Source organism: Syngnathoides biaculeatus, chromosome 13 (assembly GCF_019802595.1).
Source record: "Syngnathoides biaculeatus isolate LvHL_M chromosome 13, ASM1980259v1, whole genome shotgun sequence".
NCBI classification, from domain to species: Eukaryota; Metazoa; Chordata; class Actinopteri; order Syngnathiformes; family Syngnathidae; genus Syngnathoides; species Syngnathoides biaculeatus.
Genome location: NC_084652.1, coordinates 2,687,058 through 2,758,675, shown reverse-complemented (window position 1 = coordinate 2,758,675; position 71,618 = coordinate 2,687,058). Strand labels below are relative to the sequence as shown.

General features: G+C 46.6%; 2 protein-coding genes, 1 long non-coding RNA gene and 1 pseudogene across 4 annotated transcripts; 3 read left to right on the top strand and 1 right to left on the bottom strand.

Annotated features, from left to right (window-relative positions):
* Positions 1 to 19,965: 19,965 nt before the first annotated feature.
* LOC133510577 (uncharacterized) lies at positions 19,966 to 29,371 on the bottom strand. The gene is made up of 4 exons (XR_009797645.1): positions 29,250 to 29,371; positions 28,799 to 28,867; positions 28,522 to 28,563; positions 19,966 to 22,005 (listed from the first exon to the last, which is right to left on the bottom strand). It is a non-coding gene; the product is annotated as an uncharacterized LOC133510577 (long non-coding RNA).
* Positions 29,121 to 34,634, top strand: aqp4 (aquaporin 4). Its single transcript, XM_061838633.1, has 6 exons — positions 29,121 to 29,566; positions 30,559 to 30,721; positions 30,810 to 31,073; positions 31,150 to 31,314; positions 32,430 to 32,510; positions 33,806 to 34,634. The coding sequence occupies exons 2-6, from the start codon at positions 30,566 to 30,568 to the stop codon at positions 34,037 to 34,039; spliced, it is 900 nt and encodes a 299-aa protein (XP_061694617.1). The 5' UTR covers positions 29,121 to 29,566; positions 30,559 to 30,565; the 3' UTR covers positions 34,040 to 34,634.
* A 14,588-nt stretch (positions 34,635 to 49,222) lies between these two features.
* Positions 49,223 to 70,226, top strand: kctd1 (potassium channel tetramerization domain containing 1). Of its 2 annotated transcripts, none has more exons than XM_061838632.1 (5): positions 49,223 to 49,401; positions 59,434 to 59,612; positions 62,666 to 62,810; positions 64,604 to 64,909; positions 68,873 to 70,226. In XM_061838632.1, exons 2-5 carry the CDS (start codon positions 59,449 to 59,451, stop codon positions 69,035 to 69,037), a joined length of 780 nt encoding a protein of 259 aa, XP_061694616.1. In that variant the 5' UTR covers positions 49,223 to 49,401; positions 59,434 to 59,448; the 3' UTR covers positions 69,038 to 70,226. The 2 variants fall into 2 exon arrangements, with proteins under 2 accessions (XP_061694616.1, XP_061694615.1); XM_061838631.1 differs by lacking the exon at positions 49,223 to 49,401 and adding an exon at positions 57,827 to 58,417.
* On the top strand, positions 56,120 to 56,238 carry LOC133511596 (5S ribosomal RNA; annotated as a pseudogene).
* Positions 70,227 to 71,618: the final 1,392 nt, after the last annotated feature.

Below are 71,618 nucleotides of genomic sequence, written 5' to 3'. Positions count from 1 at the left end.
CCGACATCGCTTCCGGTCAAGCCCCGCAACCTGTGTCTTCTGATCGTGTCCAGGGGGCGGGTCATGTCTGGGTCTGGTCCCTGCACCGAGTCTACGCAGAGTTTCCAAGTTCCAGCCCAGGGGATGGAGCAAGTACTCACGTGGTATGGAAGGAGGTGGGCCCTGATCTCAGTTGTTCAAAAATTTCATAACAATTATCATTTAGTTACATCTTCTGGTAAAGACCTCAGCCCAGAATCTGGTGACAGATCGACTATTGACCTGATGGTCAATCCCTCCATTATCGACAGCTTTTCCGGGTCAGGTCGCAGGAGAAGTAGCATCAGGAGGGATACCCAGACTTCCTTTTCCCCAGCAACTTCTTCCAGCTGTTCCGGGGGGATCCCGAGGCGTTCCCAAGCCAGCCGAGAGACGTAGTCTCTCCAGCGTGTCCCGGGTCGTCCGCGGGGTCTCTTTCCGGTGGGACGTGCCCGGAACGCCTCACCATGGAGGCGTCCGGGAGGTCAATCCCAACACCCAAATAACTTTCCCTGCCCGTCTGTCTGCCACATAACCTTCTGACATCCCCTCACTTGTATCTGGAAACAAATATTCTCAAAGATGATCCCCACCCCAAGAGCTCAGAATTGCCAGAATGTGTGACTTCAGTCTATTTTCTTAAAGGTCAATAACAAATACCCAAACGTATTGAAATAAAGCACCATATTGATGTGTGACCATAGCCAAAGGTGCAATTTTTTATCTCAATCTTGGAGTTATAGACTCATTCCCGTAGAAACATGAAGTATCTACTTTTACATTTTCAACATTATTTGCCATCACATCGTATGAAGATGGTACCGTACCCTTTTAACCCTCGTTTTTCAGGCGTTTGCTACCTGCCGGTGTGTCATGGTCCTCCCCCATGACGCTCCGCATCCAATACGTCACCTAACCAAGAACCTTTAAACCTGATCAAACGTTCCAGATAGATGAAAATCAGCGTTCATCTGAGAGGTGTGAATGGCTGTGCAATCTGGATAGAACGATAGATCGAACGATCGAACGATCGAACGATCGAACGATCGAACGATCGAACGATCGAACGATAGAACGATCGAACGATAGAACGATCGAACGATCGAACGATCGATAGATAGATAGATAGATAGATAGATAGATAGAACGATAGAACGATAGATAGAACGATAGATAGTCATATACATGTTCTACTCTTCTGTGAGTGACTTTTCCAAACTATCAGACTTGTGCAATTGAGTGGCGCCGTCCAATTTAACCTCCTTGTGACCGTCTGACCAACGCACATCATACAGTACAAGCGACCTGATTAGTTTTGGTCAGGGGTCAGAGATCACGATGACTTGCGCGTCGACCATCTTCCCCTGTATTCAATAAACGACAGCAGTCTCTTTTTTTTTTTCTTTTTCAATTTATATTTTCAGCAAAACCTTACAGGAGCAAGTATTGCTGCACAATATTGGACTCAGCAAATATGATGCAGAATACACAAGAGGGGCCGCCAGGAAGATTGCATATGCAGTGATATCATTACGGCGATAAGAAGCAATCACCGCGGCAACATTGTCAAGGGACAGCCGACGAGCGCGCTTGGCGACGGCCGACGAGTGCACTTTTGTGTGATTTTTTAATCTTCTACTCATCGGGAAAATCGCCATCTTCTCTTTTGTCCCGCTGCACGGGACCGTGCGGCTAAACTCGCCCGCGATGCCGTCCGCGTTGGAGACAACAAGCACTCGCCGCGTATGCTCCGCTCGAAGGAGGTTCAAGCTTTAAACGGAGCGCACACAAACCGATCATGAGGACGATCGTTTTCCCTCCTTCCGATCAAAGTCGGCAAACGTCTTGACTCTTTCGCGGGTTAGTTAGCCACAGGAAAGTTGAGCGGCAATCGTAGCGTTCATGTGGGCCTTTGTAAATTATTAGCGCCATTAACAGTTTTACAATATTATCCAGAAGTTGAAATCTAAGTTTTCAAAAGATAACAGAGGCTCCATTAGATTTTTTTTTTTTTTTTTTTGAAAGAACAATCATCCTATCCCATGTGTATTTCTTTCGGCTCGTCCAGTTACGGGTCAGCAGAGCCTGTCGTCTCAGATGAACGCTCATATTTGGTTGGCAGACTTTTTACGCCCGGTGCACTTCCTGACGCAACCCCACTGCATTTATCCCAGCTAACTTCGGGCGAAGGCAGACTCACAGATGAGAATTGAAAGGATCGGTGCTGGCCGGCGCTCAGCAGACAAAGACGACGCTCAAGAAAAGACCAACGTTCCCAAATGCTATTTAACCTCAATTACTGGCATATTTATTTCGACCAAATACAAGTTCTCAAAATGCAGGTTGACATTGCGTGAACTCAATCATGTGAGCCCCTTACCTATGCCGAGAAGGTGGAGAGCCGATCACCCTGGTAGAGGTCCGCTTGTCAACCAGCTGGGCGTCCGTACGGAAACCCGCAGCAGACTCTACATCTCTCTATTATACTTTTCAGTTGCGTGCGAGAGAAAGGGCGGGCGGCCTACCCGTCCCACCTGGCGCCGCAACGATTGTTTCTTGATTTACCATTGACACCCAAGTGTGTCCTTCGGGCTCTGAAAAACGTCTTACGCAGCCATAACTGTCAAGACATCCCACAACAATGTTGGTCTTTGGTATGCATGCGAACAAGATAGTGAAAACGGTCCAGACGTCTTGACCAGAAAAACAAGTGATGCGAAAAACAACTCATATAACCACGGTTGCACAATACGTTCGGGTATTCAACGGTTATGGGAAGCATCACTAATTAACACTCCTCTCAATGACCAATTTGGAAAAAACGCTGAAAATGTCTGCCTTCGGACGAGGGTCGGGGAGGGGGATTTTTTTTTATTATTATTATTATAAAACACACTTCAATTGTGACCTCTGGTTACTTCTAACAATGTAAACACACGGCAATCATAACATTTTGAAAACTCAAAATATGAGCCCAAACAACCAAAATAATTTGGCCAAACTTCAGACAGAAAAATGGAGACAGTGAAAGTTATATCAAAGAGGCTACTGCAACTTACAAGTTATACTTCAGAGATAAGGTCACAAGTAATTTGTTTATATATGTGACCCTCGTGAGGATAAGTGGTGAAGAAAATGGATGGATGGATGTTGTATGAAATATGAGAGAGAGAGCACGAAATATTAAAGTGAGCGATAAATTGGGTAATCTACAGGGCCAGTGCTACAGATAGGCCTAATCGTATTATATAATATTTGAGAAATTGACACCCAACTTACCTTTGTGTTTCCTGGTTCGGATACGCTCCTGGATATTTTTTTGCATGTGTTCGGACTTTGACACGTTGATACAGTTTTCGTTCCTATCTCCACGGTGACGCTTTTTTCAAGCCACGTTTTTTCCCCCCGTGGTTTTGATCAATTTCCCTGCCTCGCTCCAAGACTTTCGCCATAGTGGAAAACGTGCGTACGTACGTTTTATGAGTTATATCTATGCCGTAGTAAGCATGAACGCGTCTCTCAGAAATGTTAACATCAGCGTGAAAATACCGGCAAAAACGCTGCCGTAAATTGCAATGTTGCCGTTATCATAAACACCAAATTGAACGCAAACAGATGCCAACGCCGTAAACAGATAGCAATGCCGTTTTCCGCTATCGCAGCTGTGACTAATTTCACGACGAGCGTTGCCGATAGACGCCGGCGGCCGGTCTTGATCACAGCCTCGACCCGCGTCGAGCCGTCCCCCCCCCCCCCCCCAACGTCCCCCGATCTCCATTTCACAACAACGACATTTTCAGACGAAAAGACTCGGAATTCCGCGGAAAATTCTCATCCCTGCAGACGACGCCCCGTACTGGTCGCCAGCCAGTCGCAGGGCGGATATCGACACCATCACTGAGCGGGAGTCGATCAAACATTCATAATTTCATAAGAATATCCCGAAGTTGACGCTTGGGAGAGTACCATTTAGTACGGGAAGGAAGATTTGATTTTTGAGACGGAACAATCATCTCATCCGATGGTCGCGCAGCTGTTTTACGGCAAGACAAGCTGATCTCCTTTGGCAGGCGGCGTCTCCAGCCTCAAACATTATTCTTCAGAAGAGCCCCCCCGCCCCCACCTTTCCCAGGGCCGTCAGCCAAACGCAGCCACGTCCTCTCCTATTTACACCGGGCTCCTCTCGCCGTGGCACGGCGGGGACGCCTGACAGCTGTTTGTTGATGCGGTGCCGCAGCTTATTTCCTCCGTCTTGTTTGTTTTGTTGTCAGCGTTTCAGGCCGAGGGGATGCTCGACGGGCGGGTGAGGGATTGGGGGCCGTCCCCCGTCCCCCTTCCCCCAGTTTCACGGCCCGCTCCTGACAATAAAGGAATAGACGCCACGGAGGGGTTGGTCATCCCCCCCTGAAACGTCAAACCTTTTTAAACTGACCATTACATTTCTTTTCAGAATGTGACACGGCTGCCCGCGGGCTGCTATAAAATGTCTCCTTTTGAGGGTAGTTAACGACAATAAGAGGTCTGCTGTTCCTTCTGTCCTGGATGCAGTAAACCGCCGCTATTCACGCGAGACGGGCACAAAAGTACAAACAAATGAACTCGACTGGTTTAACGCAGTCATCCTTTTACATAACACGAGCAGCGTTTGTTGCACACCGGAAAGAAAAAAAAAAAAAATGTTTGCCCGAGCGATTCGCTCTTATGCATTCCATCGGTGTGTCATTATCCAAGCCGCTTATCCTCACAAGGGTGGCGGCTGTCCCGGCGACCCTCGGACCACACCCTGAACTGGTCGCCAGCCAGTCGCGGGGCAGATATCGACAGCGTCACTGAGCGGGAATCGATCCCACGCTGCCTGCATTTCCATTGGTTACGTGCTATTTAGTTTAGCACGCCAAAATTTCATATCATCAAGAATATTCGCTCACCTGATCTCAATATTAAGCATCACCTCAATCTTCATCTATAGGAGGGTTCGGGAGAGCCGTAAATGCCAAATTTTTTTAAAAGTAATTTCAATACAGGTGTATTTTGGCATTTATGTAAAAGCAACACTTTTTGAGTGCAACAAGTGGAAGAATTATTTTCAATGACATTCTGATGTTGCCAATCAATGACGACAAAAGACGCACTACTTACCGAGCATTCATGCGACTTCTGGGGCTTCATACGTCATTAGATTAAGCTTCGTGCAGGCGGTGAGATGGTGAACTTGTCTTTATGCCAAGTTGGCAAAATAAAATGTTTATGGGCAACGTCGAGTACCGATGCTTTGGAGTACTCCTCATCTGTGAATCTCGAGACGCAGCAGAAGCGTCTCTCTCTCTCCACGTCGGCTGTCCATTCTTGTTGAAAACTTCGGCACTCCTCATATATATATTTTATATTTTTTTTTTTGAGCGATTTTTGTCAAATAAAAAGCGTTTCTATTTTTAGTCGCTGCAACCGATCGGCGTCCGACACCTTTCGCACCTGCGGCCCATCGACATCCAGGGCTAACGACGGCAAGCCCGCTGGGACAAACTACCTCTGCAGCATTTGCGTTGAGTGCAGGACACAAGTCACGTGCACAGCATGTCGTTGTGAGGGCTCTGCGAGCCACATGCGACCATCAAAAGGGCCAGGTATGGCTCGCGAGCCATAGGTTCTCGAACCCCGATCTATAGGGTTTAGTATCTCACCCCCCCCCCCCCGCTTTTATAACATCATAAACTGCAAATATGTATTCTGTGCTGTTTACAAGTACGATATACGCGGTGGGGGTGGGGGCGTTGCAGCGTTTGAGCGACATTGCTGTTCAACTTGTACACCATTTATATTTTTGGACACGTTAATTGAAGATGATAAAGCCCGCATTAAAAAGAACAGGAAAAGAGTGTGTAACTTCCTGTTGCTTCACAATAAAAGCGCAAAATCGGGCGTGTTTGAGTAAATTTGCTCTCTAATCCGGCTGGATTAGTTTCCATGTTGAACTTGTCATATTTGATTTCTCTCTGTTCTTCCACACTGGAATTAGAATAGAACTCGCTTATTTGAAGGATTATTTGAAGAGTGGCGGCACGGTGCGTCTGATGGTAAAGCATTGGCCTCGCAGTTCTGAGGACCTGGGTTCGATCCCGGCCCTGCCTGTGCGGAGTTTGCATGTTCTCCCCGTGCCTGCGTGGAGTTTTTTCCCCGGGTGGGCACTCGGGTTTCCTACCACATCCCCAAAACAACATGAATTGGACACTAAATTGCCCCAAGGTGTGATTGTAAGTGCGGCTCTTTGTCTCCACGTGCACTGCGATTGGCTGGCGACCAATTCAGTTTGTAACCCCGCCTCCTGCCCGTTGACAGCTGAGATAAGGTCCGGCACTCCCCGCGACCCTCATGAGGATAAGCGGCAAAGATAATGGATGGATGGATGGATTTGAAGAGTTTTGTTCAGTATAATTGGTAGTTTATATTCTGTGTGATTCTGCAGTACAGGGAAACGTATAGCATGTGAGAAATGTTAGCGGATGCTATTTATGTCCCGTGAGCTAATTGTGGATTTTGTGCTGTTTACAGAAATAAAATAAACAACTTTAACATGCTGCACAAAGAATTGGGTGACTCCATTCTTGAAATCATCTCCAAAGTTGGGAATGCAAACTCCTGTTGCAACGTGTCCTTGCACCAGTGCACAATGCAAGGTCCGCAACAAGATGGATACGAGATATTTATATGGAGGAGCAGCACAGGATCCTGCTTTCAACCCGATAGAACACCTCTGGGTTGATTTAGAGAGGACAGTGAGGGTCCAACATCGCAAATTCTGGAAGAAATGTACGGGTGTGGTCAGTCATGCCCGCAGATATAAAGTTGCGGGTGTGTGTTCTGTTTGTAATTATGAGTGTACCCCTTTAAGAATGGCCACAATGTTGAAAGCCTTCACACAAGAGTTGAATCTGTTCCAGCTGCAAAGGGAAGACATAAATCACATGAAATTTGGATTGCATTTCATATCATCATACGTCTTTTACTAATTGTATTTCCTTTCTAGTTCCACACTTGTAGAGCTGAGTCTGAAAAAGAAAGCGCGCCGATTTGAGCTCATTTTATTTGACTTCTCGTCTTTTTTATTTTTTTCAACATTTGATTTGAACTCGATTTGACTTGACGGTGTAAATCTTGACAAGCGTCACACCCGCACTAAAGATTGCCTGTTCCATCGTTCCAATTTCATTTGAAGACCGCAGGCTTCTATTTGATCACCAAGTTTATCTTATTAGAGAAAAAGGAAAACAGCCCAGAATGTATTGAATCAACAATCTGTTTGTCACAGCTCACACGGCGTTTTTTTTGTTTTTTTTTATATGAATATTATGACTGGTGTGTGACGAGCAAGCGCTTATTGTCAGTTTTGTAAATAATCCAGTCATCCATCAATCTTTGTTATGAATAAATCTTGTGAGTCATGTGTTGACAACTTCATTTCCTGAGTAGGCCCCCCAAAAATAATAGATTCTCAATATTGACAGGTCAAAAATATTAAAAAACTGAAAATTAATTAAGAATTAAATGGAACATCAAATCTCATCGCCAATAAGCAGGGCCGGTCCGTCTGATAACGTTGCCGTCCTAAGCACGTTCATGAATTGGAACGTGAATAGCCATTTTCTTAGCCGCTTATCCTCACAAGGGTCCCAGGAGGGCTGGAGCCCATCCCAGCTGTCAACGGGCAGGAGGCGGGGTACACCCTGAACCGGTCGCCGGCCAATCGCAGGGCGCATCGAGACAAACGGCTGCACTCACAATCACACCTTGGGGCAATTTACAGCGTCCAATTAAGGTTGCATGTTTTGGGGATGTGGGAGGAAACCGAGCGCCCACCCGGAGAAAACCCACGCAAGGCGCGAGGAGAACATGCAAACTCCACAGAGGCGGGGTCGGCATTGAACCCTGGACCTCAGAACTGTGAGGCCAACGCTTGACAGCTGAGCCATCGTGCCACCCAAATACACATAATATTTTTTTTAAAAACTTTCTACTGACATTTGGGATACAAACAGTCTTGTATCAGGGAAAACAAAAAAAACTTTCTAAAAAAAATGTGTACATATAGACCGGGAGATGATAATAATAATTAAAAAAAAAAAAAAAAAACGCAACCATCTGTCATTTTTCAACAGCGCTTGTTCTCATTAGTGTTACAGGTGAGCTGGAGGCTGGAGGCCATCCCAGATGAGCTGCCCTGGACTGGTCGCCAGTGAATTGTTGGGCAATTAGCAATACAGTGAAAAAGACTTTCCTGGCTGACTCTCTCATCCACTAAAGTCTGTCATTTATGAATCTTCATACCACATAATGCACTCTGGGAGGAGCAACCCTAAGATGTTGCTGTTTCTTGTTCTCCCCCGTGCCTGCGTGGCTTTTCTCCGGGCACTCTGGTTTCCTCCCACATCCCAGAAACATGCAACATTCATTGGACGATCCAAATTGCCCGTAGGTGTGATTGTGAGTGCGGCTGTTTGTCTCGATGTGCCCTGAGATTGGCTGGCGACCAGTTCAGGGTGTACCCCGCCTCCTGGCCGTTGACAGCTGGGATAGGCTCCAGCACTCCCCGCGGCCCTCGTGAGGATAAGCGGCTAAGAAAATGGATGGATGGATTTCGAGTTGCAACACAGCACAAACAAACTGAAGCCCACCGGTTAGCCTTTCAATGACCGTAATTCCCGACTTTTTTCGCACGCTTTCCACCCTGCGTCTTATGCGGCGAGGCGACTAAAAATGTAAGAGTGAGACCGGTGGAATATATGTGCCGAGGAAGTGACTTTTTTAGTTTCTTTTTTAATCGGCCAGTGTTAGCGCCTCGCTAGAATGTTGCTGTTGTGTTACTGCCGCGTCTCAGTGACTTTTACCAGTATGTTGTTGTTTTTTTTTTTTTTTAACCGGCCCTGTTAGCGCCGCGCTAGCGTTAGCGCGTTGCTGCTGTGCCACCTCCGCGTCTCATTGATTTAGGTATGTTTTTTTAACTGGCCCCGTTAGCGCTGCGCTAACGTGTTGCTGCTGTGTTACTGCCGTGTCTCAGTGATTTTTACTGGTATATATTTTTTTAACCGGCCCTGTTAGCGCCGCGCTAGCGTTAGCGTGTTGTTGCTGTGCTACTGCCGCGTCTCATTGATTTAGGTATGTTTTTTTAACTGGCAATGTTAGCGCTGCGCTAACGTGTTGCTGCTGTGTTACTGCCGTGTCTCAGTGATTTTTACTGGTATATATTTTTTTTAACCGGCCCTGTTAGTGCCGCGCTAGCGTTACCGCGTTGCTGCTGTGCTACTGCCGTGTCTCATTGATTTAGGTATGTTTTTTTAACTGGCCCCGTTAGCGCTGCGCTAACGTGTTGCTGCTGTGTTACTGCCGTGTCTCAGTGATTTTTACTGGTATATATTTTTTTAACCGCCCTGTTAGCGCCGCGCTAGCGTTAGCGTGTTGTTGCTGTGCTACTGCCGCGTCTCATTGATTTAGGTATGTTTTTTTAACTGGCAATGTTAGCGCTGCGCTAACGTGTTGCTGCTGTGTTACTGCCGTGTCTCAGTGATTTTTACTGGTATATATTTTTTTAACCGGCCCTGTTAGTGCCGCGCTAGCGTTACCGCGTTGCTGCTGTGCTACTGCCGTGTCTCATTGATTTAGGTATGTTTTTTTAACTGGCCCCGTTAGCGCTGCGCTAACGTGTTGCTGCTGTGTTACTGCCGTGTCTCAGTGATTTTTACTGGTATATTTTTTTTTAACCGGCCCTGTTAGCGCCGCGCTAGCGTTACCGCGTTGCTGCTGTGCTACTGCCGCGTCTCATTGATTTAGGTATGTTTTTTTAACTGGCCCCGTTAGCGCTGCGCTAACGTGTTGCTGCTGTGTTACTGCCGTGTCTCAGTGATTTTTACTGGTATATTTTTTTTAACCGGCCCTGTTAGCGCCGCGCTAGCGTTAGCGCGTTGTTGCTGTCGCGTCTCAGTGATTTTTACTGGTATGTTCTTTTTAAGCAGCCCTGTTCGTGCTACCGCGTTGCAGCTACGTTAGGCTAAGCTAAGCTATTAAAACTCTTTCTGTGTACCGTCTTTCTTAATATCTCGTGTTTCAATGTGGCAACTTGCGGCTTTTGCACGGGTGCAGCGTATGTGTGTACCAAATGGTATTTCCTTATAATCAGGTGCACTGTGTAGGCCGGAAATTGCGGTATTCAAATGAATATTGGTAATCAAAATGTACCTTGTATTTGTAAAAAAGAAGTTTCTTTTAATCAGTTCTATGCAAAGACACTAAGCAGAGGAACAAAACAGGGAAAAGATGAGCAGAAAAGGCCAAGCACACAATTAGATTGGAATAGAACCTCTTTGCACAAAGTATTCGTGAGCATTTTATCTTGAAATTACACAACTAACCTTTCATTTCCTCCCTAACCAGATCCAAGCTCGGACACATTTTGTGGCGCTGTCACGACCAAAGCTTTATTTTATTTTTATTTTTCCCCATGTACAGTCGCTTTCCGAGTTGCCCCCGGTGGGCTTTTTAAAAGTGTGCTAAGTCAAAAATAGATGAAACCGGCGCCGAGTCTGTCAGGCATTTGTTGTGCATATCGCCCGACACAAAACACTTTGATCCGCAAATGAGTCGCCAAAATGTTTCTCTGCGCCGGCACACTTTTCATGTCGGCTTGTGTTGAAAACGCCGCCGAGTGCGGAAGCGGGATGAGCGAAGGCGCCATATCGACCGCGCGGTGAAAGACGAACGCCGACGGACGATCGGTATTCGTAAATGAGCAAAAGTTCAGTTATTGTTTCTGGTTAGGCAGCGGGAGCAAAGAGCATCATGATGCGGATATTGATTTGCGTCTAAAGGACAAACTCAGAGGGAGTACACGAACAAAAGGTCAAAATAAATGAGATGGATTTTTTTTTTCATTTTAATATTTATTTTATTATTGCAACGCTGACATTCACCGTTAATATCTGGTCTTTGACGCTCAAGGACACGCAAACCTGGTCGAACTTGTTCACGATGTGCGTGTACAACGCGGCTTACGTGCAGATTTTTTTCTCGATATTTTGTCTGATTGAAGCGCTCCGGTCAACTGTTTACATGTGACGTGATCGATTCTGTGACGGTGTGACGGTCCGAGCGCGCCCGGTGCTCAAAAATCTCCCTGCGATCAATGCGCATGAACGTATATTTTGTAAACTTCCGGCCAGTCTGAAACGTTCCCATCCATGCGTCAACAACTTGTCAACATAAATATGCCTGCATATCTTTTTGTCAATTTTTGTTTTAAGATTAGCGTTAGGATATGACGTATGTTAGCGCCCTCTATGCAGAAGAAGGGGAATTGTGAGACTGGGGGATTTCCCTGCAAGCGTCTGCTGCGTACCCAGAGTTCCCCTGCGCATTCATCACGAGGAGACTTTTCAGCACGGGGGAGCGCTCAGACCGACCGTCACACCGGCGTTCACGTGGCCCACCGGATTCACTCACAACGGCCGATTTCGCAGACGCGTGACGTGTGCGGATCGATGCTAACGTCCCGTGATTTGTAAAAATAGAGGTCAGTCATCTATTTAGCGCAGAAGTTGCGATCGTTTCGAGACTCTTCGTTCAAGCAAGTCGTTAAAAACGGAGGACGTCGCTGCGCGTTTGCATCTCATACAAACTAAAATCGGTAACGACAGAGGATCAGTTTGGGAAAAGGAATATTCCGCCCGTGTGAAACCGAATCAAATCCTATTTTGGATTCGGCCACTAAATCCAAGGCCTGGCAGCCCACCTTCCGGAACAAACGACATAACTCTTTCTAGTAGCGTTTCATTCGTCATCAAAAACTTTCCTCGTTTATTTTTGTTTGTAACAGAGCCTTAAGTTCGATGAAACGCAACAACAAATTTTATTACTACTATTCCAGTCGAGGTGCATTTTTTATTCAATTGGGGCTTTGAAGCCAATTCTAATCGGAACACATCGCTCGATGTATTGCAGGCTCGTCATAATTATGAACACAATCAAAGGAAGGATTGTTCTCCATTTGATATTTTTTAACGATTCAAGCAACGATCCAGAACCCCGTCCAAGTGACGGCGGGAGTCCGGCCACCAAAGTCCAAAGTCCAAAAACGCTACTAGTGCAGCGGCACTGTCAAGCAGGTGGACCTGCGTAACAGTCACAGTAACGGTTGGCTTTAAAGTGTAAGCAGAACTTTTTTTTTTTTTTTTTTTTTTGGGGGGGGGGGAACGTGGGCAAGGCACAGACATGTTCTTCGGAGGCCTGTGAAATGTCTTAAAATATGAAAAGAAAGCCAACTACGATTCACTGAGCGCAGAAATGTGCTCAACATGCAGTAATACACGTTTGTCGTATTTTTTTCAGCTTCCTGGAAGCGTTTCCCAGGTTCCGGCGTCAGTGTGGGCCGGAAGGGAAGTGACAGCGAAAGAACGGCAACCCCTCCAGGAAGGAGGCGCTGCAGCGACGTCTTGTTCAAGTGACAGCGTCATCTCCCCTCGCCGCCATGTGCCAAGGGAAGACATCGATTAGCCGTTTTACGTCGTTCTTCACCTTCATTTTTGTCAGAAAGCTGTCCAAAACCATCGCAGGTGGGAAATTTGTAAATTTGCTACGATGCAAGTCTCTCGCGGGACGTCGGGGATTGGACACAAACCGTTCACAGCTGTTTGAAATTAACAGCCCAAATCATTTTTTTTTTTTTTCAATATATGTTTCACAATGCAATAAATCCATTTGGATTATTCTGAGAAAATGGCTGCGCTTTAATCCATTTCTTTATAAATTTATATAGTTTTGCAAAATTAATAACTCCAACATTAATTGGACACTCGAGGTGTGATTGTGAGTGCAGCTGTTTGTCTCCATGTGTCCTGCGATTGGCTGCCGACCAGTTCAGGGTGTACCTCGCCTCCTGCCCATTGACAGCCGGGATAGGCCCCAGCACTCTCCGCGACCCTCGTGAGCATAAGCGGCAAAGAAAATGGATGGATGGATTGAAAAACTCTGTATACAATGAATGGCATGACACAATCTAATGTTTATAAATTTATATAGTTTTGGAAACTAATAAGGTGACTCAGCTGGTAAAGTGTTGGCCTCAGTGTTCTGAGGTTCCGGGTTCGATCCCGCACCCGCCTGTGTGGAGTTTGCATGTTCTCCCTGTGCCTGCGTGGGTTTTCCGGCTTCCCCCCACATCCCAAAAACAAGCAACGTTAATTGCACACCCTAAATTGCCCCTAGGTGTGATTATGAGTGCGATTGGTTGTCTGACTCGATGTGCCCTCCGATTGGCTGTCAACCAGTTCAGGATGTACCCCGCCTCCTGCCTGTTGACAGCTGGGATAGGCTGCAGCATTCCCCGTGACCCTTGTGAGAATAAGCGGCTATGAAAATGGTTGGATGGATGGAAATTAATAAGTTGGTCACTCTAAAATGTCATACTTTTAATAACATTAAGTTCAAATTGATGCTCTGCATGAGGGTCAAGTTTTTGACTTTCAGCTTCTAATGAGCATAACGCACACCAAAAAAAAGCCAAAGAAAAAGCTCAAGAAATGCTAACGTGTTAATCCTTTGACGTGAAGCGAGCCCGTCTGCAAAGTACCATGCGCCGATTCTCTTTTTGGTCGAATTCATGGCTGATTTACGCGGTCTCACCGCCCAGCCTGCCGACAACAGCGCTGTGGGCGGCGCAAATGTAGCGTTGGGAGTGCAAAATTGCCCTTCGGCGCTGTTCCACTTCTCCTAAAAGCCCTTTGCTGTTTTCCCCTTCGCTCGTCTCCTAGCAAGAACGCAGGCCACGCTTTACTCCTCCGGGGTGGGGGTGATCACGCTCTCTCAAATTACAGCCTCCCTCATTACCTCCCCGTCACATGACGGAGTCCCAGAGGGGAGAAACTCATGGGAACAGGTGAAGCCGTGGACCGTATCCCATTAGCGGGCCTGCCAAAGGGCCCGTTCCTGGAGGAGCAAACCCCGCTTCTTCACGCACCGCGGGCACGGCGCTACTGGATCCACAGTCAAATACGTCGGCTGCGACGTGCCCTCCCGGCCGGGGAATGATGAACATACAGATCAACAATTCAATTGCATCTTTGTTTTTGTTTAGATTCCAATTAAGCAGTTCACTGGGAAACATTCAGAGAAAAAGTCATTTGCGGTGAAAGTCAGCGGTCCAAAAGCACCGCGGGCACGACGAGCCCCGTCGCGGGTGCACGTGAAGGGCGGACGAGCGGCGGACTTCGACCGGGCCGACCCGACCCCCCCGCTTTGTGACCCTTCTTCCCAAATGGCGACAAATAATGGCGACGTTCGCCTTTCTATACATAGAACGAGACAACATTGACAATGATGGACTGTCCTGATTTAATGCACACGTTTTATCGGGACGAGGCTTGCAGGAAAATGAAAACATTTCAAAAAACGCTGACATTATGAATGAATAGAAAGAAGTTTGCAACGGAGTCCCGTTGCTACGGCGATGACGTTAGCCAAACTTGCTGTAGCACGTCACTAACCTGCGGCTTGCAACAGTCGTGATGTCTTTTATTCTCCTTTTTGTGTCCCAAAATACACTGTGAAGCACTATCATCATCACATAGCGAAAAAACGAAGCATTTTTTTTTCTCATAAAAATTTTCAAGTCAATCAGTTCAATATATTTTGGGAAATAAGGACTCACAATGGGCAAATACATGCTAAACGGATTGTTCATTTGTCGTCTCTGCGACGTCCTATTTCAGACAGAAAAAAATGTCAACTTGTTTCCTCGCATTTGAAACAAAACTTTGTTCAAGTGAATTAAGCTCATCAGAAAATAAAAAAAAAAAACCCTCTACAAACTTGATCTTTCTAACCTGCGGAATGTTTCCTCACAGCCACAAAACTGCTGCCGCTGCGCAGGTCGGCACGCTTGTTTTGGGAGTATCAAGATGGCGGATGGCGACTTTAGTTTTGGTGAACAAATGAGCCATCCAGTCTTTTTTTTTTTTTTTTAAATCAGTGGGACTGACCAGGAAGGCTAACAGTTAGCCTAGCTCTGCTTCTTCCTCTGCTATTTTTTTCTTTGTATTTTCCCACACTTGTTATGCTGCTTCCTGCTGGCGAATGTTAGTACTACAACAGGTTTGGGGGTAGGCTATGACCATTGTCAATGGCGATATGGTTCAATACGTGGCCTGTGTTAGTGAACATAAATACAATATATACTACATGAGCAATAAGCGCAAATGACATGTTTTTCATCATGTGTGGAGTCTCTCGTGCACGTCAAGTAAAAAGAAAACCCAAAAAAGGTAAATATCATGCGTTTTGCGGGCACTCTGCATAACATTGCAGGACGTGTATGTAAACAGAATTTTTGAGTGTGTTTGCATGTGTGCCCCCCCCCCCGTCACTAATAGAGTTGTTTAGTCACAGATCTGTGTGACAGGTGGCCCTGGCGGCCTCCAGTGTGCGCTCAGTCCAAGCGGTCTCCTGGGTGAGGAGCTGTCGCATCCACTTACACCAGGGAACCCTTCCTCTGGCCCCTTTTTTTCTTTAACCGCAACTAACTTGGCTCCGCTTCTCCCGAGCGTGATACTTTTTCTGCAGCCTTTCTCATATAGAAAAAAATCATTAAAAAAGGATGGGCAAATGTGTGTGAAAATACCCGCAACAAACATGATGTGGGAGTGCCCTGCAGCAATATTCGGGGAAAAAAAATGTACAGATAAGTGCGATGTGAGGCGGGTGCGCACACAAATGTGACACAAATGGGTACGCGTCCACGTTGGTGGACCTTTTTGTGTCGTTGCCTGCGCTGCAAGTGCTGCCTCAGCAAAACGCGGGTTGCGTGTGACAATGGAATCGTAAACGGGTGGCGAGGGGGGGGCTAAAATGTCATTTTTGTCACGCGTCAACAACGTGCCACCAATAGGGAAAATAGTCTTACCGTAGGCTATCGATTATGCAGTTTGAACTCGGGTATGAAAAGGGGAGGGGAGAGGCGGCTTCGTGGGACAGCGCAGTTGATTTAACGCCACAATATGTGCAAATTGCACCAAAGGAGCACCAAATTCACGTTGCTGGTCCACTTGATGCAAATAAGGAGAACAGCGTCTGTGTCATTGCCATGGCAACCTCACATGGACCTTCTTCAGTCCTCGAGGATGCGAGCGGCAAGCGTGCGTGTGAGCACTGACGTGACAACGCGGCGGCACGGTGGTGCCAGTGGTTAGTTCTGGGGGAGAATCCGGGCTGAGCCCGTCCTGCGTGGAGTTGGCATGTTCTCCCCACGCTTGCGTTGGATTTTCTCAAGGTGCGACTCCGTCGTCATCCCACATTCCAAAAACGTGAATGTTTAGGGCATTAAGACTAAATTGTCCGTAGGTGTCAACGCCACCGGGTGTAGAGCTCGTCCACCTACGTCACCGAAGTCACGTGGCTGGCCATATTGACGGTCTAGCAAAGCATTCTTCAATGCTAAGTCGGTCTTATAGCACGACGCCCAAAATCTTGTCCGAAACCGTTAAACATTTAGAAGGTGATAATAAACGAAGGTACGTGGAAAAATGAGAGACACTTGGCACAGAGGGCCCATATATATCGCCGAAGTCGACGTTTTTGCCGATAAGAAATTGGACTGTTTAACCCGCTTGCGCTCGTCTTGGACAACTGGACCTACACACGGATCCGGTGAGTAAGTCATCGAGATTTACACGCAAGAGTTTGAAAGCGTAGAAAAGCCCGGACGCGTACAAATACTTTGTTGCTGGATCTGTTCTCAATCAAGATTAAATACAACATAGTGATGGAGCCACTCAGATTTTTTTCAACACAAATACCATTATTTAAATAAATGACCTCTGGTTTTACACAAACTCACATTCGTTAACTATGATTTGAAAAAAAAAAAAAAGACTGAGTCGGCTCTTCGGACACGGAAGCGCGTTGCGGCCACATGTTAAACTTCGGTAAACCTCTCCGTGACAGATTTTTTTTTTTTTTTTAAATATGCATTGTTCTCAAATGAGTCCAATGCATATTTAAAAAAAAGAAGATAAACCTCTGGGATAGGCTTCAGCCCCCGTACACGGAAGCGTGTTGCAGCCACACATTAACCTACATAACCCTCCGTGTGACCGACAGTTTATTTTCTTTTTTTGAAATACACATTAGACTCATTTGTGAACAATGAATAAAAAAAAAAAAAAATCCGTCTGTTGGAGAGAGGTTAACCAAAGTGTAATGTGTGGCCGCAACACACTTCCGTGTACGTTGGAGACGACTCCCTGTCGTTTTTGGGGTTTTTTTTACGCATTGTTCTCAAATGAGCCAATTTAGCATTATGAATATTTCTTGGGAATTTGAGATTGAGAAGAATAATTCCTACCTGAAGTGAAGTGATCGCTACGCAGTCGTGTGCGTATTTTGGTTGGGCACCATCCATCACCTTTAATTGCCGAAATCCATCCATCTTTTCATCTGGTATTCCATAGAACGACCTCTTTGAATATCTGTCTCGTCTGTTGTGACAAACCAACAAACAGCACAACAAATCTCGGGCATTGTGAATATTCTCCTCCGGTTCTCAATGTCCGCCACAATGCCAGGCAGGTCTGTTTGACCGGCAATTTGGCGCCTTGAAAATGGTGAGTTCACATACACGAGCTCTAAAGATTACAGCTCACCTGCGACTCTCATGAATGAAAATCCCGCCAAGGCCAATAAAGCATTTTTCAATCATGTGACCTGAGGTGACTTCCAAATCGGGCTGCCCACTAATTGGCGGTGACTCCAATTTGGTTCTGAATGGCCGTGGAAACGCGATCATCTCTTGAGGATTTTCAGACTTGGATCACAATCTTATCTCGCGTCTTTCTGACAAAAGCCGCAACGGCTGCCACACCACATTTACTTCCGAAAAAATATACCAAACACTTCACAATGTTCAGCCTTTTTTTTTTTTTTTTTTTTTAAACCCACCATGCATGCGTGAGTATATTTTATAACAGTTAAAACTTGAGAAACGTTCTGCCAAATTTTGGTCTTTCATGCACCAGTAGCGTTCAAGTGAATGTCAGCTCCTCAGAGACGCAAAATATTCTTTTGGTAGAAGTGCAGCGTCATATTTTGCAAATACAATCCAAACAATGGCGATTACAGCATGCCGCCCTTCTATTGCAACCACCCCCCATTCATCAAAGCATTGTTTCGGCGCTTGTCAGAGGTTCTGGGCACACCTGCGAGGCCTCTAAGTGCTTCTTCTCTAAGCCACGATGCTGTGAACGTGGCGATAAGGCTGATTGAAATATGCTCAGCTCTGGAAAAGCTCGGAAAGGAATTTCATGCGGCGGAATTACAGTCGAGAAGCGTGACGCGCCGTGCAGGAAGGACCAAGAGCGCCATCAGTGGGCTTGGGTGGCTCACTTCAAATGGTTGCGAAGTACACTGGCGCCACCCTGTGGTATCCACCATCAATTGCAGTCATTTCAGGCTGTACGTATGTATTTCGGCTTGTCCCGTTAGCAGTGGCCATCTCTGATGAACGCTCGATGTTATTAAGGTAAAAAAAAAAAATAAATAAATCATAATAATATTGTGGTAATGTATCGCTGCATAATATAGATTATATATACCTAATATATATAAGGCGGCACGGTGGATCTGCTGGTAAAGCCTTACAGTTCTGTGGTCCCGGGTTCAATCCCGGCCCCGCCTGTGTCCCAAAGCGTCCAATATTATTGGACACTCTAAATTGCCCCTAGGTGTGATTGTGAGCGCAACCGACGGCGACCAGTTCAAGGTGTACCCCGCCTCCTGCCCGTTGACAGCTGGGATTGGCTCCAGCACTCCCCATGACCCTTGTGGGGATAAGCGGCAAAGAAAATGGCTGGATGGATGTTTTTCCAAAAACCTCAGCTACCTTTCAGCATTAATGGCGCCGTCACACGTGCAAGTTACCTTTGGCACGGGCACGAAATCAGCTCGATGCCATCACATTTTTCTGGCTTTTCAACTTTGCCCCGATAATAATCTGGACGGTCCTTTTCCCCGTGCCCGGGGGGGGGGGGGGGGGGGACATAACGTCCACGGTTTCCAAAATAAATTTGAATTTTGCACTCACCAGAGCGCAGCACACTTTTTGCACTTGGCTTTAGTCCGGCTCAGACGATCTCGGGCCCAGAGAAGCCGGCGTTGTTGAGACAGTGTGCGGCTTTCACTGTGTGCGTTTCAGTTTTGCTACGACGACAGACATTATGTGCCGTATTGGCCAACGGAGTGAGAATACGCCACACGTTGCAAGAACACACTTGAGGTATTCCGCTGAGTTGTCAGAACCCAGGGGACAAAACAGACGTATTGTGATGAAAATCACAGTTTTTCTTTTCCATAAATACGTCGTAATCCTGATTCTGGTCGACATCCTCTTTTTTTTTTGCGCTCGCCAGGGGATCTGAGGCTGACGCTTTGCAGCATCTGGGCCGGGCTCCCGTGGGTTGCAGTGTGACAGCTCGTCTCCACCGAGGCTCGGTAATGAGAGGGGCTGAGTTCGTTCTGTCTACGAGCGTCAGACGCCGTTGCTTTTTCTTTTCGCTAGCTTTTGACGCCGATAGCAGCCAACAACAGCAACGACATTCGTTTGTGGAGTTAGACGTCATGTCGAGCTAATTTTGAGGATATTGTGTAAAAACGCATTATATTTCCCGTTTAAACGTGACATCAGTCGATCAGTAAGGTTCAAGTGTTGACTCGGTGTCTGTTGTGTGTCCCGCCCAAAAATAAACCAGATTTCAACATATTCCGTCTAATCTGCTTCAACTTCCCATCACAATTATGCAACCCAACAGTGACCAGAACCATGCAGGGAAAGTCTTCCAAGGTACATCCACCCAGTATCTGCTATGATGCAATCAAACTCCTCAAATAGATTACATTTCATAACTTTACTGGTTTTGTTACACGTATATAGGAAGTTGTTTTACAGTGGAAAGTCACAGGACAGAAGAATACCAAAGAATCCAAAATATAGCACAAAGGCCAACATATTTTGACTCGGAATGGCAAGCCACATGGCTGATTAAAAAAAAAAAAAAAGAAATATTTGAGGGGGTGTGAATACTTTCCGCCCCCCACTGTAAGTAAACATCTCTTTAAACTGCTCAAAATATTTGGCCTTTTTTGGTAACAGTGCTATCAAAGGAAAAATTGCCAGCTTGCAGTCAAATCTTTTGACGATTAACTTAAGAAGACAAGACAAGTGCGAAGGGGGAATAAAACGGCGTTTCAGAATCAAATCTGTCGCAGGTGATAATGCTGGCGATGAGCAGGTGAATATTATATTAGAAGATGAGCATGAGGGCTGAATTTGAATGTTTTGCACTCAACTGAGCCATCAGAATCAGAATCAGAATCAGCTTTATTGGCCAAGTGTGTAAAAACACACGAGGAATTTTTCCTCCGGCAGTCGAACGTTCAAATCAAAGAACAACAAAACAACAACAAGAAGACATTTCTGTTCCGTTTCTTCCGGCTTGTCCCGTTAGGGGTCGCCACAGCGTGACATCTCGTATTTGTTTGGCGCAGTTTTGACGCCGGACGCCCTTCCTGATGCAACCCCTCCTGGGGAGCGGAGGCCCCATGCAAGATGTAAAATCTTTATTTAGAATAGATAAGTGTGTCGTTAACATCCTACATTGTGTCAAGCTCGGACAGAGTACCTTTACCCGCTTGCGGTTCCCGTTATAGACGAGTGCAAGAGCAGAGCAGGTTAAAGTTACGAATCATACGGTCCACAAAATATAAAAGCCGCACCTGATTATAAGCCTCACCCAGTACATTTTTAAAGGAAAAAGCATTTTGTACATACATAAGTCGCACCTGTCTATAAGGCGCATCTGCCCATAGTGAAACATGAAATATTTACGAAGAAAGACGGTGCACAGAAAGAGTTTTCAAAGTTTGAATAAAATACCTTAGCTTTTCTTTCCAAACAGTGCCTTTGATGGAGCAGTAACGCAGCAGCAATAAGGTTCAGGCCATCGACTTTGATGCATTTTTCCATTGCTCCAGTTCTTCCCGGTGCCATTTCCAGCGTCTCACCATCGATTCGTTTTTGCCACGTTTACGTGCAGCAGCCGTTTCCTTCTTTATTGGCCAGCTTCTTGCATTTTTCATGATGCTAAATTTTATACACGCACAAAGCGCGAGGCTACATGAAACTTGCGTCTTCCTCGACGCATATATTCCACCTGTCTCACTCTTACCTTTTCTGCTCGAGCGCCGCTGGCGGCCGTTAGGAAAAAAAATGAATAAATTAGCCGCATCATTGTATAAGTCGCAGGGTTGAAAACGTGCGACAAAAGTCGCGGCTTATAGTCCGGAAATTACGGTGACAGAAGGTTCGATGATCGAGAATTTAATGAGTTAATTGCCAAAGGGGGAAAAAAAAAACAACCCAGTTCGAATGCCTGCTTCTTTTGAATTTCATTGATCTGTAGCGCTTTCCCGACGGAAGGAGCCGGAAGAGCTGGTGTCCGGGATGCGGAGGGTCCGAAAGGATCCTGCCCGCTCTGGTCCCAGTCCGAGTGGCGTGGAAGTCCTCAAAAGTGGGTTGCGTGGTGCCGACAATCCGTTCAGCGGTTTTGAATGTCCTTTGCAGTCTGAGGTTGTCCTTTTTTTGTGGCGCCCCCAAACCAGATTGCGATGGAGGTGCACAGGACTGATTAGATGACCGCCGTGTAGAACTGTCTCAACAGCTCTTGTGACGGGATGTTCTTCCTCAGAAGCCGCAAGAAGGACGTCCCTTGCTGGGCTTTTTTGAGGATGGAGTTGATGTTTGCCTCCCACTTCGGGTCCTCTGTAATTCCCAAGAACTTGAAGGTCTTGACAGTTGGGCAGCGTGAGGGGCAGCTGTGGTGAAGGTTGCCTCCTGAAGTCCACAATCATCTCCACAATCTTTAAAGTGCTCAACGCCAGGTTGTGTTGACCACACCAAAGCTTCAAAGAAATACATTTAGAAAGAAATAAAGGCTTTGCAGTGGCCTAGTTAAAAGTTTTGGATTTCAATCCAGCTGAAAGAGTTAACACAGCGGGCTTCAAATCGTTAAAGTCGGCAGGAAGAGGTGTTACTTCAAAAAAAAAAAAAAAAAAAAAAGGCAAAACACAGTAACCGCCTTAAGTAAAGAATTATTCCATTCATCAATTTTCTCAGCCACGTAAAATCATCTGGCGGGCCGGATCTGGCCCCCGGGCTCTTAGTTTGACATCGGTGCATTGTAGTATCCAAAACTGATCTGTTGTCAGCCAGGCCAGGCGCAGTCACGTTCACATCTGTGAGCAATTTTGAGTCGTTACTTTGAATCATCTTGCAAGATGTCAGCACATTTCATTCATCTTCTTAGCCGCTTATCCCCACGAGGGTGACGGGAGTGCTGGAGCGTATCCCAGCTGTCAAGGGGCAGGAGGCGGGGTACACGCTGAACTGGCTGCCAGCCAATCGCAGGGCACACGGAGACAAACAGCAGCACTGAAAATCACACCGATGGGGCAATTTAGTCTTTTCAATGTTTTGGGGATGTGGGATTGAACCCAGGTCCTCAGAACTGTGAGGCCAACGCTTTCCAGTTGCACCACCGTGCTGCCATAAATCATTTTTAATATGAGTACAAAAGCACCGAATTTTTCCAAGACAGAGCTGCCTGCCATGTTTTTCATTTTTTTACGCTATATGCACCAATGTTATTGCGCTTTTTCATCAAAATTTCCAAGACGAAATAAACATTTTGGTTTATAAGGATGTTAACGTTCCAATGGTTCTAACAAGTGTCGTGTTTTCGGAGTGAGCAGGTTGGATAGGATTAGAAATGAGCTCATTAGAGGGAGGGACAGCCAAAGTTGGATGTTTTGGAGACAAGAGCAGACTTGGATGCTTTGGACATGTCCAGAGGCGAGAGAGTGAGGAAAGTGGCAGGAGGACGGTCAGGATGGAGCTACCAGGGAAGAGAGCGAGGGAGAGGATGACCAAAGCGAAGCTTGATGGATGTTGCGAGGGAAGACATGAGGACAGATGCACGAGATAGGCTTCGATGGAAAAAGATGACACGCTGTGGCGACCCCGTACGGGACAAGCCGAAAGGAAAAGAAGAAGCAGGAAACAGACGTGCACCAAGAAGAGGAATTGGCTGGCTGCAGAAAACCAGACAGAGCCAGTTTGATGGAGGGCACCTGGAGGATAACTTCCCAATGACTTTTGCCATACTTACTAATTCTAAAACGCTTACGAACGTTATTTTTCATTGAGTCGTCTGACATATGACACAATAATTCAAGAGAACAACGCTTCTCCCTTTCCGCCGCCTCCTCCTCATTTATAAACGGTTTTAACTAAATGTGCGATGTGCAAATTTTTCATTTGTTTTATTGCTTAACAACCGAGACGTGACATGGAACATATTTTTATGCGGCATAAAAAAATACTTCAAAATGTACTCTTTTTTCCATTTTTACATCTCACTGAATAAATGTCGGAAAATTACAATATTTAATCTAATTGCAAAATAAATAATCAAAATCTGATCAAATCATGAGGTTCTTAATGCCTACCTTTAAAAAAAAACACATTTTATTTTATAAAATATTTAGATTTATTGTATATGTACTCGAGTTATCTCTGTCTGATATTTACATTCGTTAACGTGCAAAGCAAATGCAAAAATACATTTGAGGAGGGTCAAAATACTTTTTCACGGCATGCGAATGCACTGTATCAACAAACATTAAGCGACTAAACTGCACTTGAAATGCATGCAAATTGGGAGAATTGCGGCAAAATATTAATAATTAGTAGAGAAGGGCCTCCCCTGATGTGCGTGATGCCTCGCAGCAGCTTTCACAGCAAGACTGCCTTCATAATGATTTATGTGGTTTGTTAATGTTTACGTGCGCGCATTTACATAATGTTTGGAAAAAAATTGGGTGGGGGGGGGGATATGCCTGGTGGCCATACTCGGATTTGTTAGTATGAATGCGTGCTTAATTGTTCGTATGGAACCAGCTGTACAAGAATGAGGTCAAATGTAATGAGGGAAAAGTTATTACTTTGATTTCGTGCAATGACATCCGCGGTGTGCCTTCAAAACAAAGCGAAGACTTTCTATTGTCGCAAATAGTGGCCGTCCCTCAAATACATCCGTCCATTTCCTTAGCCGCTTGTCCTCACGAGGGTCGCGGGAGTGCCGGAGCCTATCCCGGCTGTCAACGGGCAGGAGGCGGGGCACACCCTGAACTGGTCGCCAGCCAATCGCAGGGCACATCGAGACAAGTCGCACTCACAATCACACCTTGGGGCAATTTAGAGTGTCCAACTAATGTTGCATGTTTTTGAGTGTGGGAGGAAACCGGAGAGCACGGGGAGAACATGCAAACTCCACACAGGCGGGTCCGGGATCGAACCCGGGACCTCACAACTGTGAGGCCAACGCTTTCCAGCCGCCCCACAAATACATGTACTGTATATATCGATTATCTAGGTCTACGTATAGTATGTATATACACGTAGAGAGATAGATAGACAGACAGACAGACAGACAGACAGACAGACAGATAGATAGATAATGTTCTGAACTGTCATTTTTTTCTTTTGTACTTTTGGAAAATGTTCAATAATCATAATAATCAAATCAGATATAGTGTACATAGATGTACCAGGTCATTCATCTGTTTTGCTCTTTAGGTTACTGAGCGTAGCTTTCAAGTTACTGAACATTGAGCCAAGTGTGATAGAATATCCCGCTGGATATCGCCTACGACGTCACTTGGCACCATGCCAGCCCACGTGCCCGACGACGTCACCTCTAGGGACACCTGTGTTCACGTCACATGTGGAGTTTCATCCGCTAAAAGGAAAATGGCCGTCGCATCCGGTGGCCGTGAAGGAGTTATTCCATCTGTGACAAAGCATGCGATACACGGCCCACGGTCATCCTCACCTTAATACAGTGAAGTCGTCCAGTCCCACATGCAGAAAAGCAACCCCAGAGCACAATGCTTCCACCCCCCCATTCGCAGTAGATGATTGTTTTTGGGATGCTAGCCCTAATTCTTCCTCCTCCAAACACACGGTGAATCGATTTAAGGCCCAAAAAAAAAAAATCAGTTTTGGTCCCTTCTGACCACATAATCCCAGGACTTGTCACCAGCCAGTATTAGAAAACCCAATTCGAATAAAGTCGGGACATTGTTTAAAAACTAAATTTGCAAATGGAAGACAAGTACGGATGGCTGTCGTGCCAGTCTAGTACTTGAACCTTTTACTACGAAACCGCGATGTTGTAACACAAATGCAGCTTGGTGTCTTCTTGCAGCAATAAACAGGAACGTCCGACATTGCTTGGATGGCAGCATACGTTGCTCCAAAAACCTTTCAGCATTAATGGCACCTTCAGAGATGTGCAATTTACCTTTGCCATGGGCACAAACACAGCACGATACCATCACATTTGCCGTCTTTCCAACTTCGCGCCGTTAATAATCCGGACGGTCCCTTTTCCTCATGTCCGGGGGAAACGACATCCATGATTTCCAAAATCAAATTTGAATTTTGCACTCATCAGACCACAGAACACTTTTGCACTTGGCTTGAGTCCAGGTCAAATGAGCTCCGGCCTTGTCGATAAGAGTTGTGTGGCTTTTACTGCACGCGGTGGTTTTAACATGCATTTGGAGATGTGAAAAATGTACGCCACACGTTGCAAGAACACTCATTAGGGCATTCTGCTGAGCTGTCGGAACCCGGGGGACAAAAGAAACATCTTGTGATCAAAATCGCAGTTTTTGTTTGCCATAAATACGTCCTAATGCCGATTCTGGCCGACATCCCCTTTTTGCGCTCGCCAGGGGATCTGAGGCTGACGCTTTGCAGCATCTGGGCCGGGTCGCAGTCTGACAGCTCGTCTCCACCGACGCTCGGCAACGAGCGGGGCCGAGTTCGTTGTCGTTGGTTTTTGGAGCTGGCGGTTTTCTTTTAGCTAGCTTTGACGCCGATAGCGGCCAACAACAGCGACAACATTCGCGCACCCGTTTGCGGAGTTAGACGTGATGTCGAGCTGATTTTGAAGGGTCTCTTGCGTTAAAAATAGATATCGCTTGTTCTTGTTCCCGACCAAAAACAAATATTTCAACACATTACTCCTAATCTGCGTCAACTTCCCATCACGCTTACACAACCCAACAGTGACCAGAACCGCGCAGAGAAGCTTTTTCCGCAGTCAGGTTCGGGTTCAATCGGGGTGACATTTAGTTAAAAGCGTTTAAAATAACGAGGACAAACTCACGACCTGTTCGAGGAGAGCGCAAGAGAACTACGCCCCACAATTGTCCACCACGTTCTGGAGCAGTTCTCCCCGACACCTTCATTTCTATTGAGTTCCACGATTACAACATTCCCAAAAAAGGGAAGGCAAATGTGACAGACAAGTCACGGAAATAGAATTCGTAAGCGTTTTAGAATTTGTAAGTGTGGCACAAGTCATCTCCAGGTCGTCCTCCAGGCGACCGCCATTGAACTGGCTCCGTCTGGTCTTCCTCTGCAGTCGGCGTCATCCTCTTTCTGGTGAAACCTGCTTCCTGCTAATATTGCTAAATAAGTTCTATATTTGATATGCTCGGCAAAACAATTTTATTGCAAAGCAGCTGCATAATTTTGATTGATTTTCGCAATTTTTTCCAACAGCGATGATGCAATCAAACACCCCAAGTAGCTTACATTTCACAACTTTCCTACTTTTTGTTCCAAATACAAGGAATATTAACCTATATACTCGTATATAGGAAGTTCTTTCACACAGTGGAAAGGCGCAACACAGAAGAATAAAGAATAAAATACAATATGAAGGCCTACATATTCTAACTAGGAATAGTAAACCACATGGTTGATACAACAAAGTGAACAATTTAAAGGGGTATGAATACTTTTTGTACCCACTGTAAATAAAATCCTCTTTAAACTGGTCGGCAACTCAAACTGATGAAAAAAAAACTAATCTGGCTGGAGCCGCAAAAAAAATTAAAATCTGTGTTTAAGCCTCATGAAGGCAACACATGCTGTGTCAATGGCGCTCGTGCACGTGACGTCGCCATTTTCACGGCGCCGTATTGGAGGTCAAAAAGAGCTGGTCATCAGTGTGGGGGATATTGAACCGCAGCAGAATATTCACAGTAAGTATGTGTAATGCCAAGTTGGCTCATTTGAGGAAAAATGCGTTGAAAAAAAAATAATAATAATACAACAGGGACGTACACGGAAGCGTGTTGCGTCCACACGTTAAACCTCTCCCCGACGGTAATATGCATTGTTCTCAAATGAGTCCAATACATATTTAAAAAAAAAAAGAAAAACCGTCTGTCACAGTTTACGTAGGTTAACATGTGGCCGCAACACGCTTCCGTGTACGGGGGCTGAAGTCTATCCCAGCAGTTTATTTTATTTTTTTAAATACGCATTGGATTAATTTGAGAACAATGCATATTTTAAAAAAAAAAAAAAGTCTGTGGGGGAGAGGTTTACCGAAGTTTAACGTGTTTAACGCAACACGGTTCCATGTACGTTAGAGATGACTCCGTGTCGTTTTTTTTTTTTTTTAAAACGCATTCTTCTCAAATGAGCCAATTTGGCATTACAAATACTTCTTGGGAAACTCCAAATTGCCCCTAGGTGTGATCGTGAGTGTGGCTGTTTGTCTCAATGTGCCCTGCGATTGGCTGGCAACCAGTTCACGGTGTACCCTGCCTCCTGCCAGTTGACAGCTGGGATAGGCTGCAGCACTCCCGTCACCCTTGTGAGGATAAGCGGCTAAGAAGATGAATGAAATGTGCTGACATCTTACAAGATGATTCAAAGTAACGACTCAAAATTGCTCATAGATGTGAACGTGACTGCGCCTGGCTGACAACGGATCACTTTTGGATACTATAATGCACTGATGTCAAACTAAAAGCCCGGGGGCCAGATCCGGCCCGCCAGATGATTTTACGTGGCCCGCAGAGGCAAATCATGTGTGTCAACCTCCATGATCCTTGTGCAAATCTGGACCAAAATTTCTAATTGTCCTATAAAAAATGCTAACGTTGAGATATCGCAATCATTTTTGCGTTACCGAATATAAACAGTTGAAAAACCCATTGCCCTTGATTTCTGCTTCCAAACCTAGCTCATAAATTTGTGCAAATATGATGAAGCGGTTAAATATTTTTATGGTTTCACAGTCATAACATCCCTCTGAGAGAAACCGGAACTCCAATGTAGGCTGTGACAAAAATGAGTTTGACACCCCTGCTTTAATGTAACATTTCGGGTTTTTTTTTTTTTTTTTAGAACCATGACCGTCTATGCATCCACATTTCGCAGCACAGCGCTTAGTGGCGGCTGGCTTTTCCCCCCAAAACTTGTTTGAGAGAAGGGGAAAAAATGAAATTGCACGCTTTTAAGAAAGAAAGATGTGGGAATTTTTGGCTTACGGTCGGCAGGGGTCACATCGGGACGGGCATCGGGCGTGAAACCTGTGCCAAGCAAATGATGCCATTGACTCATTGTGGAGACCCAGAAATGCCAAGTACAGTATTCAGGTGAGTTTTTGGGGGGACTACCCTGAAGACCAACATTCTTTTCTAACATGCAACGCATCATATTATTATTTAACATCCAATCATCTCCGATGTTATGACTAATGTCCCCCCCCCCCCAAAAAAAAAAAAGTGAGTGTGCACTGACATGATGCGGGGGTGTTCACATTACCTCGGAATTTTGAAGAACTTGAGTTGTCTGAGGAAAACCATCAGGGAGTCCTTTTATTCAGCCGAGTTGCTGTGAAGGAAAACACACAGGACACTTGTTTTTAAACATCCGTGTTCTTTTTGGACAGGTGCATTTTTATTTTTATTTTTTTAACACCAATTCCAAGCCAAAAGCAATGAAACCGAAATCCATGAGGTAAAACTCAATTTTCTCATATTTCTTCGCTGAAATTAAGTGCGACGTATTCAGCGGTCGGTCCGCAGCCATCACGTTGCGATTTGAAACATCCGCCGGGCCCCTAAAAAACAAAAACAAACAAAAAAAAAAAAACGACTCGTCGACGCACTCGCGATTTGTGCAGCGCTGCACTCGTGACGCGCGTCGACGCATCCGCGCTGGCGTGAAAAAATACGCCCTTCACAATGCGAAACGTTTGCGTGGCGTCACAGACCGGCGAGTGTTTGTCGGAGCTCGCTTGACGACGAAATCAGAGCGTCGAGGAGGACACATTGAGGCACGAAACGCCGGTCGTGATCTCCGACACAAAGATGATTTCACTGGCTAACGTAGGCGCTCACACGGCCTTGAGCGCTGCAGGCGAGCCCGTTCAAATCGCTGCGTTGCCGTCGGAAATTGTCTCGCGGGGGGTTTCGCTCTGGGTGGAACGAAACCAACAAAAACGGAACGACGAGCGGGAGAAAGAAAAACGGGAAAACCGAAACAGAAATAGCGTCAACACACCTGCACGTGGCGCGTCGGAGATAAGCTGTAAGTATGACGGCTTCAAGGACACTCGGGAATTTGTATACACCCGGAACAAAACACAACACAATATAACCTCGATACACGGTGACCAATCGCATATATACCTTTCATAGTGGTATTTGAAATACTGACGTTAGCTGGGATAATATCCAGCACTCCCTCGACCCTTGTGAGGATAAACGCCTTGTAAAATGGATGGTTGCTGCTTTCAACGAAGCATCTGGGAACTCTTAATTCTCAAAAATGACAAGAATCGATAAGAAGCCTTCTGTTGACTTTGTTCAGCCTATATATGCTCCGCTTGGGTCAAATTCTTCAAAATTTGACACACGGTTATATTTACCAGTGTCTCCAGATGACTACAGTTCAATTGCGGTATTATGCCACTGCATACATCGGATAAAAAAATACTGGATGAGCCACAAATTTCTTGAACTAAATCAAAACAAAACCGAGACAATTGTTTTTGGTAGTAAAGAGAATTGCTGTTCGTAAACACCTGGACTCTCTGTCTCTAAAAACCAAAGACCAAGTCCAGAATCTTGGTGTTCTGATTGATTCCGACCTGACTTTCAACAATCATATCAAATCAATCACAAAAACTGCCTTCCGCCATCTGAAAAACACATCGAGAGTCAAGTCTTGTATGTGTCAAGCAGACCAGGAAAACTTGACTACTGTAATAGTCTTCTGACTAGACAAAAAAAAAAGAGAGTATTAAACAGCATTCAGAATGCTGCAGCTCATGTTCTGACCAAAACAAAGCGGTCAGAGCATAGAACTCGGATCCTAAAGTCCTTGCACTGGCATCCAGTCAGCTTTAGAATAGATCTTAAAGTTCCGCTTTCCCGCTTTCCCTCTTCTTGGGTTTTAATTTCGACAACAACTGGGGGATTTACTTCGGGAAGTCGGAGCTCCCTGATTTGATCCACTCGTGAAAAAGATTGTTATAAATCTGTGCGACAGCTGCAACGTCTTCATTCTATTTGTCCCAGGAACATAATGTCAGGAGTGGAAAAGATTCGGACCAAGGAATTCTGGAGGGCCGTGGGAGCGGAATTCCTGGCCACGCTCCTATTTGTGTTTCTCGGACTGGGCTCCACCATCGGTTGGCACGATGCGGCTAGCGGAACATCTCCCACCCCGCCTCCAAACTCGGTAACAACTTTGTCGATCGTTCCAATCATTTGTAACTCACGCAGCAGTTTGTCGAACTTAAATGGACATTTTGACAACTCTCAATCAGGGCGGTCCTCCTCTGCCAGACCACAGGGTCCTCATTTCGCTTTGCTTCGGTTTAACCATCGCCACCATGGTGCAATGCTTTGGCCACATAAGCGGCGGACACATCAACCCCGCCGTGACTCTGGCGATGCTCGTGACCAAGAAAGTCAGCATAGTAAAGGGGGCGTTCTACGTGGTGGCCCAGCTCGTGGGCGGTATCACAGGTTCCGCACTCCTGTACCTCATCACGCCTGAAAAACGAAGGGGGACGTTGGGTGTGTGCACGGTGAGGACTCGGGCTTTTAACATCCTGTATTTCTCTGTCCTTTGAAATAAAACCCCAAATCTTCGCCTTGGCTAAGGTGGGTGAGGATATCAACGAGGGGCTCGGCCTACTGGTGGAGCTGCTCTTAACGTTCCAGCTGGTCTTCACCATTTTCGCCACGTGCGACTCCAAACGGACAGACCTGGGTGGATCTGCTTCCTTTGCGATTGGTCTGTCCATAACGATTGGTCACTTATTTGGGGTGAGTATTTTCCGTCCAACAACAATTCACTCACGTGGCTTCCGTGAAGGCAGCTTGGGTTCAGTTCGCGTTCAGCGGCAAAGTACGAGTGAGTCTTGGTCTCTTTGTGTGTGACTGGCAAGAAGTCCAGAGCGTAGTCCGTCCTTGCCCAAAGCGGTCTGGGACTTGTTCCGACTCCCTGCGATCAAGGATACGCGTCGGGAGATGGAGTCCTTCACGCCGCACGGGTACGGCGCAAAGAAGTAGCTCGGCTCAAGCTTCTCGTAGCTGCCGATGGTTGCTAAGCAACCAAGCCGGAAGTGGCCTGGCGCATTGTTTTCTGCGGCTCGGCGATGTGGATGTGTCATCTTCGCTTTTAGTCGGCGGAAGACAACGATGCTCGACAGCAAAAAACTCAACGAGAAAAATGAAGGAATGAGTTCGTCTGATGATAAAGGCGGGGGGGGGGGGGGTCTTGTAGACTGCGAGCTTCTCCGTGACCACGTTGGGGTGTACCTGCGCAAAACTTAAGCCGACAACGCAAAGAAAGGTATCATTCCTTTTGAAACGCATAGAAATGCAAATAATTCCAGTCACGCAAAGACTAAATTTATGTATTTTAAGATGGCTGTGGGGTTAAAAAATATTGTGAATTATAAAATCAAGTGAAATCACAATTTATATCGATGACAAAACAGCGGGTTCGCTAGCTAGTGTCCCAACCTTTACAAATAGCCATATTTACATTTGCATTGCATCATATGGACATTGTTGCCATTATAGGAAAAAAACAAACAAACAAAGCAGCCAACGTCGTTCATGCGAGACCAGAGAAACGACAAATTTGAGCCAATCACAGGATGAATTCGAAACGCATATCAGGAGTCATTTCTGGATCAACTCCTCGAGGTACAAGTCCGGTTGCCGCTGAGTGCTGATTCACACCCGCGTGCGCAACTTTATTGGCGGTTGTCATCGCATGGTGACCTTCTGGGAGATTGCAAAAACCCTGGATAGAAAAAACTGAGCACATGTTCCCATCCTCTGAATTCCTTGAGTGAATTTCCACTTTTGTGTGATGTCAGTTCCCAGCTACTTTTTCTCGTGACTTTGTTTTCGTACGGGATGACTTTCAGATCCCTTACACCGGAGCCAACATGAACCCTGCTCGTTCCTTCGGTCCGGCACTCGTCATGCTGAGCTTCGATCAGCACTGGGTAAGAGAACTGGGTGCAAAATTCCTTTCCGGGCGTTCCTCCTCCAGCTCATGGACGAGATTACCCTGAAAAAGGTTAACTGGACTACTACCTTTGTCTACTTTGGTCTATAGGCTGTATAATTTTAATCTAGATGTAAGACATATCCAACGCATACTTGCGTGCTTTTGAATTGGTTATACTGGCGACCAGTTCGAGGCGCAGTTAGCCTTTCGCCTGAAGTTAGGTGGGATAGGCTCCACTCCCGTGACGCTTGTGAGGATAAGCAACTCGGAAATTTGACATTGACCAAATGGTGATTGGTGAAGTCATACCACGGCTATCAACTTTCTGAGCCGCTTATCCTCACAATGCTTGCAGGAGTGCTGGCGGCAATCCCACCTATTTTTGAGTAGGAGGCGGCGTTCAACCCTGATTGGTTGTCAGCCAATCAATGTGGCTGAAAATCCTCCGAAAGAACTTTGCTCACATCCCGGAGGAGACGGGGGGGGGGGGGGCATTGAGTCCGAGCGGACGAGGTTCCGCGCCTCCGTTGCCGAGGGGGGCCGACTGGAGCTGTGGCCGTAAGGTGGTCGGTCGGTGCATGTCGGGGCAGCAACCCACGAACACGTTGGTGGACACCAACGGTGAGGGATGCTGTCAAGCTGAAGGAGTCCTAGCGGGCATTTCTGGCCTGTGGGGCTCCCGAGGCAGCTGACGGGTACCGGCTGGCCAATGCAGCCTCGGCGATCGCTGAGGCAAAAACCCCAGCGTGGGAAGAGTCCAGTGAGGCTACGGAGAACGACTTCAGGACGGCTTCGGAGAAATTCTGGTCCACCGTCCGGTGTCTCAAGAAGAGGAAGCATTGTGCCGTCAACACTATAGTGGGGACGGGGCGCTGCGGACCTCAACTCGGGATGTTGTGATGGTGGGGGAGAATACTTCGAAGTTCCACCAACACGCCTTCCCACGAGGAAGCCGAGTAAAAGGGAGCTAAACCGAAAGGCGAAGCTCTCTTTACCAGTCGATCTACGTTCCGAACCTTACTATGGGCATGAGCTGCGGGTCGCGACCCAAAGAACAAGATCCCGGATACCGCCGCAGGGTGTCCGGGCTCTCCCTTAGACAACGGATGAGAAGCTCGGTCATCCGGGAGGGGCTCAGTGTCGTAGCCAGAGGAGGTGGCCGGGGCATCTGATCCGGATGCCTCCCCGGTGAGGCACCGGGAAGAGACCCTGGGGATGACCCAGGATCTCTGCCGTACTTATGAAAAATGGTTAAGATGTCAAAAATGAGGTCTTTGTATCCCGCTGTAGTTGTACTGGATCGGGCCCATCCTGGGCGCCATCATAGCGGGACTCCTGTACGACTACCTGTTCTGTCCGGACTGCTGCAAACCAAGTCCGGGGCAGGTGATTCCCAAGGCCCAAACGGGCACCTACAAGGAGGTGGACAGGGACGGGCCGGACTCCATGCAGATGGTCAAGAGGAAGAAGAGGACCGAGAGAAAAGACCCTCCGCCGACCAGAGAAGTGCTGTCCACCGTCTGACGAGCCACGTGCGCTGGAAACGGACAGCAACGTGCACGAGAACGACAACAGATTTGCCTTTCGTCTTCAGTCCCCGACCCCGCACCGCCGATGCTTTCAGATAATTCACCCTCGGATGCGTTTTCACTCCAACAGGCTTTGCGCACTGAACAATTTCGATGACGTGTTCCCGCGTAGCTTCGCTGGCAGCCGAAAAGACAGTTCTGCGGCGCGAGCGAGCGTGGGAGGTCCACCGTCCGCGTAGGATCTTCTGGGCGGCGACGTCGATTGAGTGAGGAAGAAAATGCGGCCTTGTTGTTTTTGGCACGAGTGTCACATGAGCCCATGCAAAGTGCATGTCGTGTATAAAAGTGTATTACTGAATATAATGCTCTCTATTTTCAGTGCATAGCTGTATGCACTCATGGAAAACGCACTGTTTGTAAAAATGTTCATTTTTGCCTATTCACTGAATAATTGCACTTCATACTAATATGCTTGTAATAAATTCTGCGCACTGGTTTTCTAGTTAGCACATCTAAATATAAAAGATGAAGGACCTGATCTGGAATTGGTGCTATGAGAATTTTTATGTAAGATATGATAATAAAGTTTGTTTGCAAAATACAGACCATACGGGGATTATTGTGAAGATGATCAAATTGGTGTGGGTGGACTTTTCCGTGGGGTTGCGCTGTACGCGCCTCCTTTATTTGGTAAATGGTACAACCGGACTGGATGGCTCATTGGCCGCCAAAAAGTCGTCACAACAAAACATTCTACAGATTTTTTTTTCTGATGAGCTTAATTCACTTGAACAAAGTTTACAGTTCACTGTTCACTCTCTGCTTCACCTTTATAGGCCGACAGGCCCAAACTTCATCAGTGGATCAGCAAGAAAACACGTTTTCCGTGAAATTTTTGGATGGGTTTCATAATACAAAACCCCGCTAATTGAATTTGATTTTCGAATGCGAGGAAACAAGTTGAAATTTTCTGTCTGAAATAGGACGTCGCAGAGAAACAAATGAACAATGCGGTTAGCATGTATTTGCCCATTCCGAGTGCTTGTTTCCAAAAATATATTGAACTGATTGACTTAAAATTCTTATGTTGTCGAATATTTTTATGACAAAAATTGCTTTTTTTTTTTTTTTGCTATGTTATGATGATCGTACTTCATAGCGTATTTTGGGAAAAGTTAACATGTCAGGTAATATGCAAGGTTTCTTGGTAGTCACGGTGTTCTATGTCTTTCCTTTGCACTTATCCTTTTTTTTTTTTTGGCTTACCAAGTCGAATTAAAAATCTTTCATGTTACCAGAATGGAAAAAAGGTAAAGCTCAGTTTTAATTCTACATGCCAAACTTTGAGTAAAACCCCCGCCGTAATCCAACCTGTAAACCGCACGTTTTGGGAGTACCAAGATGGCGGCCAACTGGCTTTAACCAATCGACATATCGCTAGACGTGTATTCGCTATTTTTTGTTTGTTTGTTTTTTTTTGGGGGGGGGGGGGGGTCAGTGGGTACAACGGCATTGCAGTGGTCCACTGGGTAAAGTAAAGGCTGCCATCCAGAGTTCTCTCCAGGGGAGGGCAGCCACGAGCCTTGAATGTGGACCTTCCATTGCTCACGTTGGTGCTGTTCGAGCGTCCAAATGCAAACCACGTGGGCGATGTTAACCTCGAAATGGTCAATAATCTTTGTACAGGTGTGGTGCTTGCATCAATACCCCCCCCCCGACCAATCTTTTAATCCTCACTTTATATTCAATGTTTCATCCACCGCTGGCAAACGAGCCTTATGTATTACTCAAAAGTAATAAAATGTTTGTAAAAAGTGGGATGACTGTGCCAAAAGCACCAACGAGGGAACATTGATTTGAAGCAATCCATCCATTTGCTTTGCTGCTTATCCTCACGAGGGTTCACAGGAAGTGATGGAGCCTATCCCAGCTGTCAACTGGATGGAGGCGGGGTACACCCTGAACTGGTTGCCAGCCAATCGCAGGGCACATGGAGACAAAAATGATTTGCACTCACAATCACACCTTGGGGCAATTTAGAGTGTCCAATTAATGTTGGATGTTTTGGGGATGTGGGAGGAACCCAACGCAGGCACGGGGGAGTACACGCAAACGCCACACAGGCGGGTCCGGGATTGAACCCGGGACCTCAAAATTGCGAGGCCAACGCTTTACCAGCTGAGCCACCGTGCCGTCGATTTGAAGCAACTAAAAAGTTAATTAGATGAAATCATTTTGATACTATATGTAATAAAAACAAACGAAAGGAAGTACGGCAAAGTAACCTGTTGTGGCTTCGCGTGCACACATGGATGCAAAAGGGTGAACATCTGCTCTGTGGGGAGGTTCGAGCACTCTCCAATAACACCGCCCAAAAAAAAAAAAAAAAGTCGATAGATATGTTGGTCATCTTTTTGGGTATAAAAAAAATAAATAAGGCAAGACCGAGTAGCCTCATATACGTCGTCGTAGTAACAAAATCATTTCCATGAAACAAGCGCCCCAACGAAAAGTCATTTCATCATGCAAGTAGAGTGTGACGAGCATGCCACATGGGGTCGGACCGAAATGCAGGACTCTGAGGCAGTGGCATGATGTTCGGCGGAGGGGGAGGGGGTTATTCAAGGCAGACGTCATATACAGGTAAGTAGTCCCAAAAAAGGCAGAGGTACAAAAACACGTGGCGACAGGCAAGGTCCAAAAACATGAAGACTGAGATCGGATGACAAGCAAAAAAAAAAAAAAAAAAGACTTAACTGTGACGGCACAGGAACGCTGTACGGATAAACAACGAGAGGCTCGTATACTCACGCAGGCAAATGCAGTCTCAAGCACAACGAACTGGCAATTGAGAATGAAAACCTCAACGCGCAGACTTTTTTTCACCCCAAGATCTACTTTTCAAGCAGCCAGCCTCTCACGATCGACGGGGTGGAGGTCTTTTGTTTTGTTTTTGTTTCTTTTCAGAATGACCAAGTGACAAAGATCTACCCACGACAAAAATGCAAAACATATTTATTTTAAAGTATATTGAGGATTCTTTATGTGTAAATGTATGTTTGCGTGCCTTGCATAACCGCATGAGTCAATATTGCGCTACACAACATAGAGAACTGTAAACATTTTTCAGCCGATGATCACGGAACATGAAAAATGAAAATGCGCATTTGGGCCGTGTCACTCACGGTGCCGAGTAAAAGTGAGCAAAAAGGCACTTTTTGCCAAAGCCCTCGCATCAAATAATAATCAACAAATGGCGTACCTAACGGACTGTCCGGCGCATGTATAATTGCGATATTCTTCATATTTCCACAAACGGTGCACGAAAACTTCCCCGATGCGCGCACCCTTCTCCGCTCGAGCACACCCCCGACGTCTTTGCGCTCGAGAATTTGCATCGCGATTCCCACTGCGGTGCAGAAAGGGCAAAAGATAAAACACACACGCCTTCAAGATCTTTGGCAATTAATATTTGGCGATACGTGGAAGAAAAACAGCGTTAAATACTCGTTCAATAATTCATACTATAAACAAGAAAGTCTCCCACTTCCTTAATAATTTAGACGTAAGCTAATGTTGATTTATTCAGGAAGGCCTCCGCCACGAGCGCCGCCCGGAGTGCCCACATTTGAATTAAAGTAGGACAGTAGCAGGCGAGTCTGTAATAACATTTGTATAATTTTATTATTGCTCGCGGCCCAGTTCATTTCCTCCTCCAGTAGCTGCGTGAAATTGTTTGATTCTGCAAAGTGCCTTGAGTGTGGCGCTCTGGGCTCGCGGGGAGGTGCAGGAACAGGAAGGCGGGCGACGCGCCGTTCTGATGCAGTCACACGCACACATAAATAACTTTGCCTTCGCCGGGGCTCACTTCATAATTCACGCCGTCGTGACAGCGGGATTGATTTTCGCACTCACCCTGTCACTCGTGATGAATATTGGAGGGACCGCCTTCGCGAGGACGTGGACGTGTAATAACTCATTCATTACGCCGTCGCGTCGTATACAGTGGCGCCTTTGTCAAAACGGTCGCGGGAAACAAAACAAAACACGGAACTCACGATATCGTCATACCGTTAAGATTACGAGCAGGTTTTGGGAAAGTGACGCAAAGAAATAGTCAATTTTCGAGGAAACTCATAATACAACGACATTAAGGTTCTATATTTTCTTTTTTCCACACAAATGTGGATGGATGGATGATGTACTGGAAGAGGAACGCGGCATATCCAAACTGTTCCCACAAAGTTGGAAACCATGAAAGGTCCAAAAGCCTTTTGGGATGCTGAAACCTTCAAAGTTCCTTTCGCTGAACCCGAGGAGACAATCTTTTTGAATAAATCCAAACTGCCAACTTTGTGGGAACAAATATTCCATTTTTAACACGCCTGTGCACCAGTGCCCAAAACAACTGTCGGGATGAGAGAGTTTGCAACGGATGAACTTGTCACGACACATCGGTACAGATGGAGGACCTAAATGCAGGACTCCGGAGACGCAAAGGTAGTTCGGGTAAAGTGTTTATTCGTTCCAAGGTCGGGATCAGGCAGACAGTCAAGTGGAGCAGCGGTAGTTAGGACGTCGGGCGTAGAGAGCAGGTCCGCGGGCAGGCAGGGGTCGGTACGCGGGAGATCGATCAGAGAAGGAAGGAGTATCAAAGACGTCGGTCGGAGGACAGGTGGATGTCGGTACACCAGGGTTCACGATCAAGAATACGGGAGTGCAGGAATGGGGCATGAGTTCCAACGATATGGCGAAGACCAGTAGTCTCCTGGGTCCTTTAAATACAGGGGTTACTCAACGAGGATGAGGCACCGGTGTGCTGGGACCCGCCCAGCCAGGGTTGGACCGGCAGGAACATGACAGAACTTGACCGTCCCGACCTCAACCTAATAGAACACCTGTGCAAAGAATTAGAGCTGAGGCTAGGAGCCAGGCCTTCTCCATAAACATTGCTGTGTTACCCCACAAATACGGTTCTGGAAGAATGGTCCAAAACTGGGATAAATACACTCCCGAACCCTGTGGACAGCCTTCCCAGAGGAGTTGAAGCCGCTGTAGCTGTAAAAGGTGGACTGACGTCATACTCAACCCGGTGGATTACGAATGGGACTTAAATTCACATGTGAGTCAAGGCAGATGAGCGAATACAGTTCTTCGGTTCCATCTTTTGGTTTTTTAGGTTTCTTACACAGGGCTTTGGCATCATGGGGCCACTAGATTGTGCTTTGGTGCCATCCTGTGGCTGAAAATATATTTAAAAAAAACAGTAGCTAGGTGAGTTTTTCCAGGAAATTAACTGTCGCGTCAACTATCAGGAAGAGCACCTGTCCCCCTCCAGACCTGCAGGGGGCAGAGAAACCTCAATCGCACAACTCTTCAAACTTCCTGTCAGAGGCTAGCGGCGGCCATATTGCTCACAGACAGCAGGTGAGCCTGTGTGGAACAAAGAAAGCCTCATTAACAAAGGATATTATAAAAAGTTGACAAACTAATCCAATCTCAAATATATATATATATCGTTTTTGGTCTACTTTGGAGGGTGATGGAGTTATTTCCAAGAAATTTGCGGCATGTTTCTCTAGACGGGGGGGAAAGAATTGGATGCTAAGAACTCGGGCCTGCAGTGTAAGCTCAGCGCGTGTTTCTATGCAAAAGAGCGATCGCGACAGCGACAATCATTTCTCGGAGCGCACACCTGAGACCCTGGCGGTTTTTGACGCAGGAAGCCGGGTTCGCGAGCGCTGATTGGTTTCCTCGGGGCTTCCAACTTCCCAGCCTCGCACATTCCCCCTCTCTCCGCTTCCCGTTCGCAATTCCGGCAGACCAACGCAAAGCGCAGGTTGATGAAACGCATTTGTTTGACTTAACTCTTGCCTCGCCGGCTAATGAGAGGACGCGGCGTGCCGCTTGACCGCGGGAGCCGTGTCCCATTTGGGTTTTTGGTCCGTGTCTGGCGTTATTAAGGAAATCTTTATTATTGTTGTTGTTGCCTTCGAGTGGGGGAGCGCATAACCGGATTACATTTTATTGGAGCCTCCCAGCGAGCAGCACCCTCCTCCCGTCTCGTTTCCCCCTCACGACTTCGTCCGCTGCCGGGGTTGAAAAGCTGCGATGTTTATCCTGCGATTCTCGTCAGACTCCGTCCGTCCGAATTCTACAGTGTTTGTTCTCGTTGCAATCAAAGTTGAACTCGGTTCATCATGAACACGTCATCAAACATTCTCGTGTGCAGATCGCGCCACACGTTTCACTCTGATCAACCAATCAGAGGATGGGACAGTGTATGACTGAGAGCACTCAAAAAATGACTCGGATAAATGTTATATTGTCTTTCTACACGTGTTGCTGCAGTGTTTGTGTTCAAAAGGGTTATGTTAACTCAACCACATCGATGATAACGATTCCCTTTGTTAGCATTAGCGTTCCCATGACATTTTCATGAGACTAAAGGCTTAGCTACATGGTTGTTAAAATCCATCCATCCATTTTCTTAGCCGCTTATCCTCACGAGGGTCGCGGGGAGTGCTGGAGCCTATCCCAGCTGTCAACGGGCAGGAGGCGGGGCACACCCTGAACTGGTTGCCGGCCAATCGCAGGACACATCAAGACAAACAGCCGCACTCACAATCACACCTACGGGCAATTTGGATCGTCCAATCAATGTTGCACGTTTTTGGGATGTGGGAGGAAACCGGAGGGCACGGGGTGGACATGCAAACTCCACAGAGGCGGGGGTCGGCATCGAACCTCGGACCTCAGAACTGTCAGGTCAACACTTTACAGCTGTGATATTTATTCATTCAAAATAAATTAAATGCGTTTCCATTTGACGAAAGACAGGACAAAACTCAATAAATAAAACCGGTGTGTGTACACCAATCGCCATCCAGAAAGGTTCCTGGCTTCCTGCGAGTGGAACAGCTTAATTTTTGGATGAAACTGGAACGCATTTCACGTTAAGTGAATGAGTAGATGAGATTTTTTGTACCGGGAGACTTCTCGTATGTGATTTTGGGCCTTGGTCTCAGGCAAGGTTGGGGAAAACACTGATTTAAGTTATCCCGGCCAGCACTACGAAATTGACACGGCAACCCAAAGAGGCTGAAAACTGACCGGAGCGGAAATCTGATCTCCACGTACACATGCGGGAAGCAGTGCAGCTAAAGCGAAATGCAACATCAAAGGAAGAGAATATATTTTTTAAAAAATGAACTGCTGGGAAATAAAAGTCAAATAAAATAACCCACCTTTCCAAGACTCGTGTTGGACGGAAAGCGGAAAGAGAGGCTTGCTGAAGGCGAGTCGACGTTACGCATTTTAAGAGTCCGAGCAGTCACACGAGCGCGAAAAAGAAGTCAACCCTTGGAAAGGAAAACTTAACAACAAAGTGTGACCCCAGCAACAACTCTGATGACAGATGCTGCAGCGAATGATCAGGGGGGAGGAGACTCTCCGCATATACGGTGAATACTCGGTTCTCGAACATGTCCAACAGATCGGCTTTCGATATGAAAATTTCGAGATTTTTTTGCTTCTGTTTTCAAACGAAAATCGGTACTCGAACGCCCCCGACAAAACCAAGAAATAAAATAACACGCTGGCCGAGTAGCAGACCCATGACGAGCGTTGTTATAGTGTGTAACGCAGCCTCTGTACGCAGACGTGTCCCGCTAGCTCCATTTACTGACCGTTTTTTCTTCCTATTGAGGACTATTAACCCCCAATCATGGCCCCAAAGAAGTGACAATAGGAAAAGAAAAGAAATTCCAGGTGGCGAGTCACCCCCACCAAAGACATTTTTTCCTGTGAACTTTAATTAAGGTCTGTTCCATGAGCGTTTCTGCATTTTTGTTTTGTTTCAAAGATTTCGACAACTCGGGTTAAGAGTTAATGTTACTTTTTGTAAAAATAAAAACTATTTTTTTGCTCCCCCCCCCCCCATTGCTGTTGTTTAAAGTTATTCTACACTTTTGTTAATGCAAGACAGTTTACATAGCTGAGGCCCGAGTTGCTACAGATAAGGGAATGCACTCCCAGCCTAGCCTACTCTACTACTAAAGCAGACATTTAAAGCAAAAAATAAATCTATTTCACAAATCATTTTATCATATAAAGTATTTAAACTATACATGTATTTCCACGATACAGTTTATTATCAGGAAAGTCTTGAAAAAAAATGCTTTAAAAAGCCAATTTTTTTAGGCTTGGAACGCATTATTTCTTTCTCCATGAATTGTAATGGCAACTATCGATTTGGTTTTCGAACAAATCGCTTCTGCAACGGGTCGAGAACCGAGGTTGTACTGTATTCCTTTTAGTGCGAAACTCTACTATGGATGGCCAATAGCTGGATGAATCATTGATGGCGTCGTGGTGTACACGTCTGCCTTTGGCGCAGGCACCGTGGGATCGATTCCCGCTCAGTGATGGTGTCGCTATCTGCCCTGCGACTGGCTGGCGACCAGTTCGGGGTGTAGTCTGCCTTCGTCCCAAGTTAGCTGGGATAGGCTCCGGCGGAGCCTCTGGAAGGGCGTCGGGCGTAAAAAAACTGTCCCAAACAAATATGAACGTTCATCTACAAACGTACACTCGCGCGTTTGCATGAACAAAGTCGCAAACATAAATGGCCGCCGGTTGTTTACCTGCCACAGGGGCAACCGTACGAAATGCGCAGCGGCCGCCGTGCGCCCGCGTCACGTCCGTTCTTTACTGAAGCGAAGTCACGCGCATACCGATAATCGGGCCGATTTTGATCGTTATTCTCGCTCCGGAGGCACAATTGTATTTATTTACTTAGCCAGCTGGATAGTTGCTTCCTTTCATGAAAGTAGAGCGAACGTGACAAAATGAAGTTACACAAAGCGCGGAAAAACGCTTGAATCAGTGCAGTCTTGCGTATCTGCTCCCGGATTCAACTCAAAAAGTACTGTAGATTGTTTGTAATCATGTCCACCAGTGACGACGACAACAAAATCACTTTGTCTTTTCGACTTCAACCATTTCGTTGTTCTGCCTTTCAGGTCATGTGACTGACACAGATACTGGAAATAAACAACAATACATGACTTGTAGTAAATAAATACAGCTTGGCCTTGCGATACAAAAGAAAATATATTTTTCGAGATACAATTGTTTTGGGTTTTTTTTTATTATCTATGACTTGTGAGCATAACGATATAAGAGCGCTGCGTCAAATAGCATTCATTAATATTCTTTTAAAAAAAAAGCTTCAAGCTCTTTATTGCCACATTTTGTTTGAGTTTATTGTAAATCTAAACATTCAAAAATGTATTTTATATTATAATATATATAACAACCGGCGACTGGTTAAGCTGTCGCCTCACAGTTCTGAGGTCCCTGGTTCAATCCCGGACCTGCCTGTGTGGAGTTTGCTTGTTCTCCCCGGGCCTGCGTGGGATTTTCTCCGGGTGGGCACTCCGGTTTCCTCCCACATCCCAAAAACTTGCAACATCCATCGGACACTCTGAATTGTCCCTCGGTGTGATTGTGAGTACGACTGTTTATTTCGATGTGCCCTGCGATTGGCTGGCGACCAGTTCAGGGTGTACCCTGCCTCCTGCCCGTTGACAGCTGGGATAGGCTCCGGCACTCCCCCCGACCCTCGTGAGGATAAGCGGCAAAAGAAAATGGATGGATTATAACAACCATGTAGCTAAGCCTTGTCTGATGAAGATGTCAGAGGAAGGCTAATGCTAACATCGATGTGGTTGAGTTATAACATAACCCTTTTGAACACAAACACTGCAGCAACCTATGTAGAAAGACAATATGACATTACTCTGTCACTTTTTCAGTAGTCTTAGTCATACACTGTATTCTTTATCCTCTGTGAAGAATCAATATGTGGAATCCACCTGAGTTCAAGGCAAAAGCTATTTACACCATTACGATATGTTTTTATAGCGTATAACATCATACTGCAGGACCATTTCAGACCAATTGGGTAATTTACAGATACACACCTGACGATCTCAATACTGCAAATCATTGCGCCACTGCAGATTCGTTGGCAAACACTGTCCCGAGCAATTATCCCACGCTGCGTGCGGGGTTAAAAAAAAAAAAAAAGATTGATTTTCCCCGCCGATCGGCTGACAAAACGGCGGGGCCGACGACGCCGTCTTCCGCGGAGTCGGCATTCGCTTTAAAAATGCTCGGGAATGCGCCAAGGCTAACATTTGATCGGCTGTTGTGGCCAAACGTGTGCAGCCCTGCAGGCCGCACGTACACACGAGTGTACATAACTCGGGGCCTTTTCAGGGGTGTGGCCAGTAGTTGAACTAACATGTCAGTTTTGGGACACCGGGGGTGGGGGGGGGGGGTCATTCTGTAGCCGTCGTTGTCCTGTATTCATTTTCTGCTTTTAACGTTTGACGCAAAAATTCCTCCTCAATGAGATGATTGTGTCGTATCCCAGCCGCAGTAATTTGAGTGCGGCGCCTTGATTGCGGGGCCTCTACACTGGACATGTATCACACCGACTAATCTCTCGTGCGCTGGTATCTTGCTCGCTAGCAAAGTCACAACCGACGCCACTGTCGCTATCGTTATTGTTGCAAAAAAAAAAAAATGCAAGAAATACGGCCATTTTTACCAACATTATCGTATAAAAACCGAAGTGCTACTAAGATTATTACTAAATAAAATTACTACTTCCTCTATGCAATGATTAGCATTACATTCAAATTACAATTATTAACATATTGATAAAATAATCATCAAATGATTAGCATTACATTCAAATTACAATTATAAACATATTGATAAAATAATCATCAAAAGGGGTATTTAAAATATAACTACTGCTATTGAGACTAACGAAAGAACAAAATACAATAAAATAACTGTCCATCCATCCATTTTCTTTGCCGCTTATCCTCACGAGGGTCGCGGGAGTGCTGGAACCTGTCTCAGTTGTCACCGGGCAGGAGGCGGGGGTACACCCTGAACTGGTCGCCAGCCAATCGCAGGGCACTATAGAGACAAACAGTCGCACTCACAATCACACCTACGGGCAATTTTAGAGTGTCCAATTCATGTTGCACGTTTTTGGGATGTAGGAGGAAACCAGAGTGCCCGGAGAAAAGCCAGGCAGGCACGGGGAGAACATGCAAACTCCACACAGGCGGGGCCGGGATTGAACCCGGGACCTCAGAACTGTGAGGCCAACACTTTCCAGCTGATTCACCGTTCCACATGAAATAATTATGGCTATATTCTTTTGTCATTGTTAATGCAATACAACGCTGAAGCTACTAACATTATTATTGAAAGTAATAAAATAAAAAATTTAAAAAAATATATTTAAATTGCTGTCAAATACATCGCAACTCCAGACCCTGTATTCAGATTTTTTTTTTCCCCCCCAATGGAAATAAACGTCAATTTTTCACCCATTTGAAATATTCGGAATCATTAAGTCTTATTAAAATGTAATGGTGGCATATATGTGTAATATGTGTGTAATATATGAGTATGAATGAGAGTGGCGGAGGGGCAAGAATGAAGCTCCGGGGAGAAGAGATGGCGAGGGTGGACGACTTCAAATTCTTGGGGTCAACAATACAGAGCAAGGGTGAGTGTGGTAAGGAAGTGAAGAAACGGGTCCAAGCGGGGTGGAACAGTTGGCGGAAGGTGTCTGGTGTTCTATGTGACAGAAGAGTCCATGATGTACGGATTAGAGATGGCGGCACTGAAGAAACAACAGGAAGCAGAACTGGAGGTGGCAGAAATGAAGATGTTGAGGTTCGACTTTGATGGTTTGGACATGGTCAGAGGTGAGAGAGTGAGGAAATTGGTAGGAGGATGGTAAGGATGGAGCTACCAGGGAAGAGAGAGGAAGACCAAAGAAAAGGTGGATGGATGTTGTGAGGGAGGACACGAGGTCTGTGGGTGTTAGAGAAGAAGATGCACGAGATAGGCTTAGACGGCAAAAGGGTGACACGTTGTGGCGACCCCTAACGGGACAAGCCGAAAGGAAAAGAAGGAGAAGAAGAATGGTGGCGTATCGTTCTTTCATCTTAAAGAAATCCCGAGTTAAAAGTCTCGACAGACGCGAGAGGCAAGAGGCTTGAAGGCAAAAAAAAAAAAAAAAAAAAAAGTCGGAATTAAAGAGAGACGTCGTGTTTATAATCACGGCGTTTTAACGGGAGCAGATGAAAGAGGAGACGGCAGCCCGGTGCATGATGGGAAATCCCCAGAAGTTTGGGCCTCCAGCAGAAGAATCGGGACAAACCTTTTAGCCTGCGTTGAGCAACAGAGAAAAGTTGTACTTTGAAAGTTGTTTTTTTTTTTGTCTGGAAAAAGCCTCACTTTTTCCGGGAGTTCTTTCTTGCGATCGTGCGTGAGTGAGTGTATTTACAACGAGATGATATCACTGCGTCCGCTCGCGGCCAGCTCACATCTGCGAGCAATCTGGAAAATGCGTTCACCAAAGTGCTACGCAGCCGGCGAGCTTCAAGAAGAAGAAGAAGAAGAAGAAGCCTCTCACTCCACTCCAACATTACGGCGAGCGATTTTGAGTCACGGAGCTGCCAGGAAAAAAAAAAAAAAAAAAAAAAAATCGCCGTCCGACGCTTCATTCGTCGGCAAAACGGCGAACGCGTGGAACCGCGGGGGAGTCCCGGCGGCCGTTCGTTGTTCTCTTTTGTCTCGGAGCGCGTACACGAGTGCGTCCGAGCCGACGCTGAATCACGTGCCGGCGACGACGCTCGGGGGCAAATAACTTTTGAACAGCACTTTAAGCCTCTGTTACGTTCCCGATGTGGGACGGGAAGGTCCGGTGAATTTCCTGGGCGGGACGGGCGAGGATACAAAAAAAAAAAAAATAACGTCATCCGGCATCACCAGCAATGCAAACAGCGACGTTTGTCGACCGAAAGGAACGAGATCCGATAACGTCATTAAAGGTCAAGTGTCGTGCGTGTGAACATTCGAAAATAGATGTCGTCATGAAAAATACATATAGCATTATTCACTTTGACGTTCCTACGGAAAAATACATATGAGCGGAGAGCCTGTCATCCATGCGCAAAGTTGCGGAAGCGTCATTCGACGTCCAAGTGGGAGCCATATTGCCTGCATCGTCTGTTCATGACATCACACCGCCACATTCGCCATTGAAAGCAAGCTGCGCCACCCACTATGGGACACGGAAGCTCTTTTCAAAGAAGAGAACATCGGACAATCGAGTGAAGTGACCGGGGCAATATTATCCTATCGTTTAGAGCCATATTTAGATGATATGCGGATCACTTCTAATTAACAACAGACTCCCAGACAGTATGTATGAGCCGGCCCGGCCGAAGGCTTCCGCCGCTGTCACAATCAAGTGAAGTGACCGGAGCAGTATCATCCTATCGTTCCCTTTTGAGCCATATTTAGATGATATGCGGATCACTTCTACCTAATAGACTCCCAGACAGTATGTATGAGCCGGCCCGGCCGAAGTCGTGCTCGCCGCCGACACAATCGAGTGAAGTGACCGGGGCAATATTATCCCATCGTTTCGTTTCGAGCCATATTTCGATGATATGTGGATCACTTCTAACAACAGACTCCCAGACAGTATGTATGAGCCAGCTCAGCTGAAGCCGTCCGCCGCGGACGAGGCGTCGCCGAAGCCATCCGCCGCGGGGACAATTGAGTGAAGAGACCTGGGCAATATTACCCTATCGTTTCAAGCCATATTTAGATGATATGCGGATTACTTCTAACTAACAACAGACTCCCAGACAGTACGTGTGAGCCAGCTCGGCCAAAGCCGTGCTCGGCGCCGACGTGTAGATTGACACGTTAGCAACTCTGACTTACCTGTGCTGTCATTTGGAACCCACGAAGCTCTCATCCTTTGCAGCCGTGCAATCCATTTTTCACAACGAACCGGGTCTTTTTGAAAAGTACAAAGAGTAAATCCATCCAATATCCAGCAATACAACGAGCCGCCATTTTGGCTAACGTGAAGGAACAACGAGCGACCTTCCAGCAGGTAAAACTAATGGAAACAAACGAGTCCACTTGAGGGCGGTCCTGCCATGTGTGTCACTTCCTGCTTCTTCTCCAAAACAAATCTCTCGAGAGGATTTTCATGGCGGGAGTGACAAAAAGCCATAAACGTCAAAATCACGTTGTGTGGTGAATGGTGTCCATTCCGGCTGCCTTTTTTTTTTTTTTTTTCCCCATTAATAACACACAAAAAAATTATCAATTTCATGACATTAATGCAAAAGTGTGAGATTGTGGGGGTGGTGGTCTGGTGAAATAGAAGCGATTATCATTCCCTAAAGTTAACGTGCACGCTTTTGAGGCCACCGTAGCTGCAGAAAATCCGAGCAAGCGCGGGAAGAATGCGCAAACTTTTTACACGCCGTGAGCCCGGAATTGACCTCTGAACTTTGGAGGCAGGAGAACAAAAAAAAAAAAAAAAAAAGACATTAAAACAAACAAAAGTCATTGACTTTGCCTCCATCTTGGCGCTGACAGCATGCATGGGTGAACATTTGAAAAGTGCTCACACACACAAGCAAGCAAGGGCCTCGGGCACCGATTCAGACTTGATTGGACAGGAGAAAGAGTTTGGGGGGGTTGGGGTTGGGGTCGGGGAGGGGGGGCGATTGCGACCAAGTCATTCTCCTCATAGTAGAAGCCATTCAACAAGTGAGTGAGCACAGCAGTTGTTTCAGAGAGCTAAAAAAAAAAAAAAAAAATCAAAGCAGCAGCAATCTATATCATTATCATCAAGTGCAGTTTTTTTTTTTTTTTTTTTGCTCTCTGCCTGGCCAAAAAAAAAAAAAAGAAAAAAAAAGAAACACTCTCCCCCATCCAGTTGCCTCTGGCAACGTTACATCAAAACTAATCATAACGATTAACATCAGTTGCTGTGAGAAGCCAGCCTCTTTCAAATTCACGGAAAAGAAACTGATTTCTCCATTTGATTGTGTAAAACATTCAAAATATAATAATAAAAAAACACGAAAGAGAGAAGCTAGTTTTTTGTTTTTTTAAACACTGTGAGGCAGAGAGAGAGAGAGAGAGAGCGAGAGAGAGAGCGAGAGAGAGAGAGAGAGAGAGAGAGAGAGAGAGAGAGAGAGAGAGAGAGAAAAAGAGAGAGAGAGAGAGAGAGACGAGCTAATTGTATCCTGATCTTTGCCTCGAGGGCTTCGGGAGCCCCGGAGCAACTTCTCTCCATTTTTCTTGTGTCTACCTTAGCCGAGCGATTGCATTTCTCGCTGGCGGTGTCGAGAGGAGAGTCACATCGCCGGGGAAAAAAAAAAAAAAAAAAAAAAACCAAAACAAAAACAAAAACAAAAAATCAGATTTGAATTTACTCCAGCAGAGGTAAGCGCAGATTTGTCCTCTACCGTTGGATCGAGCGCGTCGTGGAAGGGGTGTGGGGGGGCGTGGGGGGCTAGAAGGGGGGGGGGGGTCGGCGCTCGGCTTTCACGCGTGTGCCGGCGCACTTTTGCCAGCCACGTTGAGCGAGAGCGGCGCTAAACTGGATGTTCGGCGCACTTTCCCGACAAGGAATCCACGCGAGCGCGGTGCCGGGTTTTCGTGTGAAACCATCGCGGAAAACGTCCGGGTTTTGCAACCCCCCCCCCAAGCAAAAATAACGCGCGTCAATGCGTTCTTTGCGGCGCGAGCGAAACTTGCTTTTAACTCGCTCGGAAGATCATTTCAACCCGTTAAAAAATAATAATAATAATAATTATAATTTTGATCAAAAAACCCCCATCCTACTTCCTGGCTAACCCAAAGACGCCATTGTGGAGTCTCAACCTCCCCCAGGCGCCCCCCCCCCCCAACACCACCACGATGTACCTTTTTTGCAAAACGCAGAATAGAATCATTAAAATTAAAATACACACACGCACACACACGCACACACACACATACATTTTGTCTTGTGCGGATAAAGACGTCCGATTGTGATCCAACCGACTTGATCAAGTCTAGACCTCTTCATGGAATCGATCCCCCAACGGAACACGCCGGAAGTCACGGCTGCTAACACCCTCGACACAATAAGACATATTTTATATATGCACGCGCACATACACATCCCTTGCTCGCGAAAGACGCCCGGAATATGAATTCTTTTCGGAACCGGAAGAATTGAAACAGCGATGCCGTGTGACGTCAGGAGTGACCACTTGATGGCGCTGTTAGAAAACCACACAGCGCACACAACACGACTGGAAAATGCAGAGATGACTCTTAAAGGGCCAGCTTCCGCATAACTGAAACTTCTGCAAATGCACGCCAAACCGTAGTGTCGCCACGAATATGATAACGTGATGATGGCAAAAACAAAACATGGCATAACCCAAAATATCTAAATCATAGCAAGCTTTACTACATAAAACCATAAGGGATCATAAAATAGCACATATTAATAGACCACAACCACACCACTGCATTTGATTCCATGACATAATGTGAAATAGCATAATATGCTTACAATGTTACATAAAATGGGATAATATTAATTGCCATATCATACCCTAGCCCACCAAACTGTACGGGAATCCATCCATACATCCATTTTCTTCACCGCTTATGCTCACGAGGGTCACGGGGAGACAAACAACCAATCGCACTCACAATCACGCCTAGGGGGAATTTAGAGTCTCCAATTAATGTTTCATGTTTTTTGGGATGTGGGAGGAGACCGGAGTTCCCGGAGAAAACCCACGCAGGCACGGGGAGGACATGTAAACACCACACAGGCGGCGCCTGGATCGGACCCGGGTCCTCAGAACTGTGAGGCTAACGCTCTTACCAGCCGACCCACCGTGCCGGAATATAATACAGTATTACGCGCCATCGGTATCAACTGGGCGTTGTTTGTTCCGGCAGCAAGTGGTAAACTGGTTAGATCGTCTGTCGTCTGTCTCACAGTTCTGAGGACCGGGGTTCAAATCCCGCCACCCTCTGTGGAAGTTGCAAGTTCTCCGCGCACCTGTGTTGGTTTTCTTCGGGTGCTCCGGTTTCCTCCAACATCCCAAAAGACATGCACAAGAATAAATTGTTTCTACGTGGCCTGCGACTGGCTGTCAACCCAAGGGTGAACTCCGCCTCCTACCCGAAGATAGCTGGGATAGACTCGAGCACGGTTGTGAGGATAAGCTGCTCCGAAAATGGATTGTTGGTTGCCTTTTATGACCCACAAAAGACTATATTACACTCCTTGGTCAGTTAATTAGGTACACCTTGATCAGATTCTGCATTTACATTTTTTTGATTGACACCGACGCCGATATCGATCCCCCAATATGTTTATTATTGTCGTTTGCAGAAGCGTGGAACTGCACGCTACACAAATTGAGAGTTTCACACGCGAGATCTATGACAAACGTGCCTCAGTGTGATGGAGCGCAGATATGAAAAAGTTTGATAGCAACAGTTTAAAAGGTGAACAGTAAACAAACAAATAACTGGATTTGGTTATTGTTGTTTTTTTTTTTGTTTTGGGAGGGGCGTTTAGTGACTCAGACGTATGTACGAAGTTTTCTGTGCCATGTGGACATGAGGGACAAAATGGCCACATGGTAAGAAAACGGAGCCAACCCATCCAGATCATGTAAATCGCGGTCGGCCTCGGCTTTGTCCGAATTGCAACGTTCTGACCCGAAACGCTAATTGAAAGACGGAAAAGCCGCGCGACCGTGGCGGCACGCGGGAAGTTGATGCCGCAGCGACTAAGTGGCGCTGCATAACAGGGGGCCTGGTGTGGCTTTTGGGTTTTAATGCACTGGTTCTGGTTCCGATTTAGTTCCATTAACAATGAGCAACGTGACTCCACGGGCGGGATAAACAACCTAATTCCACCAAATATGTTTTGAAACAAGTTCTGGAAACTTTTAGCGGAGAAAACAGTAAGTCTCATTCAGCGACCCGGACCGAGTCCTACGAATTCAGGAGACTTTTAGTCTTCAGCAGAGTTGTTGTCTAACCAATTGTAAAATTCCTCCTCCAGTTTCACACCCTTGTGATTAAATATCGAGGAAATAGATAAGCAGTTTCCACCGTGATTAGCAAGCGACGATATTAACATCATTCTGGAACCACACCAAATCGTTGCTTTCATGAAAAATTAAAATCGAGCACTTTACAGAAATCAGAATTCACGACAGTGACCGTCTAACCGTAGAGACGTGATTTATGGATGATTTGTGAATGCTGCATCGCAAATCGGTGACACTTAACAGACGCTAATGAGGATCTGTCATGAGCAAGGCAGGACCACGGCCAAGAGGGGCGTGGCCTGGCCACCGCTCTGGGCGGTGTCACCTCTGACACCTGTCACCGACCACAGCTGTTTTCCACGTGGACACTGATTAGACCATGGAGTTAAGTTTGGAGTTTTGTCTCTGGCGTTGCCAGTTCCTTGCCTTGTATTAGTGTGTTGCATTCACTGCCAGTTGGAGTTTCCAGCACCGAGAGTAAGTGTAGTGTTGAGCTATCCTCGTCGCCGCGATTCTGTGCCCTTTGGTTAATCCCGTTCTGTTAAGATTGTTAGCTTGCGCCATAGTCGTCAGACCTTGCTGAAAGTCTTTTGGATCCTACCTAGCGTTTTTGTGGCTCTGCCTTGTTTTGGACTGCTTTTTGGTATCGACCCGCTTCCGAAATAAAACCACGCCTAACATCATGTCATCGTCTTGGAGTCCTGCATTCGGGTCCGCCCCCGCACCGTTTGTTCGTGACGGGATCCACCTCCAGTTTATTTTATGCCGTTGCTCTTCTTTGTTTCAAATAACATCAAGCTGATTCGGTCCAAATGGCAGAAACATTGCAGTTACGGTGGCCCACTGAGGGTTAACCCTAACCCTAACCCTAACCCTAAATCCGTGACGGCTCATTCGGTTGCTGTGCTACTAACAGGACTGGACCGGGCTACTCCGCAAGCTAACTTGAAAGCGGTCGAGGACTCCAGTCAAGCAACTGCAGTCAAACTATAATCCTACAAAATTATTAGTTTTTGTTCAAATAAATGTACCTGTAAAATGATAACTTTTTTCTTTAACTTTAGCAAAATACCGTTATCTTTTTTTGTATCCTAATTACACATAACCTACATGTGTATTATGTTAATACCAGATGTGACCGATGTCCATGGTACGCAAAAATGGCCAATACAGCTAGATAACCCTAACTTTTAGTAGCCTGCAATTCAGCAAATACCATTTCCCACATTTTATTGCTGTTTATAACTGCCATTATTTTCCATTTAAGCAAATTTTTACACAGGTTTTTGAGCAAAATTGGGCCAAAAAAAGAAAAAATAAACAACCTGTCGAACCAAATGTTTGACATTTGGAGACAAATCTCAAATTATGAAAGAAAAGCCCTGGCTTTAAAGTTGCAGCCTAGTAGTGGTTATAGTTTCTTTTCAAACAATGGGAATAATTCAAAATGGAGGAAATTCACACGGATATGTTCAAAACAACAATTGTGGATAATGTTTCTCGAGCTCAGGAAACGTTTACGGTGACAAACGTGTGGGCATTCCTCGCATGACGCAAACATAACATCACTTTAGCAGCGCGAGGCTAACTGTTAGCTTACCCGCTAACGTATCGCGCTTTTCACTTTCATTGAGGCGCTCCTCGATGCAACAACGCAATCGTCACGTCGCCTCGCATTTGGCTGCCGTGCTTTTTCGCATTCCGGCGTACGGTCCGGGCTAGGCCCGACTCCGTGTTGACTTTTAGGACCGCCGACCGTTTTCTGAACCCATCAGGGAGGGGCGATCACTCTTACGCCACACCCCAGGATAATTGCTAAGGATCGGGTCTTTGCCGACCTTGAACAAATGTTATCGCTCTGTGTGTGTCCCGCTTCAGATGACCTCGGTGTGGATTTGGGATCTAAAATGTTGAACAGGTTTAGCGTTTGCTATTGTCGGCCATTGCTGTATTGCGATCATATCGGGGATAGGAAAACAAAACGACTCTCTCGACATGCCCCACACCAGAACGCAACCGCTCGGGATTCATAATCGTCTCTTCAAAGATATCCGCCAAACGGGGGCCTTTGCTAACGTTGACAGAAAGCCGGGCGAGCTCAAATTTTGGACATGCTGTCAAGCACGCCGCTTTGGGAATTTCCTTCCAAACTTACAGATGGATGCGAGACGCCATCAACGGATGTAAGACGCCGCGCATGCTTGAGTGCACCTCCGGCGCTACGTTGCCGCTTGCTCCCGCCCACCCGGCTTCTGCTTCCCTTTCAGCCCGTCTTGCCTGCCATTTTCCAAAACGCCTCACAGATTTTTTTTTTTTTTTTTTTTTTTACCCTGAATGCACCTTTGCTACGACAAGGCTTTAAGGAAATCCAATTCCACCGAGGTGTTTCCAGAACTTAACTCTCCAACTCACACATATGCGGAAAGCATCATCTCCACCCCCCCTCGCCACCCCGGCGAAATTAGTCAGGGAACAAATTACCTGCATTCTGAGTGTGATCCCACGCACATTGCTGGCTGCCTTACACAGGTCGCCTTTTGAAGAGCAGCCATGTGATTTCGCTTTCCCTCTCCCTCGCCGTCTCATTTGCCCCGCAGCTCCCCTCTGCCTTCTGCGAGGGATCCCGGAGTTGAATTTGAAAACTATGCATGGCTGCCGCCTGCCTGCTTATCAGCGCGTGCACAAATGGCATGCAAATCGGAGCGGGATCACACAGCACATTGCGGGCCCGCACTCAAAGGCAAGCTTAATTGCTAATTGGGTAGTCTTAGGTGTGAAACTCACACTGCCAGCAAGACGCGCCACTGCGCGTGTTTTAAGGCCACTGCTTGAGCTAATTAATTTCAACCGGAGTGTTATTAAAATTGCCGTTTTGCCTCCCGCCCTTCACCCCTCGGCAGCCCTTTTGCATTTTCAGTCCGACCGACCGGTAGACACCGCGAGCGTTCGGCCATGTTGCTGTTCCTCATCACTATTGCGACGGCGATCGGGCGTCTTTCGAGGCGTCAGCGCGATCCAGACGCTGATTTATGGGATCTTTCCGTGTTCGGGTTCAGCAGGGACTTCGGATCGCAACGGAACCGTTTTGATAAATGGCGCGGGCGTTCTCCGCGCACTCCGGCTTGCGTCAGCGTTCCAGAAACACACGAGTTCGGTTAATTGAAGTCTCTAATTTGTCCATTGGTGTGATTGTGAGCTGAGTGGTTGCTGGGAACACAGTAAATGTGGCCTGTGATTGGCTGGCCAGGGGTCCCGAGTCGTACCCAGCCTCTCACCCCAAAACCGCCCCGAGATGGTTTACCTTGACAGTAAATGTGGCCTGTGATTGGCTGGCGTACCCAGCCTCTCACCCCAAAACCGCCCCGAGATGGTTTACCTTGACGGTAAATGTGGCCTGTGATTGGCTGGCCAGGGGTCCCGAGTCGTACCCAGCCTCTCACCCCAAGACCGCCCCGAGATGGTTTACCTTGACAGTAAATGTGCCCTGTGATTGGCTGGCGTACCCAGCCTCTCACCCCAAAACCGCCCCGAGATGGTTTACCTTGACGGTAAATGTGGCCTGTGATTGGCTGGCCAGGGGTCCCGAGGCGTACCCAGCCTCTCACCCCAAGACCGCCCCGAGATGGTTTACCTTGACGGTAAATGTGGCCTGTGATTGGCTGGCCAGGGGTCCCGAGGCGTACCCAGCCTCTCACCCCAAGACCGCCCCGAGATGGTTTACCTTGACAGTAAATGTGGCCTGTGATTGGCTGGCGTACCCAGCCTCTCACCCCAAAACCGCCCCGAGATGGTTTACCTTGACAGTAAATGTGGCCTGTGATTGGCTGGCCAGGGGTCCCGAGTCGTACCCAGCCTCTCACCCCAAAACCGCCCCGAGATGGTTTACCTTGACGGTAAATGTGGCCTGTGATTGGCTGGCCAGGGGTCCCGAGGCGTACCCAGCCTCTCACCCCAAGACCGCCCCGAGATGGTTTACCTTGTGATGATTTGGCTGTCGGCTGTTACTCGCGTACTCATTTTGCACTGGACTCTCCAGTAAATCGAAAATCAATTTTTTGATAATAGCAGAGAACGGTGCCATCTGGTGTACTTACGGCCATGCTACCCTGAGAACACCCGATCTTGTCAGATCTCGGAAGCCAAGCGGGTTTGGCCCTGGTTAGTACTTGGATGGGAGACCACCTGGGAACACCAGATGCTGGAAGCTTCTCTCCCCAGCTCAATGCAGAGGGGCTGCGTCAGGAAGGGCATCCGGCGTAAAACTGTGCCAAACAACAACTATGATGACGCGCTGCGGCGAGCCCTAACGGGACAAGCCGAAAGGAAAAGAAGAAGGAGGGCCATCTGGTGTGGTCCTGGAGAGCCGCCACTGTTCCACAGATATTCAATTAAGTGATGGCACCCTACTGGTTGTCAAGTGGGTTTCCTTCCATTATCAACAGGACATGTATGAGGGCAGCAGAACACTGGTAAGGTGTGCCGTAGGTGTGTCAGAAGAATTTAAGGTGGAAGTGGGAGTGCAGCAGGGATCCGCGCTGAGCCCCTTCCTGTTTAGTAATGGATAGGCTGACAGATGAGGTTAGACTGGAATCCCCTTGGACCGTGATGTTCGCAGATGATGTTGTGATATGCAGGGAAAGCAGGGAGCAGGCGCAGGAACAGTTAGAAAGATGGTGGCCCCCACTGGAAAGGAGAGGAATGAAGATTAGCCGAAGCAAAATATGTAATGGATGTGCGTGAATGAGAGGGGCGGAGGGGGAAGAGTGAGGCTACAGGGAGAAGAGATGGCGAGGGTGGACGACTTCAAATACTTGGTGTCAACAATACAGGGCAATGGTGAGTGTGGTGAGGAAGTGAAGAAACGGGTCCAAGCGGGGTGGAACAGTTGGCGGAAGGTGTCTGGTGTTCTATGTGACGGAACAATCTCCACATTAGGATGAAGGGCAAAGTTTACAAAACAGTGTTGATGTACGGATGAGAGACGGTGGCTCTGAAGAGACAACAGGAACCAGAAATGAAGATGTTGAGGTTCTCGCTCAGAGTGAGGAGGTTGGATAGGATTAGAAATGAGATCATGAGATGGAGGTTTTGGAGACAAGGTGAGAGAGAGCAGATTTCGATGGTTTGGACATGTCCAGAGGCGAGAGAAGTCACCATTGAAAATGTGATGACCTAACATTTCAAATTCAAATCCTGGTGGCAGAAATTTACTTCCATAACTAACTAACTGACTGACTAAGTCTGTACACGCAAACCTTGTCTCCAAAACAAAGGCCAAAGAAAACAGGATTTGAATTTGAAATGTAAAGTCATCACATTTTCCTACAATTCGCTGAAATTCAATCGCAGTTACGCGTTCTTTGTCACGTGACGTCACGTGACCAAGTGTTCGGTTCCGACCTGAAGTAACCCTGCCTGGCGGCACAGACGGTGAATTTCAGACAGCGAAACGTAGCTAGTTGAATTTTAGATAGCGAATTGTAGCAACTATTGAAAATGTGATCACTTTATATTTCAAATTCAAATCCAGTTTTCTGTGGCGTTTCAAATTCAAATTCACATATTTACTTCGATAACTAACTATGTCAGGATGCACAATTTCTTTTTGTGTCTGCATTTCGATAACAAATGCAAGCGTGTTTAAATTGTTGCATCCATCCATTTCTTCCCTTTATTATGCGCGCATCGTCATGAGGAGTGGTAGGGGGGAAAGAGTGTGGGGGGTGGGGGCACAGGTCGGCCATACAAGAGGAAGGTGTGGGGTTGAGACCTGTTTTTGGGGAGGAGGGGGGGGGGAGAGGAGAAGAAGTAAAAAGCGAGCGCGGAGAGGGGATTGGTCTGCGGCGGCCGTGAAAATGCGACACTCGTACCTGCTGCCGCTGAAAGAGCGACAGCCTGCAAGAGCCGCGGGCGCTGCGATGCTAATGTTGTCGGGGGCTTTGACTTCTCCCAGCCATTGCGAGCGAGCTGCTCCGCCTGACAGCCACGCTCTCCCCGCGCGTCCTCCTCCTCGCAGTCCTCCCGAGAAAAAAGCACGGCAAGGAGGGGAAAAGACAACAAATCAAATCTCGTGACACTCGGAGGGGGGGGGGAGGGTGGAGAGAAAGGACAAAAAAAAGAAGAAAAGAATGGACGAGACGGATATCATGGACCTGACGCATCAGAAGGCGAGGAAGCGGCCGCGGCCAATCACCTCCGCGGACGAGGCGGCTGCGGCGGCGACGGCGGCGGCGCACGCTCCGCTCAAACGAGCCCCGATGCGGGCGCCGGAGTGCCGCGAGACGTCGCTCATGTACGCGGTGCGCGGAGAGCCGCTGCCCGCCGCCTCGCTCAAGCAGAATGACCACTCGGTGACCTCGTCGCCCACCGGCGTCATGCCGGCGCAGGTAAAGGCTGCTTTTCTCGGGGGGGGGTCTCACGCATGACGGTTTTGGCGTGCACAAGCTTTTAGCACTGCGCGAGTTGTCAACTTTTTTTTTTTTTTAGGCTTTAGTGTGCTGCTAATGGTGTTTTTAGGTTAAAAGCAGACATTCTAATTACGCCATTAGACCCCCCCCCTCCCCTACACACACACACACACACAAAGGAAAAATATTTTAATTTGCTTTTTGGCCTGCAGGGGTTGAATGCTTGAGTGCTTGGCAAAATTCAGGTCAAGGTCGAGCTGGGAACTTAACTCTTTTTTTTTTTTTTTTTTTGTGCACTTCAATGAATGCTGGGCAGCAAGGTAGGATCGTGGTCGGCGTGTTGTGCCCGCCTCATTTCCAGGGGTCGTGGGTTCGAATCTTGGCTCAGGGATTGAAATGAATAGGATGCATTAGACTTTTTTCGACTGTGAAACCGTGAACATTTCATTGCCTTATCATATTACATATCCACGACACCATGATTGAGAACTACAATAGTTTTGAAGTCAAAGACATTAGTTTGTCCAGATATTGTTCAAGCTATTGCTTACAAAAAAAAAAATGCCTGCAATGAAATTTTGGTCCACATTACAGAATCTGACATATGTGATTGGTCTTGTCGGTCACATGTGATGTGGTGGGCTGGATGCGGTCCCCCGGGCCTTGGGTTTGACACCTGTGGGATAACTAGACGCTAACGTACAGCAGCAATTGCAAAAAGTTGACCTTTTCCCCTACCCTGTGCCATAACGGTCGGCACGACTGCCTCACAGTTCCCAGGACTTCACTTCTGGCCTCCCCCGTGTCGGGTTCGCGTGGGTTTCTCCTTCCGGCTTCCTCCCACATTCCTAAACCGCGCACGTTCGGTTCATTGAAGCTTTCGTAAAGGGTGCACGCGAACGGCTATTTGCCTCTCGGCCTCGACTCGAATGAAAAAAATTAAATAAAGTGCAAGCGCGCACCACTGAACGGCAACTTGGAATGTGTGTCAACAGGATAATCGCTCCAGTATGTCCCGGCCCATGATCACACGCTCGCCAGTGTCTCCCTTGAGCAACCAGGGCATCCCCACGCCGGCGCAGCTCACCAAGTCCAACGCGCCGGTGCACATCGACGTGGGCGGACACATGTACACCAGCAGCCTGGCCACGCTCACCAAATTCCCCGAATCCCGGTGAGTTTTCCGTTCTCGCCGATCGGGAGCGTGCGATACTTTGCCGCAGCCGGAGGAGGCGCTGTCGATTCGCTCTCGACGAGTTTTCTGTCTGGGGGGGAAAAGCGCACAACGTGGCTTTGGGTGCAAACAGGAGCTCAGAACAGTCCTATCCAATCGGAAATAATATCAATGAACTCATTTTTAATTGGCAATCTTCATATTTATGAGTTGTACCAATTACAAGTGGTCGTACTTTGTAATTATTCAGGTTAGCTATGAGAAGTTGAGCTATATTCACATACAAGCTTGGCACGGAAAGAGGAGATCAGAACATTTTTTCAAGCATAAACGAATGAAAATGTGAAATTTCTCCCTCGGCGGATCGACGACGCCCAGCTTTCACATTTTCAGCCGTCTTCTTTACCGTCCGAGGGCTTCTTCAGATCGATCGGAAGAGACGTTAAATGTTCTTAACTCCTCTTTCCATGCAGGTTTCCCCGCAGCTAAGTCGTGCCCTCCATTTTGCTTTCGTCGCTTCGAGACACAATGAATCAACAACTTAATCCACACAACTGACAGAATTCCAATATTTGTATTATTTATGTGTTATTGTTCACGCCCGCGTTGTCACCGCCTCGGGTCGATGCGAGCGGAGTAATTTACGTGTTTCGCGCGCCCCATCAGTGTGAACACAACCATATGGCAAATACGAAGAAGAAAAAAAAAACTTGTAGGCATTAAACGGGAATCGGCCACTTGGACCTGGGTTTGAAAATCCCGTCAGATGTCGAAGTCGGCGTGCAGAGCGCAGACAAAAGCAGCGAGCTTATTTGCACAGATGCCACAGCGGCGGTTAAAAAAAAAAAAAAAAAAAAAGGCCAAAGGGCACGGGGCCATCTGGAGGCCGGGAGGTCGCTGCGGGCGACTCGCCCGAGGGTGAGCAGCGCCCTGCCCCGGGCAGAGTGCGGCCAGCTGGCTTTGACCGCTCCCGATTTCTTTCTTTTGCTTCATTATTCCGCTGAACTGCTCCTCGCCTCTGCACAATATAGTCATGACGTGTCCGCTTCGCCGTTTTTAAAAACGTCTCTCTGATGCGATTTTGACAAAATACCAAAAGAAATCAAACAAAAATCGAGCAAACAGCCCATTTTTTGTTTTGCTGAAACCCGTCTCATCCTGCTATACCGCCGGACCATTAATGAGTTGGACTTTCGTTACCATGAGGACAGGCTAAAGTTTGTCACTCGAGTGGTTTCTTCTTCTTCTCGAGAGAAAAGACCATAAATGCCATTTTACTCAAGGAAAAATGCAATCATTTCTCCATCTATGTATAAAAAGTTTTACACACCCATCACAATTACCGTAATTCCCGGCCTACAGAGCGCACCTGGTTCTAAACCTCACCCAGGACATTTGTAAAAGAAATACCATTTGGTACGTGCATACGCCGCAGCCGTGCAAAAGCCGCAAGTACCCACATTGAAACACGAGATATTTATAAAAGAAAGATGGTACACAGAGTTTTCAAAGTTTGAATACCTTAGCAGCAACACGGTAGCATGAGTTGGTTAAAAAAAAACATACCGGTAAAAAAAAAAAAATTACTGCCGCAGCAGCTACACAGTAGCACAGCACTAACAGAGCCAGTTTAGGAGAAAAAAAAAAAAAAAAAAAAAAAAAAAACATACCTAAATCACTGAGATGTGGCAGTAAAACAACAGAAACATGCTAGCGTGGCGCTAACGCTAGCGCGGCGCTAACAGAGCTAATTTAAAAATTAAAAAAAAAAAAGCATAGCACCGGTAAAAATCACTGAGACACGCCAGTAACACAGCAGCAACGCGCTAGCACAGCGCTAACGGGGCCAGTTAAAAAAAAAAAAAAAAAAAAAAGGAATACTGGTAAAAGTCACTTCCTCGGCACATATATTCCACCAGTCTCACTCTTACCTTTTCCGCTCGAGCACCCCCATGCGGCCGTTAGAAAAAATGCACAAATTAGCCGCATAAGACGCAGGTTTGAAACGGTGTGAAAAAAGTTGTGGCTTATAGGTCGGAAATTACGGTAAATGAATGAAAGACTAATACAAGTCAAGCATGACTATCCAGGGCCAAATTACCACCATTGAAAATATCTGTCCGTTCAACCGGTTTTCAAGAACTGGAGCAAAGAGCAAAGAATCCAAATAAATGCAACACAGTATCATTCATGTATCCAGTTAATGTACAACTGAAATTGTACCAGTTTGGACTTTCACTGGAAGTTTTACTAAACCACAGCGTTAAACTGTAACACAAAGTATAGATACAGGACATGTACGAAAAGTAGGCAAATATGGAAAGATGTTCTCTACGTGAAACACTGCAATTCAAAATTCATTGTTACGACATGAATTAAGTTAGCAAGTAAAGCTGGCAACACGACCAAGCGTTAGTATAACGCTTCAAAATAGTGTTGAGCATGGAAGAAAACGGGGAAGGATGAAAATCAGTCAGGCGTGCTTCTTGTTTACCTATTAATACATAACTTACTCTCCAAACAGGAAATGAGATAAGAGAGAGGGTTAGAAGTGATTTAGAAGATGGCGCCAAAACGATAAAGAGCATTCAGCAGTCCAACGAATACCGAACACGGCGAATCAAGCTAACGTTCGAAACACGACAGGATTATATTGTACTATATAAACGTATATATTGTTATATCACATATTTCTACTGTTAGCTAACGCTAATATGCGCGGTCAAGGAAACTGGTTACCGGCTGACTTTTATGTGAATACGCACCGTAATTTCTGGCCTGCAAGCCGTGACTTTTTTCACACGCTTTCAACCCCGCGGCTTATGCGGCGCTAGTGTTAGCACTGTGCTAGCGTTAGCGCACCTGGTTATAAGCCTCGGTACACAGAAAGAGCTTAACGCTAGCATTAAGCTCTGTCTGTCACACGAGAGGTGTGTAGCTACGCCAGCGGCCCACTTCAATTCTGCGTAATGTGAGACGTATAAGTGCAACAAAAATGCTGACACCACCCCCGTTTCGCCCCCCCACCATGTCCCCCCCCTGTCACCGACCAGAATCGGCCGCCTCTTCGATGGCACCGAGCCCATCGTGCTGGACAGCCTGAAGCAGCACTACTTCATCGACAGGGACGGACACATGTTCCGCTACATCCTCAACTTCCTCAGGACGTCCAAGCTGCTCATCCCGGACGACTTCAAAGTAGGCCCGCGGAAAACCTCGCCGGCCGTTGGCGCGCACGCGACCCACGTCGGGGGGTTCTTTCCCCGGCGAGGGGGAGCCCAAAGATCAAAAGATAGCAAAAGGAGGGAAAACAAACAAGCCGTCGTTGTGATACATGAATAAATCGTCTGTGTGCCAAGGGTGGATTACGCTACATGTGACCTATTCGTGTTGGTAGCGTTTAACTCTTGTGTAGCATTTAGTCAGTAATTACTTGACTTGCCCCCCGGGAGAAAGCAAAGATGCACATCATCTGATAGATTATCCACACTGAGGCGCCATCAGTGGAAAGTATGTCAGCTAAAATAAGCAAAAGACAAAAGACGGACCCCGAGTCAAGCGAGCGGCAGAGACAACTCGGATGCGGTGCCTTTCAGGCCCGGCGGGATTTCTCGGTTCAAGCGGCACTCCGGCCCCCGAGGTACAAAAAAAAAAATAGAGATTCACGTTTGCAAAAAAATAAAAAGTCTAAAAATAGGGGAAGAACAATTATTTGTTGAAATCCTGTCATATTTTTAATAGGAAAAAAAAAAAAAATCAATTAAAAGTATTACACTTGAGTGAAATGAAATGGTCAGTTGGGAAAGCGTTGGCCTCACAGTTCTGAGGACCCGGGTTCAATCCCGGCCCCGCCGGCGTGGAGTTTGCATGTTCTCCCCCTGCCTGCGTGGCTTTTCTCCGGGTGGGCACTCCGGTTTCCTTCCACTTCCCAAAAACATGCAACATTAATTGGAGACTCTAAATTGCCTCAAGGTGTGACTGTGAGTGCGACTGTTTGTCCCCATGTGCCCTGCGATTGGCTGGCGACCAGTTCAGGGTGTGCCCCGCTTCCGTCCCATTGACAGCGCACTACCCTCGTGAGGATAAGCGGCAAAGAAAAATGGATGGATGGACAGTCATTTTATTGTATTTTGTTCTTTCGCTAGTCACAATAGCAGTAGTTATATTTTAAACACCCCTTTTTGGTGATTATCTTATCAATATGTTTCTAATTGTAATTTGAATGAAATGCTAATCATTTGATGATTATTTCATCAATATGTTAATTGTAATTTTAATGTAATGCTAATCATTGCATGGAGGAAGTAGTAATTTTATTTAGTAACAATCTCTGTAGTACTTCGGTTTTAATATGACGTTTGTAAAAATGGCCGTATTTCTTGCATTTTTGCAACAATAACGATAGCGACCGTGGCGTCGGCTGTGACTTTGCTCTGCGATTGGCTGGCGACCAGTTCAGGGCGTACCCCGCCTCCTGACCATTGACAGCTGGGATAGGCTCCGGCATGCCCCGCGACCCTCGTGAGGATCAGCGGCGAAGAAAACGGATGGGTGGATAAAATACCGTGTAGTACTTTAGCCGTGAGGATAACGATTGGTGCTGTCAGCAATGATTAACAAGAGTGAAATTGCAATCAAGCAGTGGTGCCGCTTTAACGATGGCAAAAATCCGGACCAGGGCGGTAACGTCCGTGTAGCGGACACGTGCAGACGGAAGCCCGCGTCCCGGAAAAGCGGGAGACGACATGCGGGCTCGCTAGCGGTGTTCTCCTACAAGACTGCACTGAATATCTTTTGCAACCCGATCACTCCCAAGAATGCTCTTCTGTATTGTTGACACAAACGTCGCACAGTTCAGCTCGGTAAACAAACACAGGCGAGCTTTTCACGCCCGGATTCATTCACGCCGTTGACCCGACCTGAAACGGGACAACAATCAGTCGCTTGTGTCGGCCGGCGCGCTAACGCGGCTCACGTGCGTCGTCCCCCAGGACTACAGCCTGCTGTACGAGGAGGCCCGATACTTCCAGCTGCAGCCCATGCTGGCCGAGCTGGAGCGCTGGCGCCAGGACCAGGAGCTGGGCCGGGTGTCGCGCCCGTGCGAGTGCGTGGTGGTGCGCGTGGCGCCCGACCTGGGCGAGAGGATCACGCTCAGCGGCGACAAGGCGCTGATCGAGGACGTCTTTCCCGAGATCGGCGACGTCATGTGCAACTCGGTCAACGCCGGTTGGAACCACGACTCCACGCACGTCATCCGCTTCCCGCTCAACGGGTACTGCCACCTCAACTCCGTCCAGGTAAGCGGACTTATGGTACAATATTCATACTGAGGCACCAATATTTTGACCGCATTTCACTGGTTAGCGGCGTAAGAATACACAAGTATAGCATCCTCGGGTACCGTCATGCTAATGTCTTTTCATTTTTTTTTTATTCATCCGGGGACGAGTTATCGCCTCAGAAATGTGAAATGCAATTGGCGTGAGCAAAATTAATAATTTCTGGGGGACAAGATCTTAGCTTGGGGCTCTACAAATGCTACGGCACAGTCCAAAATCAACTTTTGGACCAGTTAAAAGTTCGGATAGGATTGTGGCGCTTGCACATCCAAACATGATTGAAGTTTTGTTGTATTGTTACAAGAAAAAAAAGTTAGATTTCGTTTGAGAGCAAAAGATGTATTTTTTTTTTTTTAAATAAAAGGAATAATGCCAGAGTAAAAATGCTTTTTGAATTAACTTTTTGAAACAAGGAGTCACTGAAGGTTTTGTGGTAGGGCAGCGCGGGATCGATTCCCGCTCATGGTGATAGTGTCGATATGCCCTGCGACTGACTGGCGACCAGTTCAGGGCGTAGTCCACCTTTCGCCCGAAGCTAGCGGGGATAGGCTCCAGCTTTCCCGCAACCCTTTTGAGGATGAGCAGCTTGGATAATGACTTTTGAAACATGAATTTCTTGCCTTTTAAAATCTGACTTTAATACAGTGATACTTCAGTTCTCACCCACAATCCGTTCCAGAAAACGGTTCGAAAATTGAATCGTTCGAAAACTGAATCGATGTTTCCCATTACATTGAATGGGAAAAGAAATAATGCGTTCCCAAACCTAAAAAATTTGACTTTTCAAAACATTTTTTTCCAGCTTTTCGTGATAATAAACTGCATAGTAGAAATACATGTATAGTTAAAATACTTTAGATAATAAAATAATATAAGGAATTATTATTATTTTTTGCTTAATATGTATGCTTCAGTAGTAGAGTGCGCGAGGCTGGGAGTGCATTGTCGTATCTGTAGCGACTCGGCCCCCAGCTTTTTAAACTTTATTGACAAAAGTGCAAAATAACTTCAAACAATAATGAGGGGGAAAAAACATTTCTTTGGAGCTATGATTGGGAATTAATACGAGATGAAGAACAACAAATAAAAGTGAGCTGCTTGCGCTGCACGCATTATGTTATTTCCGGGTTTTTTCACAACTAAGCGCGTCGTGGGTCAGCTGGTCTGGCTGCGCGGAATACGCTATTTACGGGTTTTGTTGGGGGCGTTCGAGTACCGATTTTCGTACGAAAACAGAAGCAAAAAAAAAAAAAAAAAAAAAAAAAATCTCAAAATTTTCGTTCGAGATTTTTTTGAAAATGAGGACATTCGAAAACCGAGGCTTTACTGTGTTGTAATATTTCAACTTAATGTGGGAAAATGTCTTTTTTAGCTCCTATTTTTGGCGGGAGGGGGATATGACTAATTTCATAACAGACTTTTCTGTCATATTTCGGGGTAGACATTGTAGTTCTGGATAATTATTTTTATGATTATGACCCAAGAAGTTTGAGAAGTTTGACGTTGAAGACTCGAAATTGTCCATAGGTGTGAACGTTAGTGTAACTTCCTTCTTCTTGGATCCGTGCGATTGGTTGGCGACAAAGGACAAGCCCCGGCTCATCCGTGACCCCGAATGAGGACAAGCGCTGTAGTACCCTTGGCGGAGGTCCACGTGACACTGAACAGTCTGTCCTTTCGAAAAAAAATGTAAAGTCTTTCCAAACGCACAGGTTCCCAGTTTTCGTGTGACACATTATTGACGGAGTGGAGGCATATTTGAATAGATTTGGCATTGATCTGGACAGTGTGGGAAAACAGCAACAACGACGACAACAACAACAACAACACACACAAAAAACAAAAACCAAAACCCAAACCCAACAAAACCGTCTCTGAAGTGAGTGCAAGAGAGAAACTGAGCGTGCTCCCTGGCAGCTTGTCCCCGGGCGGGGCCCATAATCCTGTTTGGTTATTAAAGCACGCCGGCGGTGGATGCTGTATCTGCAGCTAATGGGAGGCAGAGAGAGATGGGGGGGGGGGGGGGCTGCCAGCAGTACGGGGGACCTTTGTAGTTTCGGAGGAGGCTCGGGCCTGGGGGCTTAGCGGGAGACATGGGGAAAAGGGGGAATATGGGGGGGGGGGGTGGCGTTTTCAGCAGCCCACACTGAGCCAAGTGCCGCGGAGAAAGCCGAACGACCCCCCCCCCCCCCGAGGCCTCTTCGATGGAATGCGATCCCGCAGGCACGTCTGTGGATGTCTGCGAGGCGGCCAGCTCGCAACCGCACGAACGACAATGGATGAGAATAACGAGGCGGCTTTCTTCGGACGACAGGTCTCCTTGAGATTCCCGTCAGTCGTGGTGTTGCTCGATAGCGTTAAGAGACTTTCAAAGTGCTCTCAAAAGCAACACGAGGCGTCGTTGGACGCCACTGGGACGGAGCGTGGCGGTATTGTGACTTCATTGTCACTTATTAATGGGAGCGGGATGAGCTTAGTAGTCAAGACACCGATGACTATTGGAGTTTCTGAAAGCAATTTCGCCAAGCGAGCGTTTACTTTCGACGGGTTTTGCGGGGTTAGGAAACGCACCGTCGAAACATTCCCGTGATCTTCTGCTGATGGGCGGGAGGGACTCTGTCGTTCTCAAAATGGGCCTCGTCACCTTTTGCGATTGAACGCCCGCCGCACGCTTCGCACTGCGCTCGAACCCGATTGGACCAGACCGCTGGACAGTGACAGTTGCTGGCTCACGCCCTCACGTTGCACGATCGCATGTTATGACGCCATGAACAGACACAGACATTAATTTCAGTTTATCACATGTATTAAGCCATTAAAACATATCGTAACAGTTAAGGAAGAAGCGGCTTGCGACAGAAAGACGACAAGAGTGAAAGTGAAGGTGTGGACGTTTTAAGAGAGAACATTCGAATGTTACCGATTGCGTACACTTGGGTGGGCCACATGGTTCGCTCTTTCAGCCCCAGACCGCTGACACGTGATCAATTTGAAATCAAGTGAAATAAATTACGAGCTGGCCGGGACGCTTTTGAAAAGGCTAACGCGAAGTTCTTGAACGTCAGATTGGTTTGATTGTCAATCACTTTAGTTAATAGCTACAAGTCCCGGTCTTACTCCGTATATGGGTACTGACGGTTCAGGGTTATGTCTGTGATTCCCCCCGTAAAACCCAATTGACAAAGATTTATATATGTTCTATCCCGAAATAAAGTTTGTTTTCAAACTTTGAACCTACATTAGGTTGAATGTGTTTTGAAATCGAAATAGTGGCTAACCCAAACCGTGTCTTTTGGTCTTCCTCTCCCTCTGTTCCCTGGTAGCTCCATCCTGACCATCCTCCGACCAATTTCCTCACTCTCTCGCCTCTGGACATGTCCAAACCATCCAAGTCTGCCCTCCCTAACCTTGTCTTCAAATCATCCAATTTTTGTCTGTCCCTCTGCAGAGCTCATTTCTAATCCTATCCAAGCGAGAATCTCAACACCTTCATTTCTGCCACCTCCAGTTCTGCTTCCTGTTGTTTCTTCAGTGCCACCGTCTCGAATCCGTAGCTCATGGCCGGCCTCACCACTGTTTTGTAAACTTTGCCCCTCATGCTAGCGGAGACTCTTCTGTCACATAGAACACCAGACACCTTTCGCCAACTGTTCCAACGATTTAGTTAATTGATAAAGAAAAACGCCAAGGCAAAGAGACAAATCCGACGGTAGAATTAAAGTAACCAATGGGAAGCTACTGGGTGGGGATTGTAGTGGTTAGCAATTTCCAAGGTTCGCCGTCGGAATCTCGGCTTCTCTCTGGGCCGTCCGGCTTCACTGAAGACTCTAAATGGTCCGTGACCGACTTCTTCTTGAAAAGCATCCACGCGTTTTCCGCCTCTCGTTCCATTTCTCATTTGTGGCGCCCGTCCTCCTTCAGGTTCTGGAGCGCCTGCAGCAGCGAGGCTTCGAGATCGCCGGCTCCTGCGGGGGAGGCGTGGATTCGTCCCAATTCAGCGAGTACGTTCTGAGGCGGGAACTGAGGAGGACGGCTCAGCGAGGGGGGCCCAATTCCAATAGGATAAAGCAAGAGCAGCTGGATTAGAGACTGCCGGACTTTTTCCACTACTCTGGACTCTTCTCCACTTTTTCTTCATTGGGTTTTTTTTTTTTTTTTCTCGTCAGTGTTTTTGTTTTCTTATAAAATCATCTAGAGAATTAAAAAAAAAAAAAAGTGCATCTGCGACATTTGAGTTAGAGATTGCGAGGACGTTTGTGATTGTCTCCCACCCCACCCCGTAAAACGCAATTGAGAAAGATTTATATATGTTCTATCCCTAAATAAAGTTTGTTTTAAAACTTTGAACCTACATTAGGTTGAATATGTTTTGAAATCGGAATAGTGGCTCGCAGATGAGAGGTTGTGGGTCCAAATCTCAGCCTCAGCCGCTCCTGTGTGGCGCTTGCAAGGTCTCCATGTGCTCGCATGCGCTAATTGAAGACTAAATTGTCTATAGGTGGGAATAAAAACATTTGTGTGTGACCTGCGATTAACTGGCAACTTGTGTAAAGTGTGCGGCGCTTCTCAGCCAAGTCCAGCTGGGATCGGCTCCAGCCCACCTGCGACCAATCGAGGACAAGCGCTAGGGAAAAAAAAAAAAAAAGGACGGATGCACGATCGGAAATTGTGCTCCGTGAATCAATTTAGCGGGATTCCCAACCGCTCGTCGGCGACCAATCGACGTGCTCGCCTCACCGGCGCGGTGGAGAAGTGTGGGCGTGGTTACGGCTCGCTGAAGCTCACTCGCGCGTTGCTTCCGGTGCATCCGGTACCCAATTGGCCAGCGCATCTTTTTCACACCGAATATTGTGATACCAATGAAGTGTTTTGTACTTTAATATTTTTTTTTTTAATTACATAAAAGAGAATACATTTCGATTGAAAGCTGACGCTGATTATTTAATTGAGGAATGACCGTTTCGTGACATAACAACGCGTCCCTTAAAGCCATCACGGGAATGAAAATAATCAGATGGTAACAACAAGACTGTCAATGTTTTCATTGTTTTTTGTTTTTAAAAAACAAAAAAAAAAAAAAAAAAAAAAAAAAAAATCAACATTTTTATGGAAATTTGCTGGCCGAGACATGTCGGAATTCCATTTTTTGCCCACTTGAAAATGATCTCCATTTGTAGCACATGAAGTTGGATTCTTTTCCAAGATGACTGACTGACCTCCGCTCCCTGGTTTTGCGGAAAAGAGGAATGTAGCAAAAAAATAATACAAAATAAATTTGAACTCAAGTTGTGATGTTGTTTGGCTGCCTGCTTTTTAAATCGAACGGTTTTCATTCCGGCGCATCAGCGGCGCTGCTTGAACGGTTGACGCGTTTGCCGTCTTGGGCGGGACAAAGGACGACTGTGCGGGTGTTCAGGCCTACACGACCTCAATTTTCAATTTTTTTGACGCGGTGTATTACTTTTAGTCATTCAGTCGCTTTCCGACGGGCAAAGTTCCGTTGAGTAAGTGGCAATCGGGAGGGTCCGATGAATCCAACCCGTGCGTGACCGTACGAGCCATGACTGGGCCGATCTTGGAATTCTTGTTTTGTTTCATTCCACTGTTCCAAATGTGGTTATAATGAATAGTGAGCAGAACGATCCCATTTTCCTTTTTTTTTTTTTTTTTTTTTTGCGCTGTCTGAATAACTAGTTGTTAATTTTACGACTATGATAGATGGTAAAAATTAAGTCATTCTGTTCAGATTCGGTTTTATTGACCAACTATGTAAACAACACACAAGGAATTTGTCTACGGTACTTCGAGCCGGCGGCGCGGTGGAGCAGCTGGAAAGCATTGGCCTCCCAATTCTGAGGAACCGGGTCCAGTCCAAGCCCTTCCTGTGTGGCGTTTGTATGTTCGCCCCCTGCCTGCGTGGGTTTCCTCCGGGTGGGCACTCCGGTTTCCTCCCACATCCCAAAAACATGCAACATTAATTGGACACTCGAAATTGCCCCTAGGTGTGATCGTGAGTGCGGTTGTTTGTCTCGATGTGCCCTGCGATTGGCTGGCGACCAGTTCAGGGTGTACCCCGCCTCCTGCTCGTTGACAGCTGGGATAGGCTCCAGCACTCCCCGCAAAACCTTGTGAGGATAAGCGGTGAAGAAAATGGATGGATGGATCGTTAGAGCCGCCCAAGTACAAGCTACGTCTTGAGTACGACAGCAGACACATCAATTTTTTTTAACTCATAGTTGTACAAATGATGGCGAGTCTTTGTCCATTTAGAGCGGTTAGAATGTTATTCCAGTGCAATGACCGTTGAGCAAAGGGTGTCCAAACTCCAAGGAGTGTTTGCACTTTCACGTGACTCATCGCGCGATAGTCTGGGACGATGCCGTTTGTGCAAATGGTGCAGATGCGACTCCGGTACGAGAGGCTAATGCTGCTCAACGACGGATGATACCACAGTGAGTGCCCGAAAATATACAATACTTGTTTGTGTTGTGCAAGGTGCTAAGAAAGATCACAATAGCGTAGTTGTACATGTACTTGGATATGACTAAGAATATTTTTGACATTTGAATGGATTATTTCCAGTCATTCCGCTTATTTCCATTGTGCGTTTTTAAATAAATTACCGAAGAAAGCAGCCTTTGCGTTAAGGGAACTGTACTGAATTCTG

Coding starts and splice junctions, on each gene's coding strand:
- aqp4 (XM_061838633.1), top strand. CDS start 30,566: ATGTCAGGAGTGGAAAAGATTCGGACCAAGGAATTCTGGAGGGCCGTG. Junction 30,722..30,809: donor CCACCCCGCCTCCAAACTCG/GTAACAACTTTG, acceptor ACTCTCAATCAG/GGCGGTCCTCCTCTGCCAGA. Junction 31,074..31,149: donor GGACGTTGGGTGTGTGCACG/GTGAGGACTCGG, acceptor GCCTTGGCTAAG/GTGGGTGAGGATATCAACGA.
- kctd1 (XM_061838631.1), top strand. CDS start 58,160: ATGGACGAGACGGATATCATGGACCTGACGCATCAGAAGGCGAGGAAG. Junction 58,418..59,433: donor CCGGCGTCATGCCGGCGCAG/GTAAAGGCTGCT, acceptor GTGTGTCAACAG/GATAATCGCTCCAGTATGTC. Junction 64,910..68,872: donor GCCACCTCAACTCCGTCCAG/GTAAGCGGACTT, acceptor GTCCTCCTTCAG/GTTCTGGAGCGCCTGCAGCA.